The following is a 72,089-nucleotide window of genomic DNA, read 5'->3' as shown; positions in this document are numbered from 1 at the left end:
ATTTTTGGAAAAAAGGGAGACTCCGCTTGGAGTAACCCTTGCTTGCTGTGTTTTTTAAAAGGAGCCAAGATTAACAAGTCATGGTTCAGCAAAGACTTTGCTACCTACCCCGGTGTCATCCTGGGGACGGTTAAGAATGGCGTATTTTTGAATGTGCTCGATGCAAATCTAGCTGTGAAGTGTACAACTGGGGCACAACTGCTGCCACTGAAGGGGCCCAATTTTTGGAAAAAAGGGACACTCCGCTTGGAGTAACCCTTGCTTGCTGTGTTTTTAAAAGAAGCCAAGATGAACAGAGCTGGGATCAGGAAAGACTTTGCTACCTACCCTGGTGTCATCCTGGGGACGGTTAATTATGGCGTATTTTTGAATGTGCTTGATGCAAATCTAGCTGTGAAGAGTACAACTGGGGCACAACTGCTGCCACTGAATGGGTGGGTGTGTGGGGCCCAATTTTTGGAAAAAAAGGGAGACTCCGCTTGGAGTAACCCTTGCTTGCTGTGTTTTTAAAAGAAGCCAAGATGAACAGAGCTGGGATAAGGAAAGACTTTGCTACCTACCCTGGTGTCATCCTGGGGACGGTTAATTATGGCGTATTTTTGAATGTGCTTGATGCAAATCTAGCTGTGAAGTGTACAACTGGGGCACAACTGCTGCCACTGAATGGGTGGGTGTGTGGGGCCCAATTTTTGGAAAAAAAGGGAGACTCCGCTTGGAGTAACCCTTGCTTGCTGTGTTTTTAAAAGAAGCCAAGATGAACAGAGCTGGGATCAGGAAAGACTTTGCTACCTACCCTGGTGTCATCCTGGGGACGGTTAATTATGGCGTATTTTCATTACTTATCTCCCTGGAAAAAGACTATCGGTTGAAACGTACGTAGGAGGTCCATAGGTGGGGTGTCTCTCTGCCGAGGTAATACTATTTCCACAATTAATATTATGTGTGTTTAACAACTTTATTATATGGGTCCGTTTTTGCAACCTCAAGTGGTTTAATTTGTGCTTTATTCTGCCATGATGGGGTTAATGCTTATATCCTCCATGATTGTTGATTCTGCTCAGGAGGAGCCCCAGCCTTTACTCTTTATATCCACTTTGTATGTTGTGTGATTCTTATTTTTTGGTCCCTTTGCCCCACTCTATTTATCTTGGTGGAAATAAAACTATATATTCCTTGTGCAGTAGTCACCCTCTGTTTCCACTCTCTAGCTGTTGTTTTGCAACCAATTTGTATTAATGATTTTTGTCAATAAAATGTATATATTTGCTTCAATGTTAGTCTGCGCAATTTCTCCATATGATCTCTGAATTCTTGCGCTGACAGATAGGTCTGTAGCTTATTTGCACTTGGAGTAACCCTTGCTTGCTGTGTTTTTTAAAAGGAGCCAAGATGAACAAGTCATGGTTCAGCAAAGACTTTTAACTACCCCGGTGTCATCCAGGGGACGGTTAAGAATGGCGTATTTTTGAATGTGCTCAATGCAAATCTAGCTGTGAAGTGTACAATTGGGGCACAACTGCTGCCACTGAAGGGGTGGGTGTGTGTGGGGCCCAATTTTTGGAAAAAAGGGAGACTCCGCTTGGAGTAACCCTTGCTTGATGTGTTTTTTAAAAGGAGCCAAGATGAACAAGTCATGGTTCAGCAAAGACTTTTACCTACTCCGGTGTCATCCTGGGGACGGTTAATTATGGCGTATTTTTGAATGTGCTTGATGCAAATCTAGCTGTGAAATGTACAACTGGGGCACAACTGCTGCCACTGAAGGGGTGGGTGTGTGTGGGGACCAATTTTTGGAAAAAAAGGGAGACTCCGCTTGGAGTAACCCTTGCTTACATTGTTTTTAAAAGAAGCCAAGATCAACAAGTCATGGTTCAGCAAAGACTTTGCTACCTACCCCGGTGTCATCCTGGGGACGGTTAATTATGGCGTATTTTTGAATGTGCTTGATGCAAATCTAGCTGTGAAGTGTACAACTGGGGCACAACTGCTGCCACTGAAGGGGTGAGTGTGTGTGGGGCCCAATTTTTGGAAAAAAGGGAGACTCCGCTTGGAGTAACCCTTGCTTACATTGTTTTTAAAAGAAGCCAAGATGAACAGAGCTGAGATCAGGAAAGACTTTGCTACCTACCCCGGTGTCATCCTGGGGACGGTTAATTATGGCGTATTTTTGAATGTGCTTGATGCCAATCTAGCTGTGAAGTGTACAACTGGGGCACAACTGCTGCCACTGAAGGGGTGGGTGTGTGTGGGGCCCAATTTTTGGAAAAAAGGGAGACTCCGCTTGGAGTAACCCTTGCTTGATGTGTTTTTTAAAAGGAGCCAGAATGAACAAGTCATGGTTCAGCAAAGACTTTTACCTACCCCGGTGTCATCCTGGGGACGTTTAAGAAAGGCGTATTTTTTAATGTGCTCGATGCATATCTAGCTGTGAAGTGTACAACTGGGGCACAACTGCTGCCACTGAAGGGGTGGGTGTGTGTGGGGCCCAATTTTTGGAAAAAAGGGAGACTCCGCTTGGAGTAAGACTTGCTTGATGTGTTTTTTAAAAGGAGCCAAGATGAACAGAGCTGGGATCAGGAAAGACTTTGCTACCTACCCCGGTGTCATCCTGGGGACGGTTAATTATGGCGTATTTTTGAATGTGCTTGATGTAAATCTAGCTGTGAAGTGTACACCTGTTGCACAACTGCTGCCACTGAAGGGGTGGGTGTGTGTGGGGCCAAATTTTTGGAAAAAAGGGAGACTCCGCTTGGAGTAACCCTTGCTTGCTGTGTTTTTTAAAAGGAGCCAAGATGAACAAGTCATGGTTCAGCAAAGACTTTTACCTACCCTGGTGTCATCCTGGGGACGGTTAAGAATGGCGTATTTTTGAATGTGTTCGATGCAAATCTAGCTGTGAAGTGTACAACTGGGGCACAACTGCTGCCACTGAAGGGGTGGGTGTGTGTGGGGCCCAATTTTTGGAAAAAAGGGAGACTCCGCTTGGAGTAACCCTTGCTTGCTGTGTTTTTTAAAAGGAGCCAAGATGAACAAGTCATGGTTCAGCAAAGACTTTTACCTACCCCGGTGTCATCCTGGGGACGGTTAATTATGGCGTATTTTTGAATGTGCTCGATGCAAAATTAGCTGTGAAGTGTACAACTGGGGCACAACTGCTGCCACTGAAGGGGTGGGTGTGTGTGGGGCCCAATTTTTGGAAAAAAGGGAGGCTCCGCTTGGAGTAACCCTTGCTTGATGTGTTTTTTAAAAGGAGCCAAGATGAACAGAGCTGGGATCAGGAAAGACTTTGCTACTTAACCCGGGGTTATCCTGGAAACGGTTAAGTATGGCGTATTTTTGAATGTGCTTGATGCAAATCTAGCTGTGAAGTGTACAACTGGGGCAAAAGTGCTGCCACTGAAGGGGTGAGTGTCTGTGTGGCCCAATTTTTGGAAAAAAGGGAGACTCCGCTTGGAGACATCTTGCGGTGTTTTACATGATTTTAGAAGGGCATGCCATGCCTATATCTTTGTCTCCTCTTTTTCCTTGTCCTGCTCTTTTGTTTTCGCATGAGTATATGTCCTTGTCACTTTCCCATGTGTTTGTGTTGTGTTGTGAGTTGTTTGTCACCTTTTGGACACCTTTGAGGGTGTTTTCTAGGTGTTTTTTATGTGTTTGTGAATGCCTGCCATCTTTTCATATGCGGTTCGAGTTCGGTTCCTCGAACGTTCGACGAACCGAACTCGAACGGGGCCTCCGTTCGGCGAACCGACCTCGAGCCGAACCGGGACCGGTTCGCTCATCTCTAATCATGACATATTGCACCAGGGCTCGGTGGTGCTGCCACAGTCGCTGTAACATGTGGAGAGTCGAATTCCAGCGTGTCGGCACATCGTATTTCAGGCGATGAACCGGCAGGCCGAAAGACTTCTAAAGCGATGCAAGTCACTCAGCTGCAGCGGTTGAACGGCGGAAGTGAGCAGACAGTTTTCGTGCCCTGTTCAGAAGGCCATCTAGGCCGGGATAGTGTGTTAAAAATTGCTGGACAACAAGGTTCAACACGTGAGCCATACAAGGCACGTGTGTCACCTTGCCCAGGCGAAGGGCCGCACCCAGGTTTGCAGCATTGTCGCACACAGCCTTACCAGGCTGCAGGTTGAGTGGAGACAACCATTTATTAAACTCAGTCTCCAGAGCTGCCCACAACTCAGCCATTGTATGACTCTTAGTTCCAAGACAATTCAAGACAAAGACTGCCTGATGCCGTTGCACTCTGCTGCCAGCATAATAATGAGGTGTGCATGATTCCTTCTGCGCAGTGACAACACTCGTGGCCTGACCAGGCAGGCTTGGGGCGGAGGTGGAGGACCCAGACGAGGTTAAGGAGGCAGAAGAAGTGGAGGAACTTGGACAGACAGAGGATTGACACACAAGTCGTGGGGACGGCAAGACTTTTGCAGCAGACCCTTCACCATCTATCACCATAGTTACCCAGTGCCCAGTCAGCGACATGTAACGTCCCTGTCCATGCTTACTGGTCCAAGTATCTGTGGTGAAATGCACACGTTCACACACAGAGTTTCTCAAGGAAGCGGTGATGTTATGTGCGATATGCTGGTGTAGCGCAGGCACACCTTTCTTAGAGAAGTAGTGGCGACTGGGCATCTGGTACTGGGGCACAGCGACAGACATAAGGTCTCTAAAACCCTGTGTGTTCACCAGGCGGAAAGGCAGCATTTCGGTAGCCAAGAGCTTACGGAGGGATAAAGTCAACCTCTTAGCTTTGTCATGGGTCGCAGGAAATGGCCTTTTATTTGTCCACTTCTGAGGGACAGAGATCTGGCTGCTGTGTGGAGACGGTGGTGAGTAGGGTGTCCCTGGAAAAAAGCAGGTTTGTGAGGAAAGTGCAGGCGTAGACATGATGTTGCCTTCATCCAACATTGGTGCTATCGATGTCTGAGAGAGCTGTACACACGCACTTGTTTCCCCTTCCAAACCAACTGGCGACCTACCAAGCAAACCTCCTGTTGCTGTTACAGTGGTGGAAGTTGTGCGTGGAAACCAGGTGTGTTAGCTGTCCCCACAGTCCTAGAAGATGAAGAGCGCGCGGATGCACTGGAAGGGGCAGGCGGTGGATGGTCCGCTCCGCTAGGCCGCATTGCAACACGGTGAGCTTCCCAATGGGACTTATGATATTTATTCATGTGATGATTCATGGAAAAAGTTGTCAAACTGTGGAGGTTTTGCCCTCTACTAACAAAGTCACGACAAATTTTACATATCACATAATTTGGGCGATCTTTTGCAAGGTCAAAAAAGGACCAGGCTAGGCAAGGCTTATAGGGCATGCGACCTGCTGAGCCACCCCGACTAGTGCTCAGAGGCAGAGTGGTGGCTGAGGATGCAGTTGTAGACGTGCTACCAGTACTCCGACTCTGTCCAGGAAGGCGCAAGGTAACTTCGTTGTCAGTAGCATCCTCCTCCACCGCCTTTGTTGACCTCCTCGAGTGCCTGACTTTGGGTTGACAGTAGGTGGGATCTAGAAGTTCCTCATCAAGTGTTGTGTTTGCCCTCCCCTCCCACTCAGACCGAGCCTCTTCCTGCCCTGAACGAATATTTAAGTTGTCATCCCAATCTGGTATCTGCGTCTCATCATCATCAGTATGTTCCTCATCGTCTATTAGAACAGGTATTTCAGTTTGTGAATAAGGGTCAACATTATGCTCATGAACTTGGTCATCATGGCCTGAATCTGAGTCACAAAGGTTCTGGGCATCACTGCAGACCATTTCCTGGTCTGTACTCACTGTAGCTTGGGAGCAGACCTCTGATTCCCAGGCTATAGTGTGACTGAACAGCTCTGCAGACTCAGCCATCTCTGTTCCACCTTACTGTGCAGGGCGAATGGAGACTTGAGAGCTGGGAGAAAGCAAGTGTGATTGGGATGACAACTCAGAGGACTGTTTTTTTTTGGATGCGGTAGTTGAGGTGGAGGAGAGGGCACTTGTTGGACCACTTGAGATCCATTCAAGCATTTTATTTTTTTGGGCAACATCTACCTTTGTTCCAGTTGTTCGTGTTCGTAAAAAACGGAGCATATCCGATTGTCCACGGAAAGTAGTAGACATCTTACTTTTGCTTGAAGATGGCCTATCTTCAGCAGATGTTAATGGAGCTTTGCTACCTTCCCCACGGACACAAACTTTTTTCCTTTTCCAACACGTCTGTTCCCCTTTCCACCCGCATCTGTCATTTTGCCACTCATTTTGCTAGCGACAAGAATGTCCAATTAAAATGTGGTAGTAAAAATTGAGAGGTGGTGTAGATTGCAGCGGTGGTCTACCTTTATTGACAGCAGAATAAACAACAATAATTACCCCGGACAATGAAGCAATGGCCCATAAAATGGCAGCACAGTTTGCTAGTATAATAGCTTAGTTAAAATGAGTTTGAGTGTGCAATGCAGAGGTGCTGCAAATAGATTTGCACCAGTGGGACACTAATGAAGTCCAACAACCACTTTTAGGATGCTACTAAGTTTTCTCAGTGTTTGCTAGTATAATGGCTTAGTAACAATGAGCTGGAGTGTGCAATGCAGAGGTGCTGCAAATAGATTTGCACCAGTGGGACACTAATGAAGTCCAACAACCACTTTTAGGATGCTACTAAGTTTTCTCAGTGTTTGCTAGTATAATGGCTTAGTAACAATGAGCTTGAGTGTGCAATGCAGAGATGGTGCAAATAGATTTGCCCTAGTGGGACTCTAATGGAAGTCCAACAGCCACTTTTAGGATGCAACTAAGTTTCCTCAGTTTTGCTAGTATAATGGTTTAGTAACAATGAGCTTGAGTGTGCAATGCAGAGGTGCTGCAAATAGATTTGCACTAGTGGGACACTAATGGAAGTCCAACAGCCACTTTTAGGATGCCACTAAGTTTCCTCAGTGTTTGCTAGTATAATGGCTTTGTAACAATGTGCTTGAGTGTGCAAAGGGCAGGAGGGTGCAGTGGCCGGGTTGTGGGTCAGTGTAGAGGAAAGGAAGCCTCACTTTCTATCCCTCTTAATGGTGAAATGCAGCAAGGAACTCCCTGACCTTAGCTACACAGACGCGCTTATCTGTAGCTGTAAAAACCTCTTTCTACGGACCTGACTGTCACCTATGGCTCTGATCCTGCTGTTATTAGCCCTTACAAGGGCTAATAGAAACTTCTATCCCTATTCTGTATAGCGCTGTGTGTAGAGCATACACAGCAGTATCGGAGACAGGAGCTGCATCTGCGGTGACTGACACCCAGACGCAGAAGGCAGATAATGGCGTCCAGACGGGCAGATGCTCGTATTTATAATGCAGGGACATGTGACATGGACATCCTATCACACATGCCGTTGCTTCTCTGGCTAGAAGCCCACTTAGCTGTGTGTGTGTCTGGGATTGGCTGACATGCTGGCTCGCCCCACTACACGTGCGCTTAGGGAGGGAAGGAAGAACAGAAAAAAAAAATGGAGATTCCAGCAGCAGTGATCTGAACGCGCTGTTCCCGCAGACTATACGCTGAAATTTCATAAAAGTGTGAGTCACAGAGTGACTTACAGTATTACAGCGGAAAGCCAGCTAGTAATTAGCTTGGCTTTTTGCTGCTAGAACCGTTCTCGAACATAACTAGAACTATCGAGCTTTAGCAAAAAGCTCGATTTCTAGTTCGATCTAGAACAGCCCGCAAAATCACTCGAACCGCGAACTGGAGAACCATGAACCGCGCTCTCACACGAACTCTAGTTATTACGTGGTGCTTTTTTGCCTTTTATCAAAAATTATGGATTTTTTTGGGTGTTTCTGTTCATTTTCTTTCACTTACAGATTAGTAAAAGTGGGTCTTGTAGATGCCTCTCATTACTAATCTAGGGATTAATGGAAGCTGTGAGTTGACCTTAACCCCTTATTACCTCAATTGCCACTGAACCAGGGCAATAGGGTAGAGCCAGGTAAACCTATTGGATACGACATTTCTGGGTGGCTGCAGGGTGCTATTTTTAGGTTGAGGGGCTCCCAATAACCATGGGTCTCCCCAGCCTTGGAATATCAGCCACCAGCAGTCAGGCTTTATCATGCTGGGTATGAAAATTGGCCAGGGACTGCAAGCTGTTTTTGTTTTTAACTTATTTTTTCAAATATTTAAAAATAAATTGCATGTGGTTCCTCTCACTTTGATACACAGTCATGATAAGCGCACGGTTGAGGGCTGCAGCCTGTAGCCATAGGCTTTATCTGTGCTGGGTATCATAATACAGTGGGACACTATGCCAATTTTTTTATTTAGTTATTTTTATACCACGATAGATGCGCATATCATCTGTGATTGGAAGCTGTCAGCAAGGGGGCGCTTTTGAATGAAAACAATCACAGATGTCAGTGGGCAGGGAAAGCAGTGACTATGCAATGAAGGTAATGAGTAGAGATGAGCGAAGCGGTCGCGGTTCGGCTCGAGGTCGGCTCGCCGAACGGGGGTCCCGTTTGAGTTCGTCTCGTCGAACGTTCGACGAACCGAACTCGAGCCAATAGGCTATAATGGGAGGCAATCACAAACACATAAAAATGCATGATAAATGTACACAAACAGTTAATAAACATTGCCATAACACTTACCGGTCCTTGCGATCCCTTCTGCACTCTGTCTCCTGCCGCTATTCCATCCGATGATCGCTGAATCCACCCGGTGACCGGCACTGCCAGCAGAGATGCAGGACCTATCGTGACGTCAAAATAGCCATGTGACCAGTCACGTGGCTATTATCTCATTGGCTACAGACTGGTCACATGACTATGACACGTCATGTAGGACCTGCGAGTGCATCTCTCCGGTACACGGTGCACATATGTGTATCGCCGTGTACCGGCGACATGCTCTAGCACACGGTCGACTCCCCGTTCCGTTAGGGACCGGCTGACACAGCCGGTCATTAACGGAGATCACCGTTGCCATAGCAACGCAGTTAGCGGTGACGTCACCGCTAACCGCGGCTCCGAGAGCACCGTTGCTATGGTAACGCATCTGTCAGCGTTACCTCTGTTACCGCTGACAGCCAGCACTGATCACTCACGGAGTGAAGGCTGCACGCTGCTTCCCGATTGTAGTGAGGATTGTACTGAGGATGAGGTTCCCCAGCCCCAAGTGATGGGCTGGTGCACCTCATCCTCACTACAATCGTCACTACTACTACACTAGTGAGGATTGTAGTGAGGATTGTACTGAGGATGAGGTTCCCCAGCCCCAAGTGATGGGCTGGTGCACCTCATCCTCACTACAATCGTCACTACTACTACACTAGAAAGAAAGAAGACAGAAGAGCAGGATCGTGGAGCGCTGACAGGGGGTAATAAAGATGGAGTCTCTAATGTGTCTGTGTATTTATTTCTATTAAAGTATTTTTTCTCTGTGTGGTGTTTTTTTTTAACCCTTTATTGGAGATTCTTAATGGCCGGGTCAAACGTGCCTGACATTAAGAATCTCTGGCTTAATACTGGCTAGTAAAACAAAGCCAGTATTAACTCATGATTACCCAACAAGCCACCCGGCTCCAGGGCTGTTGGAAGAGTTGGATACAGCGCCAGATGATGGCGCTTCTATGAGAGCGCCATTTTCTGGGATGGCTGCGGACTGAAATCCGCAGCAGAGGCGCCCAGAAACCTCGGGCTAACCTGTGCTGCGGATTCCAATCCCCAGCTGCCTAGTTGTACCCGGCTGGACACAAAAATGGGGCGAAGCCCACGTCATTTGTTTTTTAATTATTTCATGAAATAAGTGAAATAATTAAAAAAAAACAGGCTTCCCTATATTTTTGGTTCCCAGCCGGGTACAAATAGGCAACTGGGGGTTGGAGGCAGCCCGTGGCTGCCTGCTGTAACTGGCTAGCATACAAAAATATGGCGAAGCCCACGTCATTTTTTTGGTGGGCAAAAAAATTCTGCATACAGTCCTGGATGGAGTATGCTGAGCCTTGTAGTTCTGCAGCTGCTGTCTGCTCTTCTCCATACAGACAGACAGCAGCTGCAGAACTACAAGGCTCAGCATACTCCATCCAGGACTGTATGCAGAAGTTTTTTGCCCCCTGAAAAAATTATGTGGGCTTCGCCATATTTTTGTATGCTAGCCAGGTACAGCAGGCAGGTACGGCTGCCCCCAACCCCCAGTTGCCTATTTGTACCCGGCTGGGAACCAAAAATAAAGGGAAGCCCTTTTTTTATTATTTCATGAATTTCATGAAATAATTAGAAAACAAATGACGTAGGCTTCGCCCCATTTTTGTGTCCAGCCAGGTACAACTAGGCAGCTGGAGATTAGAACCCGCAGCACAGGTTGGCCTGAGCTTTCTGGGCCCCACTGCTGCGAATTGCAGTCTGCAGCCGCCTCAGAAAATGGCATTTTCATAGAAGCGCCATCTTCTGGCGCTGTATCCAACTCTTCCAGCACCTGCCTGCTATACCTGGCTAGCATACAAAAAAATGGCGAAGCTCACGTCCTTTTTTTGTAGTTTTTTGGCAAAAAAAATAAAAAATGCTTCCCTGGATTTTCCATTGCCAGTGAAGGTAACACCAAGCAGTGGGGGTTAGCAGCCAGTAGCTGCTTGGATTACCCTTAGCTAGCAATACAAAAAATGCAGCGGGAGCCCATATATATTTTTTTTTAATTATTTATTTAAATAACTAAAAATAAAATGGGCTTCCCTGTATTTTGATTGCTGGACATCACAGTGCTGTAAAAATAAATCTTTAAAAAAATGACGTAGCGCTCCGCGGTATTTTTGATTCTCAGCGCAGATAAAGCAGACAGCTATGGGTTGCCACCCCCATCTGCCTGCCGTTACCTTGGTTGGCAATCAAAATACAGGGAAGCCCATTAATTTTTTCTATTTAAAAAATAGTTAAAAAAAAAAATGACGTTGGGTCCCCCCATTTTTGATAGCCAGCTAGGGTAAAGCAGACGGCTGTAGCCTGAAAACCACAGCTGGCAGCTTTACCGTGGTTGGGGATCCAATGTGGAGGTCCCCTCAGGCTCTTTTTTATAATTATTTTATAAATATTAATAATTACACAATAAAAGTAGGGTCCCCCCCAAATTGGATCACCAGCCAAGGTAAAGCGGACAGCTGTGGTCTGGTATTCTCAGGGTGGGAAGGTCCATAGTTATTGGGCCTTCACAGCCTAAAAATAGCAGGCCGCAGGCACCCCAGACGTGGCGCATCCACTAGATGCGCCAATCCTGGCGCTTCACCCCAGCTCATCCCGTGCCCTGGTGCAGTGGCAAACGGGATAATAAATCGGGTTGATACTAGCTGTAAAGTAACCTGAGATCAAGCCCAGCAGTTTGTGATGTCATGGCGTCTATTAGATACCCAACATCATAAACTGTCAGTACTAACAAAAAAAAAAAATCGACAAAAGAAATTTATTTGAAAAAACAGTCCCCAAAACATTTCCTCTTTCACCAATTTATTGTAAGATAAAAAATAAAGGGGTCCCACGACGACTCTGGACCGTCTAGAATATGGGGGGGAGACACTCAGGGAATGTATCCCCCATTTTCTAGGAATGCGGACCCTTCATGTGAGGACTGTGGGTGCAATGAATCTGCACTCACTCTTCTCGGGTCCACAGCAGCAGAGTCCATGTCGTAATGGTTGCTACCAAAGCTGCAATGCCCTGCTCATGAGGTAAGGGCATGCCTAATCAGGAGAACTACTGTAGAGCAAGCTCTGCTCACTGGTATATAGGTGCTCAGAGGTAATAATAGATAAAATTAGTGAGTAACCTCGGCACTCTAAATCTCCCAGACTAAGTCAGTAAGTCACAACGGATAGTAATGCAAAATCACTCTTTATTCGTCCGTATTAAGAAAAAAAATTTTTTCATAAGCATATATGTTTTTGTCCAAAACAAGTTACAAATGACGTTTCGGCCTGAGCCTTCGTCAGATTGGACTTATCTGCATGTAATCATGAAAAATGACAATAATCAGTATCACATAAGAGTGAGAGAACAATAACATAAACTCGAACAATGTAGAGGTATAATTGGGATGCAGCAAAAAAATTGCAACACAGGAAGAAATGAAACACATGATACAAATGTCATAATACAGTACAAGGACAATATAGTAATGACAAATATGGGGTCAGAGTAGGCTTAGACAGCTCTGGTACGAAAGAGATGTCAATCATAAAGTAACATGTGCAGTAGGTGTAGAGCTACAGTATGCATGGCAGAGCTAATAGGTAGACCGACCATAGAAAAAGAACGGAGAAAAAATGGAAAAAAAGTGGAGAAAAAGTGGAGAAAAAGTGGAGAAAAAGTGGAGAAAAAAATGGAGAAAAAGTGGAGAAAAAGTGGAGAAAAAATGGAGAAAAAGTGGAGAAAAAGTGGAGAATAAGTGGAGTAAAAGTGGAGAAAAAGTGGAGAATAAGTGGAGAAAAAATGGAGAATAAGTGGAGAAAAAAAGGAGATAAAAATGGAGAAAAAGTGGAGAAAAAATGGAGAAAAAGTGGAGAATAAGTGGAGAAAAAATGGAGAATAAGTGGAGAAAAAATGGAGAAAAAAATATAGAAAAAGTGGAGAAAAAGTGGAGTAAAAGTGGAGAAAAAAATGGAGAAAAAGTGGAGAAAAAATGTAGAAAAAGTGGAGAAAAAGTGGAGAAAAAAATGGAGAAAAAGTGGAGAAAAAGTGGAGAAAAAGTGGAGAAAAAGTGGAGAAAAAAATGGAGAAAAAGTGGAGAAAAAATGGAGAAAAAGTGGAGAAAAAGTGGAGAATAAGTGGAGAAAAAAATGGAGAATAAGTGGAGAAAAAATGGAGAATAAGTGGAGAAAAAATGGAGAATAAGTGGAGAAAAAATGGAGAAAAAGTGGAGAAAAAGTGGAGAAAAAAATGGAGAAAAAAAGGAGAAAAAGTAAAGAAAAAGTGGAGAAAAAGTGGAGAAAAAGTGGAGAAAAAAATGGAGAAAAAGTGGAGAAAAAGTGGAGAAAAAGTGGAGAAAAAATGGAGAAAAAGTGGAGAAAGAGTGGAGAAACAGTGGAGAATAAGTGGAGAAAAAATGGAGAATAAGTGGCGAATAAGTGGAGAAAAAATGGAGAATAAGTGGAGAATAAGTGGAGAAAAAAAGGAGAAAAAAATGGAGAAAAAGTGGAGAAAAAGTGGAGAAAAAGTGGAGAAAAAATGGAGAAAAAGTGGAGAAAAAGTGGAGAAAAAGTGGAGAAAAAGTGGAGAATAAGTGGAGAAAAAATGGAGAATAAGTGGAGAAAAAAATGGAGAAAAAGTGGAGAAAAAGTGGAGTAAAAGTGGAGAAAAAAAGTGGAGTAAAAGTGGAGAAAAAATGTAGAAAAAGTGGAGAAAAAGTGGAGAAAAAATGGTGAAAAAGTGGAGAAAAAGTGGAAAAAAAGTGGAGAAAAAGTGGAGAAAAAAATGGAGAAAAAGTGGAGAAAAAGTGGAGAAAAAGTGGAGAAAAAGTGGAGAAAAAAATGGAGAAAAAGTGGAGAAAAAGTGGAGAAAAAGTGGAGAAAAAGTGGAGAAAAAATGGAGAAAAAGTGGAGAATAAGTGGAGAAAAAGTGGAGAATAAGTGGAGAAAAAATGGAGAATAAGTGGAGAAAAAATGGAGAAAAAGTGGAGAAAAAGTGGAGAAAAAGTGGAGAATAAGTGGAGTAAAAGTGGAGAAAAAGTGGAGAAAAAAATGGAGAAAAAGTGGAGAAAAAGTGGAGAAAAAGTGGAGAAAAAGTGGAGGAAAAAGTGGAGAAAAAATGGAGAAAAAGTGGAGAAAAAATGGAGAAAAAATGGAGAAAAAGTGGAGAAAAAGTGGAGAAAAAGTGGAGAAAAAATGGAGAAAAAGTGGAGAAAAAATGGAGAAAAAGTGGAGAAAAAGTGGAGAATAAGTGGAGAAAAAATGGAGAATAAGTGGAGAAAAAATGGAGAAAAAGTGGAGAAAAAATGGAGAAAAAGTGGAGAAAAAGTGGAGAAAAAGTGGAGAAAAAGTGGAGAATAAGTGGAGTAAAAGTGGAGAAAAAGTGGAGAAAAAATGGAGAATAAGTGGATAAAAAAAGGAGAAAAAAATGGAGAAAAAGTGGAGAAAAAGTGGAGAAAAAGTGGAGAAAAAATGGAGAAAAAAATGGAGAAAAAGTGGAGAAAAAATGTAGAAAAAGTGGAGAAAAAATGGAGAAAAAGTGGAGCACCCTTTGGTGCCTTTCATGTGGCACTAAGGGGTGCTTAGCTTTGTATTTAGCCAAAAAATGAAAAAAAAAATGACGTAGGGTTCCCCCTAGTTTTGTAGCCAGCTAGGGTAAAGCTGACAGCTGCAGCCTGCAGACCACAGCTGGCAACCTCACCTTGGCTGGTAATCCAAGACTGAGGGCACCCCACGCTGTTATTTTAAATTAAATAAATAATTAAAAAAAAAAAACACGTAGGGGTCCCCCAAAATTGGATCACCAGCCAAGGTAAAGCAGACAGCTGGGGCCTGATATTCTCAGACTAGGGAGGTCCATGGTTATTGGACTCTCCCCAGCCTAAAAATAGCAGGCTGCAGCCGCCCCAGAAGTGGCGCATCCATTAGATGCGCCAATCCTGGTGCTTCGCCCCAGCTCATCCCGCGCCCTGGTGCGGTGGCAAACGGGGTAATATATGGGGTTAATACCAGATGTGTAATGTTACCTGGCATCAAGCCCTGGGGTTGGTGAGGTCAGGCGTCTATCAGATACCCGACATCACCAACCCAGTCAGTAATAAAAAAAAAATAGACGACAAACACATTTTTATTTGAAAAAACACTCCCGAAAACATTCCCTCTTTAACCAATTTATTAGAATGAAAAACAAATCCAGGTCTGGTGTAATCCAAGGGGTTGCCATGACGATCCACACTGTCCCAGTCAATGAAGAGCAGGATGTTCCCCATTGGCTGGAAGAGCAGTGCAGTGACCTGAGCTAACATCAATGGGTCAGCCCAGGTCACTGCAGGGGGATGACAAGTGCTGCTGTCAGCGAGGTACTTTACCTGCGCTGATCTCCAGCACACTGACAGCCCCTGTCACTGAGTTCAATGACCGGCGCTTTCACACCAAGTATCGCGAGAGGCACGTGACGTCACCGCTAGTCAGTCTCGGGTCGGAAGTGAGAGGTGATGTGACAAGCGGCGGCCATGGAGGACAGTGACAGCGCTGAGGTCGGGATGGCGGGACTTCATCACCGCAGGTAAGCCGAGCGGGGTGTGTGTGTGTGTGTGTGTGTGTGTGTGTGTGTGTGAGTGTGTGTGTACATGCCGCGGGCAGGAGGGGGCGGAGTGAGCTGAGCGGGGAAGTGTGGGCTTCCTGCACAGTAACTAGGATAAACATCGGGTTACTAACCAAAGCGCTTTGGTTGGATACCCGATGTTTATCTTGGTTACCAGCTTCTGGCAGGCTGCCAGGATTGCTCCCTGCACACTGTAGCTGTAAAAAGCCCTGCTTTTTGCTGCTAGAACCGTTCTCGAACGTATCTAGAACTATCGAGCTTTTGCAAAAAAGCTCGAGTTCTAGTTCGATCTAGAACAGCCCCAAAATCACTCGAGCCTAGAACTGGAGTACCACGAACCGCGCTCAACTCTAGTAATGAGCAGCCCCAGAAGCAAATGATTGGCTGCGGGAGCAGTGTGCAGGACCGCTGAAGTCTTGGAAAGTATAGCACGCTTGCTTTCATCCGCTATCCATTTTACCACCATTTTTATACACTAGATTGTGGTCCCCATGGACTTATATGGGGACCAGAATCTGGCCAGATAACTGGGATCAATTTGAGGCCAGAACCAGATTTTTTTTTTAATGCAGTTAGGTCCGCCGGTCCCAGTTATCTTCAAGTGCACCCATCACTACTACACTACTATTTAGATGATAAAATGGCAATTTTTGCCTCAAACACATATTTTGCAATCTTTATTTAGATGATGAAATGGCAATTTTTGGCTTGATTAAAGGATTTGAAATCACTATTTACCACAAAGTAACAATCTCTATTTAGATGATAAAATTACTATTTGAGTCTGTCCCACATAATTTGCAATCACTAACAAAATGCTAATTTTTGGAAAAATCTTTCCAAACACTGCATACCACTGCACTTCCCAATTATACACTATCGCCCTCCTATCAATCTGAACCACCAAAAATGAAACCCCCTAGCTAAGCTATCTGTCTAGTAGCAGCCACCCTTAGCTCACAAGCGATCGTACTTGCCCCCGTCGGTTGTGCAACACGGGCATATCGCTGCCCGTGTCAGACAACCTCGCTTACCCCCGTCACACAGACTTACCTGCCCTGTGCCGTCGCTTTGGCCGGCAAACTGCCTCCTTCCTAAGGGGGTAGGTCGTGTGGCATCACAGCGACGTTACACGGCAGGCAGCCAATAGAAGTGGAGGGGCGCAGATGAGCGGGACGTAAACATCCCGCCCACCTCCTTCCTTCCGCATTGCCAATGGAGGCAGGTAAGGAGATGTTCGTCGCTCCTGCGGTGTTACACACAGCGATATGTGCTGCCGCAGGAACGAGGAACAGCATCGCTAACATCCTGAAAATGATTTTTTGTTTCAGGACGACCTCTCCATGGCAAATGATTTTGCCCTCTTTTGCGATCATTTAAGATCACTCTTAAGTGTTACACGCTGCGATCTCGTTAATGAAGCCGGATGTGCGTCACAAACACCGTGACCCCAACAATAATTCATTAACGATATCATAACGTGTAAAGCCCGCTTTAGGCAGCCAGTGACACCAACCCTTGTGTCTGAATATTGCGCTGTTTGCTGCACCCTGATTGGCTGCCAGAACATGCACATATAAAGTTAAAAAAAACAGTCCACCGCTCATCTGACCCTTCCCCACCACCTCCCCTCATCAAATACATCCCCCTTCTCATCATACAACACCACTATCCCAGCCAAAGTTCTAATTAGGTAGAAGAAAAGTATTGTAACCCAAATAGTTACCGAACAAAGCCGAGCTTTGCCAAATTTTGAGAAAAGTGCTCGGTCATCTGAACATGAATCTGAATGGACAAGGTTTGTGCTGAATTTGAAATTGAAAAACTTTTTTCAACAAGTTCAATCATCTCTAGCTATTATTGCTCTGGTCTCTTGGTTCCGGTTCTGGCCCCTCATCTCTGGTATCTCTATTCTGGTTCTATCTTCTCATCTCTGGTATCTTGGTTCTGGTTTTGACTTATCATTCATTTCCTGCTTGTTTTCCTGTATGAAGCAGCCTTGGATTATAAAATTGGATTCCCTAATGAAAAAGTTACTTTACCCGGTCACCACCAAGCCTGTTTTAACTTTCATGACCAGGCCAATTTTTTTCAATTCTGAGCACTGTCACTTTGACAGGTTATTACTTTGGAATTCTTAAACGGATTAAAAAAAATCTAAAGATGTCTTTTCTTGACATATTGCAATTCATTACAGTGGTAAATTTAGGATGATAATTTTGCATTTATTTGTGAAACTATCAGAAATTTAATAAAAATGTTGCACTTTTCAAACTTTTACATTTTACCCCCTTAAACTAAAGAGTTATGTCACACAAAATAGTTAATAAATTACATTTCACATATGCCTCTTTTACATTAGCATAGTTTTAAAACATCTTTTTTTTTTTTTTTTTTTAGTGAGTTACAACGGTTAAGATTGTATGAGCAATTTCTCATTTTTCCAACAAAATGTAGCAAACCATTTTTTAAGGACCACATCACATTTAAAGTGCCTTTGAGGGACCTTGGTGACAGGAAATACCCAAAAGTGACTCAATTCCAAAACGTCACTCTTAAAAATGCTGAAAAGTCCATTCAAGAAGTTTATTAACCCATTAGGTGCTTCACAGAAACTAAATTAAAATTTTACTTTTTTCCAACAAAAATGTTATTATGATCCCAAACTTTGCATTTTCACAAGGGTAAAAAGGGAAAATGCACCTTACATTTTATTGCAAAATTTCTCTTGAGTAGCCGATAACCAGTGTGCAGTGGGAATCTACTGTTTGCATTTACAGCAGTGCTCGGAAGGGAAGAAGCACTTCTTGATTTTTAGAGCGCAACAATTGCCTGGAATAGATAGTGGATGCCATGTTGCACTTTGAGAGCCCTTGATGTGCCTAACCAATAGAGCTCCCACACAAGTGACACTAGTTTGGAAACTAGACCCTTCAAGGAATTTATGTAACTCCCGGGTGCTTCACATAATTTATAACGTTGAGCCATGATAAAAAAAAAATTTTAACACAAAAATGTTGCTTTAATGTCAAATCTTTTATGTCCATAAGGGTAACAGGAAAAAGGGCACAATACAATTTGTTTGTGTTTCAATCATTTTTATTGCATGAAGAAATAATTCAGTATAAAACATTAATCAAGATTAAAAGATATAGCGGTAAATCAATGTAATTTCATAGTAGCATATACTCATTTTAAATTTTTGGGGGAAGGGATAGTGGGAAGGAGAAAATAAAGAAAGGCCTTTATTAGGGGGAATCAGATATGGAGCATGAAGTGAGAGGAGAAGGAAAGGGAGAACAGTCAAATCAAATTATTTACAAGGATTGTATGAGATCAATAGTTGCTATAAATTTATAAATGTCAACAGAATATAATATAACATCTTCAGTAACGCGTTTCAAAATTCAGACGTAGTTGGCTACCAAAGTAAGAAAAGGAGAGGAGAAGAATAAAGAGAAGGAAAAGAAGTCCTTTACAATATTGTAGTAGGGTTACTAAAGTCAGAAGCCCAAGAACCCCATCTTCTATAAAATGGGCCAAAGAGGTTGTTTTCTCTCATATATAAGGCATGTTTCCTCTCATAGTCATGATGTAAACACATGCGGCTGATAATTTTAGAGATCTTGGGAACTGTGTCCTTTCTCCAGTTAGCTGCTATCAAATGCTTCGTAATTAGAAAAATGTGGATAACAAGTGGAACAAAGGCAGGATCAATATCCTCCAATTCTAAAGTCAGGGGAGCCATCTGAGGAGAAAGTATAAGCTTTGAGCAAGTTATTTGGTTCATTATCTTATTGACCTCCAGCCAAAGCCCCTCAATTTTAGGACATTCCCAAAGTATGTGCATCAAACTACCCTCAACCACAACCCCTCCAACATATAGAGCAGTTTGTAGCATTAAATCTATTTAAATGTACAGGAGTATAGTACCATCTTAACAATGTTTTATAGTAAGCTTCTTGTAGTTCAGCAAACATTGGTAGAGGGATATTTAGCTTTGAGGCAATTATGTCACTGTTCATCAGAAAAATTATTTTTAAGTCTCTTTTCCATCCTATCATGTAGTTCTTTTACTTAAAATAATATCTTCATTTAGGAGCCTAAAATGTTAATAAAATCAGGTAGAGGGCTGTTATTGCAGAAAAGTTTCCAAAGGGAATTCCTCAAGGAGATTAAAGGCTGCTTTACACACAGCGACATCGCTAGTGATGTCGCTGGTGAAAGCACCCTCCCCCGTCGGTTGTGCGTCAAGGGCAAATCGCTGCCCGTGGCACACAACATCGCTAGGACCCGTCACACGTATTTTCCTGCCTAGCGACATATCTGTGGCCGGCGAACCGCCCCCTTTTTAAGGGGGCGGTTCGTGCGGCGTCACAGCGACATCACATGGCAGCCGAATAGAGCAATAGAAGTGGAGGGGTATAGCAGCCGAAAGAAAGTGACGCCCACCTCGTTGCCAGAGGACGCAGGTAAGGTGTTGTTCCTCATTCCTGGGGTGTCACTCGTAGCGATGTGTGCTGCCTCAGGAACGACAAACAACCTGCCTCCTGCAACTGCAACGATATATGGGATTAGAACGACGTGTCAACGATCAACGATTAAGTGAGTAATTTTGATCGTTAGCGGTCGTTCGTGTGTCTCACATGTGACAACGTTGCTAATGAGGCCGGATGTGAGTCACGAATTCCGTGACCCCCAACGACATCTCGTTAGCGATGTCGTTGCGTGTAAAGCCCCCTTAAGAGCTTAAAGTCAGAAACCAACAATTTATATTACATTTTGATATTCAAAAAGTTAATGAAATCTTTACCATTGTGGATGCCCTTAAACAATTTTGGACCCAAATTGTTCCATGAGGAAGGGACAGTCTCACTCGCCAGGAAAGCCAGGAATTGTAATCAGGAAATACTAATTTGTTTAAATTTGGTTACATTTTGTTTTGACTGTATTTTTCCAAACTGAGATTATGGAAGCAATTTAGACTCTGCTTGGTTATATTGGTTTTATAGTAACTAATAATGTTGGGTAAACTGAACCCATCCCTTTTTTATGCTTCATCAGTATATATTTGGAGATTCTAGCTTGTTTATTGTTCCAGACAAATTTATTCAGCAAGATTGTAGCTTATACAGGTAATTTAGGGGGATCAATACAGGAATAGCTCTGAAGTAATATAACATTTTTGGTAGGACAATAATCTTGAATGCCATTATTTTCCCTAGCCACCTTATGCTAGGGAAAATATAAATTTTTGATGACCTTGTACTCACAACAAGGTCCTCCATGTTTAGTTTGATTAATTAGTCCAAATTCTTAGTAATTTTGATACCCAGGTATTTAAACGAATTTTGTTCCCAAGTGAAAGAGGAGATACTCTTAATTAGACTGATAGTATTGTCCCCAAGGAAAAAGGAAAGAATTTTGAATTTATTATTATTCAATTTTTAATAAGATGTCCTGGAGTAACTATCCAAGATTGTTTGAACTTCTATCATGGAATTAAGGGAGTCTGAAAGGGAAAGAATGACATCATCTGCGAAAAGTCCAATTTTATGGTGGTGATAATTTGTTAGAATGCCTAAAATGTTGAGGTTTCCTCTAATTAATTCTACAAGGGGCTCTATAGCTAAAACAAAAAGAAGGGGAGATAGAGGGCATCCTTATCGGGTTCCGTTTTCAATTTGAAAAGAGTTGGATAAATGTTTAGCATAAATCTTAGTGGTGGGATTCGAATACAGGGCCAGGATGCTCTCAAAAATTTTCCAATCGAAACCAACTTTAATTAGGGTCAGTTATAAATACCTCCAATTAATTTGGTCAAAAGCTTTCTGAGTGTCTAACGCCAACAATAAGGAGGGAGTTTTTATTACTGTTCTACGAAGCCCATCTGATCATTGTTCACAATCCAAGGTAATATATATTTAAGCCTAACAGCAATCAATTTGGTGTAGATCTTAACATCCGTGTTAATAAGAGAAATGGACCTGTTATTGTTTACACAATCCTCATCTCCCTTAGACTTTGGAATCACCGAGATAATGGCCTCCAACATTTCACAAAGAAATTTTTTAGTGCGGCCTTGTTGAAAATCCTGACTAGATGAGGGCAATGACATCGGAGAATGTCTTATAGTAATCGTTGGTAAAACCATCCGGCCCAGGTGATTTTTTAGATTTTAGACCTGATATTATTTTAATAATTTTTACTTTTGGAAAGGAGTGCTAAGTTTGTCTAATTGCTGTTGGGAAACTAGAGGGAGACATACTTTATTGAGAAAATTATTTATTACAGTGTCATTCGGTTGGTGAACTAGCAGGTCATTCTTTAGATTGTATATTTTGGAATAGAAGGTGGTGAAAGTTTCCACTATTTCTTTAGGGTGAATTGAGTTAGATCCATCTGGCTTTATGATTTTAGGTATCTTTTCTTTAATTCTAGTTTGCTTGATCTTTTGCGCCATTAATTTAGTAGGTTTATTGATGAAGTGTAAAAATTTAGATTCATGTTATGGGTAGAGTTGAGCGCGGTTCGTGGTTCGTGGTTCTCCAGTTCGCGGCTCGAGTGATTTTGGGGCATGTTCTAGATCGAACTAGAACTCGAGCTTTTTGCAAAAGCTCGGTAGTTCTAGAAACGTTCGAGAACGGTTCTAGCAGCCAAAAAACAGCTAAATCATAGCTTGGTTTCTGCTGTAATAGTGTAAGTCACTCTGTGAATCAAACTATTATCACATTTCAGTGTATAGTGTGCGTGAACAGCGCCTTCAGATCACTGCTGTTTCTATAATGGCGATCGCCATTTTTTTTTTTTTTTTTTCTTGTCTTCCTTCCCTAAGTGCGCGCGTCTTGTGGGGCGGGCCAGCATGTCAGCCAATCCCAGACACACACACAGCTAAGTGGACTTTGAGCCAGAGAAGCAACGGCATGTGTGATAGGATCTGCATGTCACATGTCCCTGCATTATAAAACCGGACATTTTCTTCACGGACGCCATTATCTGCCTTCTGCGTCTTTGGTGTCAGACATCACTGTCGCAGCTCCGTCTTCCTGAGTCCTATAGCCGATACAGCTGTATGCGCTGCATACACAGCGTTAGACAGCTTAGGGAGAGCACTTTATAGCAGTCCTTTTAAGGGCTCCAACCGGCAGGGTCAGAGAGCCATAGGTGACAGGTCCTGCAAACAGCAACAGCGTCTGTGTAGCCCAGGTCAGGGATTTCCTACCTGCATTTCACCATTAGGAGGGAATAGAAAGGCAGTCTTCCATTCCTCTACCCAGAGCACCACAATCCTGCCACTGTACCCTCTTGTCCTCTGCACACTCCAACTGATAACTAAGCCATTATACTAGCAAACACTCAGTGTACCTAGTGGCATCCTATACGTGGCTATTGGACTTTGCTATAGTCCCACTAGTGCAAAGACATTTGCAGAGCGCGTCTGCCTGCGTTGCACACTACAACTCATTCTAACCAAGCCATTATACTAGCAAACACTCAGTGTACCTAGTGGCATCCTATACGTGGCTATTGGACTTTGCTATAGTCCCACTAGTGCAAAGACATTTGCAGAGCGCGTCTGCCTGCGTTGCACACTACAACTCATTCTAACCAAGCCATTATACTAGCAAACACTCAGTGTACCTAGTGGCATCCTATACGTGGCTATTGGACTTTGCTATAGTCCCACTAGTGCAAAGACATTTGCAGAGCGCGTCTGCCTGCGTTGCACACTACAACTCATTCTAACCAAGCCATTATACTAGCAAACACTCAGTGTACCTAGTGGCATCCTATACGTGGCTATTGGACTTTGCTATAGTCCCACTAGTGCAAAGACATTTGCAGAGCGCGTCTGCCTGCGTTGCACACTACAACTCATTCTAACCAAGCCATTATACTAGCAAACACTCAGTGTACCTAGTGGCATCCTATACGTGGCTATTGGACTTTGCTATAGTCCCACTAGTGCAAAGACATTTGCAGAGCGCGTCTGCCTGCGTTGCACACTACAACTCATTCTAACCAAGCCATTATACTAGCAAACACTCAGTGTACCTAGTGGCATCCTATACGTGGCTATTGGACTTTGCTATAGTCCCACTAGTGCAAAGACATTTGCAGAGCGCGTCTGCCTGCGTTGCACACTACAACTCATTCTAACCAAGCCATTATACTAGCAAACACTCAGTGTACCTAGTGGCATCCTATACGTGGCTATTGGACTTTGCTATAGTCCCACTAGTGCAAAGACATTTGCAGAGCGCGTCTGCCTGCGTTGCACACTACAACTCATTCTAACCAAGCCATTATACTAGCAAACACTCAGTGTACCTAGTGGCATCCTATACGTGGCTATTGGACTTTGCTATAGTCCCACTAGTGCAAAGACATTTGCAGAGCGCGTCTGCCTGCGTTGCACACTACAACTCATTCTAACCAAGCCATTATACTAGCAAACACTCAGTGTACCTAGTGGCATCCTATACGTGGCTATTGGACTTTGCTATAGTCCCACTAGTGCAAAGACATTTGCAGAGCGCGTCTGCCTGCGTTGCACACTACAACTCATTCTAACCAAGCCATTATACTAGCAAACACTCAGTGTACCTAGTGGCATCCTATACGTGGCTATTGGACTTTGCTATAGTCCCACTAGTGCAAAGACATTTGCAGAGCGCGTCTGCCTGCGTTGCACACTACAACTCATTCTAACCAAGCCATTATACTAGCAAACACTCAGTGTACCTAGTGGCATCCTATACGTGGCTATTGGACTTTGCTATAGTCCCACTAGTGCAAAGACATTTGCAGAGCGCGTCTGCCTGCGTTGCACACTACAACTCATTCTAACCAAGCCATTATACTAGCAAACACTCAGTGTACCTAGTGGCATCCTATACGTGGCTATTGGACTTTGCTATAGTCCCACTAGTGCAAAGACATTTGCAGAGCGCGTCTGCCTGCGTTGCACACTACAACTCATTCTAACCAAGCCATTATACTAGCAAACACTCAGTGTACCTAGTGGCATCCTATACGTGGCTATTGGACTTTGCTATAGTCCCACTAGTGCAAAGACATTTGCAGAGCGCGTCTGCCTGCGTTGCACACTACAACTCATTCTAACCAAGCCATTATACTAGCAAACACTCAGTGTACCTAGTGGCATCCTATACGTGGCTATTGGACTTTGCTATAGTCCCACTAGTGCAAAGACATTTGCAGAGCGCGTCTGCCTGCGTTGCACACTACAACTCATTCTAACCAAGCCATTATACTAGCAAACACTCAGTGTACCTAGTGGCATCCTATACGTGGCTATTGGACTTTGCTATAGTCCCACTAGTGCAAAGACATTTGCAGAGCGCGTCTGCCTGCGTTGCACACTACAACTCATTCTAACCAAGCCATTATACTAGCAAACACTCAGTGTACCTAGTGGCATCCTATACGTGGCTATTGGACTTTGCTATAGTCCCACTAGTGCAAAGACATTTGCAGAGCGCGTCTGCCTGCGTTGCACACTACAACTCATTCTAACCAAGCCATTATACTAGCAAACACTCAGTGTACCTAGTGGCATCCTATACGTGGCTATTGGACTTTGCTATAGTCCCACTAGTGCAAAGACATTTGCAGAGCGCGTCTGCCTGCGTTGCACACTACAACTCATTCTAACCAAGCCATTATACTAGCAAACACTCAGTGTACCTAGTGGCATCCTATACGTGGCTATTGGACTTTGCTATAGTCCCACTAGTGCAAAGACATTTGCAGAGCGCGTCTGCCTGCGTTGCACACTACAACTCATTCTAACCAAGCCATTATACTAGCAAACACTCAGTGTACCTAGTGGCATCCTATACGTGGCTATTGGACTTTGCTATAGTCCCACTAGTGCAAAGACATTTGCAGAGCGCGTCTGCCTGCGTTGCACACTACAACTCATTCTAACCAAGCCATTATACTAGCAAACACTCAGTGTACCTAGTGGCATCCTATACGTGGCTATTGGACTTTGCTATAGTCCCACTAGTGCAAAGACATTTGCAGCACGTCTGCCTGCGTTGCACACTCCAACTAATTATAACTAAGTTGCATTGTCAGGGATATTTATTCTTTATTATTCTGCTGTTAATAAAGCTAGACCACCACTGCAATCTTCACCACCTCTCAATTTTTACTACCACATTTTCAGTCCACAATCTTGTCGCAATCAACATGAGTGGCAAAATGACAGATGCTGGTGGAAAGGGGAAGAGGCGTGGTGTAAAAGGCAAAAAAGGTTTTGTCCGTGGGGAAGGTGGCAAAGCTCCATTATCATCTGCTGAAGATAGACCATCTACCAGCAAAAGTAAGATGTCTACTACTTACCGTGGACAATCCGATGTGCTCCCTTTGTTACGGACACGAACAACAGGAACAAAGGTAGATGATGGGCAAAAAAGGAAAATGCTTGAATGGATCTCAAGTGGTCCAACAAGTGCCCTCTCTGCCACTTCAAGTACCGCATCCAAAAAACACCAGTCCTCTGAGTTGTCATCCCAATCAAACTTGCTTTCTCCCAGCTCTGAAGTCTCCATCAGCCCTGCACAGTATGGTGGAACTGAGATGGCTGAGTCTGCAGAGCTGTTCAGTCACACTATAGCCTGGGAATCAGAGGTCTGCTCCCAAGCTACAGTGAGTACAGAACAGGAAATGGTCTGCAGTGATGCCCAGAACCTTTGTGACTCAGATTCAGGCCGTGAGGACCAAGTTTCTGAGCATAATGTTGACCCTTTGTCACAAACTGTAACACCTGTGGTTATAGACAATGAGGAACATACTGATGAAGATGAGACGCAGATACCCGATTGGGATGACAACTTAAATATTCGTTCAGGGCAAGAAGAGGCTCGGTCTGAGGGGGAGGGGAGTGCAAACACAACAATTGATGATGACGTTCTAGATCCCACCTACTGTCAACCCCCAGTCAGGCACTCGAGGAGGTCAACAGAGGCGGTGGAGGAGGATGCAACCGACGACGAAGTTACCTTGCGCCTTCCTGGACAGAGTCGGAGCACTGGTAGCACGTCTACAACTGCATCCTCAGCCACCACTCTGCCTATGAGCATTATTCGGGGTGGATCAACAGGTCGCATGGCCTCTAAGCCTTGCCTAGCCTGGTCCTTTTTTCACATCGAAAAAGATCGCCCAACTCATGTGATATGTAACATTTGTCATGATTCTGTTAGTAGAGGTCAAAACCTCAGCAGTTTGACAACTTCTTCCATGAATCGTCACATGACTAAATATCATAAGTCCCGGTGGGAAGCTCACCGTGCTGCAATGCGGCCTAGTGGAGCGAACCATCCACCGCCCGCCCCTTCCACTGCATCCGCGCGCTCTTCATCTTCTAGGACTGTGGGGACAGCTGCCACACCTGTTTTTCCACGCAAAACTTCCACCACTGTAACCGCAACAGGCAGTTTGCTTGTAAGGTCGTCAGTTGGTTTGGAAGGGGAAACAAGTGAGTGTGTACAGCTCTCTCAGACATCGATAGCACCAACGTTGGATGAAGGCAACATCATGTCTCCGCCTGCACTTTCCTCACAAACCTGCATTTTTCAAGGGACACCCTACTCAACACCGTCTACACACAGCAGCCAGATCTCTGTCCCTCAGATGTGGTCAAATAAAAGGCCACTTCCTCCGACCCATGACAAAGCTAAGAGGTTGACTCTATCCCTCTGTAAGCTGTTGGCTACCGAAATGCTGCCTTTCCGCCTAGTGGACACACAGGATTTTAGAGACCTTATGTCTGTCGCTGTGCCCCAGTACCAGATGCCTAGTCGCCACTACTTCTCTAAGAAAGGTGTGCCCGCGCTACACCAGCATGTCGCACACAACATCACCGCTTCCTTGAGAAACTCTGTGTGTGAACGGGTGCATTTCACCACCGATACTTGGACCAGTAAGCATGGACAGGGACGTTACATGTCGCTGACTGGGCACTGGGTAACTATGGTGATAGATGGTGAAGGGTCTGCTGCACAAGTCTTGCCGTCCCCACGACTTGTGTGTCAATCCTCTGTCTGTCCAAGTTCCGCCACTGCTTCTGCATCCTCCACCTCATCTGGGTCCTCCACCTCCGCCCCAAGCCTGCCTGGTCAGGCCACCAGCGTTCTCACTGCGCAGAAGGAATCACGCACCCCTCATTACTATGCTGGCAGCAGAGCGCAACGGCATCAGGCGGTCTTTAGCTTGACATGTCTTGGTAATAAGAGTCACACAGCTGAGGAGTTGTGGTCAGCTTTGCGGTCCGAGTTTAATAAATGGTTGTCTCCACTCAAACTGCAGCCTGGTAAGGCCGTGTGCGACAATGCTGCAAACCTGGGTGCGGCACTTCGCCTGGGCAAGGTGACACACGTACCTTGTATGGCTCACGTGTTGAACCTTGTCGTGCAGCAATTTTTAACACACTATCCCGGCCTAGATGGCCTTCTGAACAGGGCACGAAAACTGTCAGCTCACTTCCGCCGTTCAAGCGCCGCAGCAGAGCGACTTGCATCGCTCCAGAAGTCTTTCGGCCTGCCGGTTCATCGCCTGAAATGCGATGTGGCGACACGCTGGAATTCAACTCTCCACATGTTACAGCGACTGTGGCAGCACCGCAGAGCCCTGGTGCAATACGTCATGACGTATAGCCTGGGCCAACGAGATGCAGAGGTGGGGCAGATCACCCTGATGGAGTGGTCTCAGATCAAGGACCTATGCACCCTTCTGCACAGTTTCGACATGGCGACGAATATGTTTAGCTCTGACAATGCCATTATCAGCATGACGATTCCAGTCATTTACATGCTGGAGCACACGCTAAACACTATTCGGAGTCAGGGGGTGGGACAACATGAAGGGGAGGAACTACAGGAGGATTCATATGCGCAAGGGACAACAACATCACGAAGGTCCAGACGTTCATCATCACCAACGCAGCAGGCATGGGACCATGGGGGACAGGGATCGACAAGGGCGCATAGTAGCAGGCGAAATGTTGAGCAAGGTGCAGGAGAACATGAAGAAATGGAGGACGAACTGTCCATGGACATGGAAGACTCAGCGGATGAGGGAGACCTTGGTCAAATTTCAGTTGAAAGAGGTTGGGGTCAGATGTCAGAGGAAGAAAGAACGGGTAGCACCTCTATGCCACAAACACAGCATGGACTTGGTCCGCATGGCTGCGCAAGACACATGAGTGCCTTTTTGTTGCACTACCTCCAACATGACAGTCGTATTGTCAAAATTAGAAGTGATGATGACTACTGGATTGCCACACTATTAGATCCCCGGTACAAGTCCAAATTTTGTGACATAATTCCAGCCATAGAAAGGGACGCACGTATGCAGGAGTATCAGCAGAAGCTGTTACTAGATCTTAGCTCGGCTTTTCCACCAAACAACCGTGCAGGTGCAGGGAGTGAATCTCCCAGTTGTAACTTGACAAACATGGGACGGTCTCGTCATCTTCAACAGTCTACCCGTACCAGTAGGACCTTTTCTGGTGCCGGTAACAGCAATTTTATGGAATCTTTTCATAATTTTTTTAGACCCTCTTTTGCAAGGCCACCAGAGACAACAAGTCTGACACATACTCAACGGCTGGAGAGGATGATACAGGAGTATCTCCAAATGAACATCGATGCCATGACTGTGCAACTGGAGCCTTGCTCCTTTTGGGCTTCAAACATAGAAAAATGGCCAGAGCTCTCCAGTTACGCCTTGGAGATTTTGTCGTGTCCAGCTGCCAGCGTTGTCTCTGAACGTGTATTCAGTGCTGCTGGGTGTGTGCTGACAGATAAGCGCACGCGTCTGTCCAGTGACAATGTGGACAGACTGACGTTCATCAAAATGAACAAGTCATGGATCCAGAAGGAATTTACTACCCCTGTGTCATCCTGGGGAGAGTAAATGCTTGTGGATTTGGAATGTGCTTGATGCAAATCAAAACATCCTGTTTGCAACTAGGGCCCAAGTGCTGCCACTGATGTGGTGGGTGTCTGTGTGGCCCAATTTTTGGAAAAAAGGGAGACTCCGCTTGGAGTAACCCTTGCTTGCTGTGTTTTTAAAAGAAGCCAAGATGAACAGAGCTGGGATCAGGAAAGACTTTGCTACCTACCCCGGTGTCATCCTGGGGACGGATAAGAATAGCGTATTTTTGAATGTGCTTGATGCAAATCAAAACATCCTGTTTGCAACTAGGGCCCAAGTGCTGCCACTGATGGGGTGGGTGTCTGTGTGGCCCAATTTTTGGAAAAAAGGGAGACTCCGCTTGGAGTAACCCTTGCTTGCTGTGTTTTTAAAAGAAGCCAAGATGAACAGAGCTGGGATCAGGAAAGACTTTGCTACCTACCCCGGTGTCATCCTGGGGACGGCTAAGAATAGCGTATTTTTGAATGTGCTTGATGCAAATCAAAACATCCTGTTTGCAACTAGGGCCCAAGTGCTGCCACTGATGGGGTGGGTGTCTGTGTGGCCCAATTTTTGGAAAAAAGGGAGACTCCGCTTGGAGTAACCCTTGCTTGCTGTGTTTTTAAAAGAAGCCAAGATGAACAGAGCTGGGATCAGGAAAGACTTTGCTACCTACCCCGGTGTCATCCTGGGGACGGATAAGAATGGCGTATTTTTGAATGTGCTTGATGCAAATCAAAACATCCTGTTTGCAACTAGGGCCCAAGTGCTGCCACTGATGTGGTGGGTGTCTGTGTGGCCCAATTTTTGGAAAAAAGGGAGACTCCGCTTGGAGTAACCCTTGCTTGCTGTGTTTTTAAAAGAAGCCAAGATGAACAGAGCTGGGATCAGGAAAGACTTTGCTACCTACCCCGGTGTCATCCTGGGGACGGATAAGAATAGCGTATTTTTGAATGTGCTTGATGCAAATCAAAACATCCTGTTTGCAACTAGGGCCCAAGTGCTGCCACTGATGGGGTGGGTGTCTGTGTGGCCCAATTTTTGGAAAAAAGGGAGACTCCGCTTGGAGTAACCCTTGCTTGCTGTGTTTTTAAAAGAAGCCAAGATGAACAGAGCTGGGATCAGGAAAGACTTTGCTACCTACCCCGGTGTCATCCTGGGGACGGCTAAGAATAGCGTATTTTTGAATGTGCTTGATGCAAATCAAAACATCCTGTTTGCAACTAGGGCCCAAGTGCTGCCACTGATGGGGTGGGTGTCTGTGTGGCCCAATTTTTGGAAAAAAGGGAGACTCCGCTTGGAGTAACCCTTGCTTGCTGTGTTTTTAAAAGAAGCCAAGATGAACAGAGCTGGGATCAGGAAAGACTTTGCTACCTACCCCGGTGTCATCCTGGGGACGGATAAGAATGGCGTATTTTTGAATGTGCTTGATGCAAATCTAGCTGTGAAGTGTACAACTGGGGCACAACTGCTGCCACTGAATGGGTGGGTGTGTGTGGGGCCCAATTTTTGGAAAAAAGGGGAGACTCCGCTTGGAGTAACCCTTGCTTACATTGTTTTTAAAAGAAGCCAAGATGAACAAGTCATGGGTCAGCAAAGACTTTGCTACCTACCCCAGTGTCATCCTGGGGACGGCTAAGAATAGCGTATTTTTGAATGTGCTTGATGCAAATCAAAACATCCTGTTTGCAACTAGGGCCCAAGTGCTGCCACTGATGGGGTGGGTGTCTGTGTGGCCCAATTTTTGGAAAAAAGGGAGACTCCGCTTGGAGTAACCCTTGCTTGCTGTGTTTTTAAAAGAAGCCAAGATGAACAGAGCTGGGATCAGGAAAGACTTTGCTACCTACCCCGGTGTCATCCTGGGGACGGATAAGAATAGCGTATTTTTGAATGTGCTTGATGCAAATCAAAACATCCTGTTTGCAACTAGGGCCCAAGTGCTGCCACTGATGGGGTGGGTGTCTGTGTGGCCCAATTTTTGGAAAAAAGGGAGACTCCGCTTGGAGTAACCCTTGCTTGCTGTGTTTTTAAAAGAAGCCAAGATGAACAGAGCTGGGATCAGGAAAGACTTTGCTACCTACCCCGGTGTCATCCTGGGGACGGCTAAGAATAGCGTATTTTTGAATGTGCTTGATGCAAATCAAAACATCCTGTTTGCAACTAGGGCCCAAGTGCTGCCACTGATGTGGTGGGTGTCTGTGTGGCCCAATTTTTGGAAAAAAGGGAGACTCCGCTTGGAGTAACCCTTGCTTGCTGTGTTTTTAAAAGAAGCCAAGATGAACAGAGCTGGGATCAGGAAAGACTTTGCTACCTACCCCGGTGTCATCCTGGGGACGGATAAGAATGGCGTATTTTTGAATGTGCTTGATGCAAATCTAGCTGTGAAGTGTACAACTGGGGCACAACTGCTGCCACTGAATGGGTGGGTGTGTGTGGGGCCCAATTTTTGGAAAAAAGGGGAGACTCCGCTTGGAGTAACCCTTGCTTACATTGTTTTTAAAAGAAGCCAAGATGAACAAGTCATGGGTCAGCAAAGACTTTGCTACCTACCCCAGTGTCATCCTGGGGACGGCTAAGAATAGCGTATTTTTGAATGTGCTTGATGCAAATCAAAACATCCTGTTTGCAACTAGGGCCCAAGTGCTGCCACTGATGGGGTGGGTGTCTGTGTGGCCCAATTTTTGGAAAAAAGGGAGACTCCGCTTGGAGTAACCCTTGCTTGCTGTGTTTTTAAAAGAAGCCAAGATGAACAGAGCTGGGATCAGGAAAGACTTTGCTACCTACCCCGGTGTCATCCTGGGGACGGATAAGAATGGCGTATTTTTGAATGTGCTTGATGCAAATCTAGCTGTGAAGTGTACAACTGGGGCACAACTGCTGCCACTGAATGGGTGGGTGTGTGTGGGGCCCAATTTTTGGAAAAAAGGGGAGACTCCGCTTGGAGTAACCCTTGCTTACATTGTTTTTAAAAGAAGCCAAGATGAACAAGTCATGGGTCAGCAAAGACTTTGCTACCTACCCCAGTGTCATCCTGGGGACGGCTAAGAATAGCGTATTTTTGAATGTGCTTGATGCAAATCAAAACATCCTGTTTGCAACTAGGGCCCAAGTGCTGCCACTGATGGGGTGGGTGTCTGTGTGGCCCAATTTTTGGAAAAAAGGGAGACTCCGCTTGGAGTAACCCTTGCTTGCTGTGTTTTTAAAAGAAGCCAAGATGAACAGAGCTGGGATCAGGAAAGACTTTGCTACCTACCCCGGTGTCATCCTGGGGACGGATAAGAATAGCGTATTTTTGAATGTGCTTGATGCAAATCAAAACATCCTGTTTGCAACTAGGGCCCAAGTGCTGCCACTGATGGGGTGGGTGTCTGTGTGGCCCAATTTTTGGAAAAAAGGGAGACTCCGCTTGGAGTAACCCTTGCTTGCTGTGTTTTTAAAAGAAGCCAAGATGAACAGAGCTGGGATCAGGAAAGACTTTGCTACCTACCCCGGTGTCATCCTGGGGACGGCTAAGAATAGCGTATTTTTGAATGTGCTTGATGCAAATCAAAACATCCTGTTTGCAACTAGGGCCCAAGTGCTGCCACTGATGTGGTGGGTGTCTGTGTGGCCCAATTTTTGGAAAAAAGGGAGACTCCGCTTGGAGTAACCCTTGCTTGCTGTGTTTTTAAAAGAAGCCAAGATGAACAGAGCTGGGATCAGGAAAGACTTTGCTACCTACCCCGGTGTCATCCTGGGGACGGATAAGAATGGCGTATTTTTGAATGTGCTTGATGCAAATCTAGCTGTGAAGTGTACAACTGGGGCACAACTGCTGCCACTGAATGGGTGGGTGTGTGTGGGGCCCAATTTTTGGAAAAAAGGGGAGACTCCGCTTGGAGTAACCCTTGCTTACATTGTTTTTAAAAGAAGCCAAGATGAACAAGTCATGGGTCAGCAAAGACTTTGCTACCTACCCCAGTGTCATCCTGGGGACGGCTAAGAATAGCGTATTTTTGAATGTGCTTGATGCAAATCAAAACATCCTGTTTGCAACTAGGGCCCAAGTGCTGCCACTGATGGGGTGGGTGTCTGTGTGGCCCAATTTTTGGAAAAAAGGGAGACTCCGCTTGGAGTAACCCTTGCTTGCTGTGTTTTTAAAAGAAGCCAAGATGAACAGAGCTGGGATCAGGAAAGACTTTGCTACCTACCCCGGTGTCATCCTGGGGACGGATAAGAATGGCGTATTTTTGAATGTGCTTGATGCAAATCTAGCTGTGAAGTGTACAACTGGGGCACAACTGCTGCCACTGAATGGGTGGGTGTGTGTGGGGCCCAATTTTTGGAAAAAAGGGGAGACTCCGCTTGGAGTAACCCTTGCTTACATTGTTTTTAAAAGAAGCCAAGATGAACAAGTCATGGGTCAGCAAAGACTTTGCTACCTACCCCAGTGTCATCCTGGGGACGGCTAAGAATAGCGTATTTTTGAATGTGCTTGATGCAAATCAAAACATCCTGTTTGCAACTAGGGCCCAAGTGCTGCCACTGATGGGGTGGGTGTCTGTGTGGCCCAATTTTTGGAAAAAAGGGAGACTCCGCTTGGAGTAACCCTTGCTTGCTGTGTTTTTAAAAGAAGCCAAGATGAACAGAGCTGGGATCAGGAAAGACTTTGCTACCTACCCCGGTGTCATCCTGGGGACGGATAAGAATGGCGTATTTTTGAATGTGCTTGATGCAAATCTAGCTGTGAAGTGTACAACTGGGGCACAACTGCTGCCACTGAATGGGTGGGTGTGTGTGGGGCCCAATTTTTGGAAAAAAGGGGAGACTCCGCTTGGAGTAACCCTTGCTTACATTGTTTTTAAAAGAAGCCAAGATGAACAAGTCATGGGTCAGCAAAGACTTTGCTACCTACCCCAGTGTCATCCTGGGGACGGCTAAGAATAGCGTATTTTTGAATGTGCTTGATGCAAATCAAAACATCCTGTTTGCAACTAGGGCCCAAGTGCTGCCACTGATGGGGTGGGTGTCTGTGTGGCCCAATTTTTGGAAAAAAGGGAGACTCCGCTTGGAGTAACCCTTGCTTGCTGTGTTTTTAAAAGAAGCCAAGATGAACAGAGCTGGGATCAGGAAAGACTTTGCTACCTACCCCGGTGTCATCCTGGGGACGGATAAGAATGGCGTATTTTTGAATGTGCTTGATGCAAATCTAGCTGTGAAGTGTACAACTGGGGCACAACTGCTGCCACTGAAGGGGTGGGTGTGTGGGGCCCAATTTTTGGAAAAAAGGGAGACTCCGCTTGGAGTCACCTTGCGGTGTTTTACATGACTTTAGAAGGGCGTGCCATGCCTATATCTGTGTGTCCTCCTCTTTTTCCTTGTCCAGCTGTTTTGTTTTCGCATGAGTACATGTCCTTGTCACTTTCCCATGTGTTTGTGTTGTGTTGTGAGTTGTTTGTCACCTTTTGGACACCTTTGAGGGTGTTTTCTAGGTGTTTTACTGTGTTTGTGATTGCCTGCCATTGTTTCCTATGGGCTCGAGTTCGGTTCGTCGAACGTTCGACGAGCCGAACTCGAGCCAGACCCCCCGTTCGGCGAACCGCCTCGAGCCGAACCGGGACCGGTTCGCTCATCTCTAGTTATGGGTAAATTGATCAAATTCTTTGAACACTTCCGAGTTCAGGTCAGCCCTAAGGTCCAACATTTATTTATGGATTTCTTTAGAGGGGGCCTTGAGTGGTTGCTGTGCCTGTTCTTTTCATTAATCCTCATCTGAATTGCGTAAATTTTTTTCTCTTTGTTTTTTTATGCAAAGAAGAAATTTAAATGAGATTCCCTCGCATTACTGCCTTATGGATGTTCAAAATCATTAATGGAAACGTAGCATTTGTTACCTTTTCCTTATAGTACAATTTCATTGAGTTTTCAATATTTTTCCTATAAGTGGGACAATGTATGAGAAAGGAGTTACACTTACAGAGGAAATTATTTTTCGAAAATGGACCATCACAATAAATTGGGGAATGATCAGAAAACGGTTTAGGTAGGATTTCAAGTTTTCTAATTTTGGAAATTGATAGGGAGTAGTGATGAGCGAGTACTAAAAAGCTCGGGTGCTCGAGGCTCGGGCTGAGCATCCCAAGATACTCATGTACTCGGCCTGAGCACCGAGCCCAATGTTATCCTATGGGAGACCCGAGTATTTTTATGAAATGACCCCCGGCAGCATGTAGAAACCCTAAAAATGTCACAAAAGTCTCAGAAGAGTGCTCAAATGACATGGCAACAGCATGGGGAAGACCCCTTGAAGCATTTATCACTCAAAAGTCACAGCTGTGAACAATTTTGTCCACGTTTTACGCCATTTTTACGGACTCACCAGGAAACCTTCAAAAATGACACCAAAATGAATTTTCATGGCGGAAATATTAAGGGCACATACCCAATAGTGAGATAGAGCTGGTGTATGTTACTTTTTGAGATTAAATGAAAGATTTTACGTGAAAACATTGTGTGGCACTCCGATGTCCCTGAGAAGAGACGTACATGAAGGCCTCTTGAGTCTAATGTGCCCATTTTGAGGAAGTGAGTCTTTGTAGTATTTTCCTTTGCCAAGGAAGTCCAAAATTGTGAGGTTCACTAATGCCCCTGCATACAGACGTGCATGATGGCCTGTAAACCTGAAGTGCCCATTGTAAGGAAGTGGGTCTATTGTAGTATAGCCCTTTGGCAGGGCAGCCAAAAATTGGGAGGCTCCACATTGTCCCTGGATAGAGATGAGCATGAGGGCCTGTAAACCTGAAGTGGCCATTGTAAGGAAGTGGGTCTATTGTAGTATAGCCCTTTGGCAGGGCAGCCAAAAATTGGGAGGCTCCACATTGTTCCTGGATAGAGACGTGCATGATGGCTTGTAAACCTGAAGTGCCCATTGTAAGGAAGTGGGTCTATTGTAGTATAGCCCTTTGGCAGGGCAGCCAAAAATTGGGAGGCTCCACATTGTCCCTGGATAGAGACGTGCATGAGGGCCTGTAAACCTGAAGTGCCCATTGTAAGGAAGTGGGTCTATTGTAGTATAGCCCTTTGGCAGGGCAGCCAAAAATTGGGAGGCTCCACATTGTCCCTGGATAGAGACGTGCATGAGGGTCTGTAAACCTGAAATGCCCATTGTAAGGAAGTGGGTCTATTGTAGTATAGCCCTTTGGCAGGGCAGCCACAAATTGGGAGGCTCCACATTGTCCCTGGATAGAGACGGGCATGATGGCCTGTAAACCTGAAGTGCCCATTGTAAGGAAGTGGGTCTATTGTAGTAAAGTCCTTTGGCAGGGCAGCCAAAAATTGGGAGGCTCCACATTGTCCCTGGATAGAGACGTGCATGATGGCCTGTAAACCTGAAGTGCCCATTGTAAGGAAGTGGGTCTATTGTAGTAAAGCCCTTTGGCAGGGCAGCCAAAAATTGGGAGGCTCCACATTGTCCCTGGATAGAGACGTGCATGAGGGCCTGTAAACCTGAAGTGCCCATTGTAAGGAAGTGGGTCTATTGTAGTATAGCCCTTTGGCAGGGCAGCCAAAAATTGGGAGGCTCCACGTTGTCCCTGGATAGAGACGTGCATGATGGCCTGTAAACCAGAAGTGCCCATTGTAAGGAAGTGGGTCTATTGTAGTATAGCCCTTTGGCAGGGCAGCCAAAAATTGGGAGGCTCCACATTGTCCCTGGATAGAGACGTGCATGAGGGCCTGTAAACCTGAAGTGCCCATTGTAAGGAAGTGGGTCTATTGTAGTATAGCCCTTTGGCAGGGCAGCCAAAAATTGGGAGGCTCCATTTTGTCCCTGGATAGAGATGTGCATGAGGGCCTGTAAACCTGAAGTGCCCATTGTAAGGAAGTGGGTCTATTGTAGTATAGCCCTTTGGCAGGGCAGCCAAAAATTGGGAGGCTCCACATTGTCTCTGGATAGAGACGTGCATGAGGGCCTGTAAACCTGAAGTGCCCATTGTAAGGAAGTGGGTCTATTGTATTATAGCCCTTTGGCAGGGCAGCCAAAAATTGGGAGGCTCCACATTGTCCCTGGATAGAGACGTGCATGAGGGCCTGTAAACCTGAAGTGCCCATTGTAAGGAAGTGGGTCTATTGTAGTATAGCTCTTTGGCAGGGCAGCCAAAAATTGGGAGGCTCCACATTGTCCCTGGATAGAGACGTGCATGATGGCTTGTAAACCTGAAGTGCCCATTGTAAGGAAGTGGGTCTATTGTAGTATAGCCCTTTGGCAGGGCAGCCAAAAATTGGGAGACTCCACATTGTGCCTGGATAGAGATGTGCATGAGGGCCTCAAAACATTGTTCCCATTGCAAAGGAGCGGGTCTCCTGTCGTTGTAATGTCCATTCTGAAAGAATGGGCGAAAAAATTTACCACTGGGGGTATACCTGAAACAACGGCCTAACTATTGTAACGGTCATCATGGTGGCGCATGAGGAGAAGGAGGAGCAGTCCAGCGATTATCCAAAGTCCAGAAGTGTGTACCCATGGGTGAGTGGAGGTACATGCCAAATTCCCATTACAAACTTTAAATTCCGCTCTCATTTGCTGGTGGTGTGGTGAAGTCTGGCCCAATCCAAACCTTGTTCATCTTCATCAGAGTCAGCCTGTCAGCATTTTCAGTTGACAGGCGGGTGCGTTTATCTGTAATGATTCCACCTGCGGCACTAAAAACACGCTCTGACAAAACGCTAGCGGCAGGGCAGGCCAGGACTTCCAAGGCGTAGAGAGCCAATTCATGCCACGTGTCCAGCTTGGATAAACAATAATTGTAAGGCACAGAGGAATGTTGGAGTACAGTTGTTCGATCTGCAAGGTACTCCTTGAGCATCTGGGCAAACTTAGGATTTCTTGTGGCACTACCCCGCACCTCAGGGGCTGTGGTACGTGAGGGGCTGAGAAAACTGTCCCACATCTTAAAGACTGTTCCCCTACCTTTGGCGGATTGGACTTGTGCCCCTCTCGGCTGTACGCCTTGGTTGTCCACTGATTACTGACCTATGCCGCTAGCGTTTTGTGATGGGAATGCTTTGCCTACTTCCGTGACTATGGCCTTCCGGAACTGCTGCATTTTGGCTGACCTCTCTGCCTCGGGAATAAGAGACATAAAGTTCTCCTTGTAGCGTGGGTCTAACAGTGTTACCAACCAGTAATGATTGTCGGCCAAGATGTTCTTAACGCGAGGGTCACGAGACAGGCAGCTTACCATAAAGTCAGCCATGTGCGCCAGACTCTTAACAGCCAGTACTTCAGTATCCTGACCAACACGATGACTGAACATGCTGTCCTGCTCCTCCTCCTCCTCCTCCTCATCTACCCTGTCCTCTGGCCAGCCACGCTGAACCGAGGATATGACTGGTGTGCATGTCATATCCTCAATTTGGCCGGAGAGTTGCTCCATGTCTTCATCCTCCTCCTCGTCATAGTCCTCCACTGCACGTTGTGATGACACGAGGCTGGGCTGTGTGTTATCACCCACACCCACTACTGTTTCTTGCTCCAACTCATCCCGCTCCGCCTGCAATGCATCATGTTTGTTTTTGAGCAGAGACCATTTTAGAAGGCAGAGAAGCGGTATGGTGACGCTAATAATGGCGTCATCACCACTCACCATCTTGGTGGAGTCCTCAAAGTTTTGGAGGATGGTACATAGGTCGAACATCCATCTCCACTCCTCAGGTGTTATGTGTGGAGTTTGACCCATTTCCTGACGGCTTAGGTGATGCAGGTACTCAACAACTACCCTCTTCTGCTCACATATCCTGACCAACATGTGCAGAGTTGAATTCCAATGCGTGGGGACATCACACACCAGTCTGTGAGCCGGAAGATGCAAACGGCGCTGAAAGCCGGCAAGGCCGGCTGAAGCAGTAGGTGACTTTCGAAAATGTAGAAAAAAAACAAGGAGAAAAATTGTAGGAAAAATACCCTGACTATAAATAAATAAATTGCAAGTGCTTAATAACAGGGTACTTAGTATATACATTTTTGCAAAAAGGTAAGAAGCTGTCTCACCTCGTCACGGTGTACCCATCTGAGACAGTCCCTAACCTACTAAAGTTAAAAACATATTCTGTACCTGACTTGTGTCATGTCCAAACTTCAATATGAATGGTAAAGTGGTCAGCTGGGTCCCAGATTAAATACACAGCAAAAAGTGAGAAGCAGGTAATTGTTCAGCCTCAGTATCAGGAGGGCTGCACCCCCAACTTGCATTAAAGCAAGATAACAGACATAAAAACACCAAAAACTGAGCTGTAACAAATGTTCAGTAAACATGCAACATTACAAGCATGTGAATTGCAGCCTCAAGACTAGAAAAAAAACAAGGAGAAAAATTGTAGGAAAAATACCCTGACTATAAATAAATAAATTGCAAGTGCTTAATAACAGGGTACTTAGTATATACATTTTTGCAAAAAGGTAAGAAGCTGTCTCACCTCGTCACGGTGTACCCATCTGAGACAGTCCCTAACCTACTAAAGTTATAAACATATTCTGTACCTGACTTGTGTCATGTCCAAACTTCAATATGAATGGTAAAGTGGTCAGCTGGGTCCCAGATTAAATACACAGCAAAAAGTGAGAAGCAGGTAATTGTTCAGCCTCAGTATCAGGAGGGCTGCACCCCCAACTTGCATTAAAGCAAGATAACAGACAAAAAAACACCAAAAAGCTGAGCTGTAACAAATGTTCAATAAACATGCAACATTACAAGCATGTGAATTGCAGCCTCAAGACTAGAAAAAAACTTTCGAAAATGTGCAGACAGGCGGCAAACTTTTACCAGCAGATCAGACAGCTCTGGGTATGACTTTAGAAACCACTGAACCACGAGGTTGAGCACATGGGCCACGCATGGAACATGTGTCAGCTGGCCTCGCCTCAAAGCCGCCACCAGGTTCCGGCCATTGTCACACACGACCTTTCCTGGCTTTAGGTTCAGAGGTGTGAGCCAGTGATCTGCCTGCTGTTTCAGAGCTGTCCACACCTCTTCTGCATTGTGGGGTTTGTCACCTATGCAGATTAGCTTCAGCACAGCCTGTTGCCGCTTCGCTGAGGCAGTGCTGCAGTGCTTCCAGCTTGGGACTGGTGTGGAGGGTAAAGTGGATGAGGATGCGCAGGAGGAGGAGGAGGCTGAAGAGCATGATATTCCTGAGCTGTAGAGTGTGGGTGAAACCCTGACTGAGGTAGGGCCTGCAAACCTTGGTGTGGGAAGGACGTGTTCCGTCCCTCGCTCAGACTGAGTCCCAGCTTACACAATATTAACCCAGTGTGCCGTCAACGAGATGTAGCGGCCTTGCCCACAAGCACTTGTCCACGTGTCTGTGGATAGGTGGACTTTGGCTGAAACAGCGTTGTTCAGGGCACGTGTGATGTTTTGTGACACGTGGTTATGCAATGTGGGGACGGCACACCGGGAGAAATAGAGGCGGCTGGGAACCGAGTAACGTGGGACAGCTGCCGCCATCAGATCGCGGAATGCTTCTGTCTCCACCAGCCTAAAAGGCAACATTTCCAGCGCAAGCAGTCGCGAAATGTTAGCATTTAGAACTGTGGCATGTGGGGCGTTGGCAGTGTATTTGCGCCTGCGTTCAAAGGTTTGCTGAATGGATAACTGAACGCTGCGCTGGGACAAGGACGTGCTTGATGATGGTGTTATTTCTGCGTAGGCAACTGCAGGTGCAGGGCCGGAAGAGGCTTGTTCGCAGGCAGCATGGACAGGGGATTGGCTAGCATGCACAACAAGCGAAGACGTAGCAGTGACATCTGCAAGCACTGCTCCTCGACTCTGTTGTACATCCCACAGAGTCGGGTGCTTGGCTGACATGTGCCTGATCATGCTGGTGGTGGTCAGGCTGCTAGTTTTGGTACCCCTGCTGATGCTGGCATGGCAGGTGTTGCAAATGGCCTTTTTAGAATCATCTGGAGCCAACTTAAAAAACTGCCAGACTCGGGAAGACCTAACATTTGTACAGGCACCTTGTGTCGTGTTGTTGTTCCGGGGAATGGTTGCCTGACTTCTGCCTGGGGCCATCACCCTGCTTCTTACTGCCTGTTGGGATGCTACGCCTCCCTCCCCCTGTGCACTGCTGTCCTCGCTCTGCATATCCTCCTGCCAGGTTGGGTCAGTTACTGGATCATCCACCACGTCGTCTTCCTCTTCTGCACCCTGCTCCTCCTCTTGACTTCCTGACAATTGTGTCTCATCATCGTCCACCCCTTGTTGAGACACGTTGCCAACTTCGTGAGAACGTGGCTGCTCAAATATTTGGGCATCTGTACATACGATCTCCTCATGACCCACTTCAACAGGAGCTGGCGAGAGGCCAGAATGTGCGAATGGAAACGTGAACAGCTCTTCCGAGTGTCCAAGTGTGGGATCAGTAATGTCTGTGGACGTGTACTCAGCCTGGTGGTAGGAAGGAGGATCAGGTTCTGAAATGTGCGGTGCAGTATCACGACTACTGACACTTGACCGTGTGGAAGACAGAGTGTTTGTGGTGGTGCCAATCTGACTGGAAGCATTATCCGCTATCCAACTAACAACCTGTTGACACTGGTTTTGGTTCAAGAGCGGTGTAGTTCGGCGGTCCCCAAGAATTTGGGACAGGACGTGCGAGCGAGTAGATGCGGCCCTTTGTTGTGGCGAAATTAGAGCTTGCCCATGACCTCGGCCTCTGCCTGCACCACCATCACGTCCACTTCCTTGTTCGTTGCCAACGCCCTTGCGCATTTTGCAATGCTGTGCTGACGTGTATTCACTAGACTTGTGCGTTATATCCAAGTTTGTGCAAAACGCACACAAGTGCACCTGTACGCTGCCACCGACAGGCACACACGTGCGGTTTTTAAATGCAAGCACGGACGCACTAAGAACCTAACAGGTTTTTAGGAGCGACAATTACTGAGAAGTTTGACACTATCAGACTCTGCTGACTGACGTGTATTATTCACTAGACTTGTGCGTTATATACTAGTTTGTGCAAAACGTGCACCTGTACGCTGCCACCGACAGGCACACACGTGCGGTTTTTAAATGCAAGCACGGACGCACTAAGAACCTAACAGGTTTTTAGGAGCGACAATTACTGAGAAGTTTGACACTATCAGACACTGCTGACTGACGTATATTATTCACTAGACTTGTGCGTTATATACTAGTTTGTGCAAAACGTGCACCTGTACGCTGCCACCGACAGGCACACACGTGCGGTTTTTAAATGCAAGCACGGACGCACTAAGAACCTAACAGGTTTTTAGGAGCGACAATTACTGAGAAGTTTGACACTATCAGACACTGCTGACTGACGTGTATTATTCACTAGACTTGTGCGTTATATACTAGTTTGTGCAAAACGTGCACCTGTACGCTGCCACCGACAGGCACACACGTGCGGTTTTTAAATGCAAGCACGGACGCACTTAGAACCTAACAGGTTTTTAGGAGCGACAATTACTGAGAAGTTTGACACTATCAGACACTGCTGACTGACGTGTATTATTCACTAGACTTGTGTGTTATATACTAGTTTGTGCAAAACGTGCACCTGTACACTGCCACACACAGGCACACACGTGCGGTTTTTAAATGCAAGCACGGACGCACTAAGAACCTAACAGGTTTTTAGGAGCGACAATTACTGAGAAGTTTGACACTATCAGACACTGCTGACTGACGTGTATTATTCACTAGACTTGTGCGTTATATACTAGTTTGTGCAAAACGTGCACCTGTACGCTGCCACCGACAGGCACACACGTGCGGTTTTTAAATGCAAGCACGGACGCACTTAGAACCTAACAGGTTTTTAGGAGCGACAATTACTGAGAAGTTTGACACTATCAGACTCTGCTGACTGACGTGTATTATTCACTAGACTTGTGCGTTATATACTAGTTTGTGCAAAACGTGCACCTGTACGCTGCCACCGACAGGCACACACGTGCGGTTTTTAAATGCAAGCACGGACGCACTAAGAACCTAACAGGTTTTTAGGAGCGACAATTACTGAGAAGTTTGACACTATCAGACACTGCTGACTGACGTGTATTATTCACTAGACTTGTGCGTTATATACTAGTTTTTGCAAAACGTGCACCTGTACGCTGCCACTGACAGGCACACACGTGCGGTTTTTAAATGCAAGCACGGACGCACTAAGAACCTAACAGGTTTTTATGAGCGACAATTACTGAGAAGTTTGACACTATCAGACACTGCTGTCTGACGTGTATTATTCACTAGACTTGTGCGTTATATATTAGTTTGTGCAAAACGTGCACCTGTACGCTGACCCTGACAGGCACACATGTGCGGTTTTTAAATGCAAGCACGGACGCACTAAGAACCTAACAGGTTTTTAGGAGCGACAATTACTGAGAAGTTTGACACTATCAGACACTGCTGACTGACGTGAATTATTCACTAGACTTGTGCGTTATATACTAGTTTGTGCAAAACATGCACCTGTACGCTGCCACCGACAGGCACACACGTGCGGTTTTTAAATGCACGCACGGACGCACTAAGAACCTAACAGGTTTTTAGGAGCGACAATTAATGATTGCCATTTTTTTTTTTTTTCCTTGTCTTCCTTCCCTAAACGCGCGCGTGTTGTGGGGCGGGCCAGCATATCAGCCAATCCCAGACACACAAACAGCTAAGTGGACTTTTAGCCAGAGAAGCAACGGCATGTGTGATAGGATGTCCATGTCACATGTTCCTGCATTATAAAACCGGACATTTTCCTCCTGCACGCCATTATCTGCCTTCTGCGTCCTTGGTGTCAGACATCACTGGCGCAGCTCCTATCGCCGATACTGCTGTATACGCTCCATACACAGCGCTGGACAGCTTAGGGATAGCACTTTCTATCAGTCCTTTTAAGGGCTCATACCGGCAGGGTCAGAGCCATAGGTGACAGGTCCGTGAAAACAAAGTTTAACAGCTACACAAGATGACAGCAACTGTGTAGCTAAGGTCAGAGATTTCCTCGCTGCATTTCCCCATTAGGAGGGATAGAAAGGCAGGCTTCCTTTCCTCTACCCAGAGACCCACAACCCTGCCACTGTACCCTCCTGCCCTTTGCACACTCCAACTCATTGTTACTAAGCCATTATACTAGCAAACACTGAGTGAACTTAGTGGCATCCTAAACGTGGCTGTTGGACTGCTGTATTGCCCCAGTAGTGCAAAGATATTTGCAGCACGTCTGCCTGCATTGCACACTCAAACTCATTATAACTAAGCCATTATACTAGAAAACACTGAGTGAACTTAGTGGCATCCTAAACGTGGCTGTTGGATTTCTGTATCGTCCCACAAGTGCAAAGATATTTGCAGCACGTCTGCCTGCATTGCACACTCCAACTCATTGTTACTAAGCCATTATACTAGCAAACACTGATTGAACTTAGTGGCATCCTAAACGTGGCTGTTGGACTGCTGTATTGCCCCAGTAGTGCAAAGATATTTGCAGAACGTCTGCCTGCATTGCACATTCAAACTCATTGTTACTAAGCCATTATACTAGCAAACACTGAGTGAACTTAGTGGCATCCTAAACGTGGCTGTTGGACTGCTGTATTGCCCCAGTAGTGCAAAGATATTTGCAGCACGTCTGCCTGCATTGCACACTCAAACTCATTATAACTAAGCCATTATACTAGCAAACACTGAGTAAACTTAGTGGCATTCTTAACGTGGCTGTTGGACTTCTGTATCGTCCCACAAGTGCAAAGATATTTGCAGCACGTCTGCCTGCATTGCACACTCCAACTCATTGTTACTAAGCCATTATACTAGCAAACACTGAGTGAACTTAGTGGCATCCTAAACGTGGCTGTTGGACTGCTGTATCGTCCCACAAGTGCAAAGATATTTGCAGCACGTCTGCCTGCATTGCACACTCAAACTCATTGTTACTAAGCCATTATTCTAGCAATTTATGCTGCCAGTTTAAGGGCCGTAGTTGCATTGTCAGGGATAATTATTCTTTATTATTCTGCTGTTAATATAGCTAGACCACCGCTGCAATCTACACCACCTCTCAATTTTTACTACCACATTTTAAGTGCACAATCTTGTCGCAATCAACATGAGTGGCAAAATGACAGATGCTGGTGGAAAGAGGAAGAGGCGTGTTGGAAAAGGAAAAAAAGGGTTTGTCCATGGGGAAGGTGGCAAAGGTCAATTAACCTCTGCTGAAGATAGACCATCTACCAGCAAAAGTAAGATGTCTACTACTTACCGTGGACAATCCGATGTGCTCCTTTTTTTACGGACACGAACAACAGGAACAAAGGTAGATGCTCAGCCACCTCAACTACCGCATCCAAAAAACACCAGTCCTCTGAGTTGTCATCCCAATCAAACTTGCTTTCTCCCAGCTCTGAAGTCTCCATCAGCCCTGCACAGTATGGTGGAAGTGAGATGGCTGAGTCTGCAGAGCTGTTCAGTCACACTATAGCCTGGGAATCAGAGGTCTGCTCCCAAGCTACAGTGAGTACAGACCAGGAAATGGTCTGCAGTGATGCCCAGAACCTTTGTGACTCTGATTCATTCCGTGAGGACCAAGTTTCAGAGCATAATGTTGACCCTTTGTCACAAACTGTAACACCTGTGGTTATAGACAATGAGGAACATACTGATGACGATGAGACGCAGATACCAGATTGGGAGGACAACTTAAATATTCGGTAAGGGCAAGAAGAGGCTCGGTCTGAGTGTGAGGGGAGTGCAAACACAACAATTGATGAGGAAGTTCTAGATCCCACCTACTGTCAACTCACAGTCAGGCACTCGAGGAGGTCAACAGAGGCGGTGGAGGAGGATGCAACCGATGACGAAGTTACCTTGCGCCTTCCTGGACAGAGTCGGAGCACTGGTAGCACGTCTACAACTGCATCCTCAGCCACCACTCTGCCTCTGAGCACTAGTCTGGGGGGCTCAGCAGGTCGCATGCCCTCTAAGCCTTGCCTAGCCTGGTCCTTTTTTGACATAGCAAAAGATCGCCCAAATTATGTGATCTGTAAATTTTGTCGTGATTCTGTTAGTAGAGGGCAAATCCTCAGCAGTTTGACAACTTCTTCCATGAATCGTCACATGAATAAATATCATATGTCCCAGTGGGAAGCTCACCGTGCTGCAATGCGGCCTAGCGGAGCGAACCATCCACCGCCTGCCCCTTCCAGTGCATCCGCGCACTCTTCATCTTCTAGGACTGGGGGGACAGCTGTCACACCTGGTTTTCCATGCACAACTTCCACCACTGTAACCGCAACAGGCAGTTTGCTTGGTAAGTCGTCAGTTGGTTTGGAAGGGGAAACAAGTGTGTGTGTACAGCTCTCTCAGACATCGATAGCACCAACGTTGGATGAAGGCAACATCATGTCTCCGACTGCACTTTCCACACAAACCTGCATTTTTCCAGGGACACCCTACTCAACACCGTCTACACACAGCAGCCAGATCTCTGTCCCTCAGATGTGGACAAATAAAAGGCCATTTCCTGCGACCCATGACAAAGCTAAGAGGTTGACTTTATCCCTCTGTAAGCTCTTGGCTACCGAAATGCTGCCTTCCCGCCTGGTTGACACACAGGATTTTAGAGACCTTATGTCTGTTGCTGTGCCCCAGTACCAGATGCCCAGTCTCCACTACTTCTCTAAGAAAGGTGTGCCCGCGCTACACCAGCATGTCGCACACAACATCACCGCTTCCTTGAGAAACTCTGTGTGTGAACGGGTGTATTTTACCACCGATACTTGGACCAGTAAGCATGGACAGAGATGTTACATGTCGCTGACTGGGCACTGGGTAACTATGGTGATAGACGGTGAAGGGTCTGCTGCACAAGTCTTGCCGTCCCCACGACTTGTGTATCAATCCTCTGTCTGTCCAAGTTCCGCCACTGCTTCTGCCTCCTCCACCTCATCTGTGTCCTCCACCTCCGCCCCAAGCCTGCCTGGTCAGGCCACCAGCGTTCTCACTGCGCAGAAGGAATCACGCACCCCTCATTACTATGCTGGCAGCAGAGCGCAACGTCATCAGGCGGTCTTTAGCTTGACATGTCTTGGGAATAAGAGTCACACAGCTGAGGAGTTGTGGTCAGCTCTGCGGTCCGAGTTTAATAAATGGTTGTCTCCACTCAACCTGCAGCCTGGTAAGGCCGTGTGCGACAATGCTGCAAACCTGGGTGCGGTCCTTCGCCTGGGCAAGGTGACACACGTACCTTGTATGGCTCACGTGTTGAACCTTGTTGTCCAGCAATTTTTAACACTCTATCCCGGCCTAGATGGCCTTCTGAACAGGGCACGAAAACTGTCTGCTCACTTCCGCCGTTCAAGCGCCGCAGCTGAGCGACTTGCATCACTCCAGAAGTCTTTTGGCCTGCTGGTTCATCGCCTGAAATGCGATGTGCCGACACGCTGGAATTCGACTCTCCACATGTTGCTGCGACTGTGGCAGCACCGCCGAGCCCTGGTGCAATACGTCATGACGTATAGCCTGGGTCAACGAGATGCAGAGGTGGGGCAGATCACCCTGATGGAGTGGTCTCAGATCAAGGACCTATGCACCCTTCTGCACAGTTTCGACATGGCGACGAATATGTTTAGCGCTGACAATGCCATTATCAGCATGACAATTCCAGTTATTTACATGCTGGAGCACATGCTAAACACTATTCGGAGTCAGGGGGTGGGACCACAGGAAGGGGAGGAACTACAGGAGGATTCATATGCGCAAGACACAACAACATCACCAAGGTCCAGACGTTCATCATCACCAACGCGGCAGTCATGGGACCATGGGGGACAGGGATCAACAGGGGCGCATTGTAGCAGGCGAAATGTTGAGGAAGGTGCAGGAGAACATGAAGAAATGGAGGACGAACTGTCCATGGACATGGAAGACTCAGCGGATGAGGGAGACCTTGGTCAAATTTCAGTTGAAAGAGGTTGGGGGGAGATGTCAGAGGAAGAAAGAACGGTTAGCACCTCTATGCCACAAACACAGCATGGACTTGGTCCGCATGGCTGCGCAAGACACATGAGTGCTTTCTTGCTGCACTACCTCCAACATGACCCTCGTATTGTCAAAATTAGAAGTGATGATGACTATTGGCTTGCCACACTATTAGATCCCCGGTACAAGTCCAAATTTTGTGACATAATTCCAGCAATAGAAAGGGACGCACGTATGCAGGAGTATCAGCAGAAGCTGTTACTCGATCTTAGCTCGGCTTTTCCACCAAACAACCGTGCAGGTGCAGGGATTGAATCTCCCAGTTGTAACCTGACAAACATGGGACGGTCTACTTCAACAGTCTACACGTACCAGTAAACTGTATCTGGTGCTGGTAACAGCATTTTTATGGAATCTTTTCATAATTTTTTTAGACCCTCCTTTGCAAGACCAACAGAGACAACAAGTCTAATACATAGTCAACGGCTAGAGAGGATGATACAGGAGTATCTCCAAATGAACATCGATGCCATGACTTTGCAAATGGAGCCTTGCTCATTTTGGGCTTTAAATCTTGAAAAATGGCCAGAGCTCTCCACTTACGCCTTGGAGATTTTGTCGTGTCCAGCTGCCAGCGTTGTCTCTGAACGTGTCTTCAGTGCTGCTGGGTGTGTGCTGACAGAGAAGCGCACACGTCTGTCCAGTGACAATGTGGACAGACTAACGTTCATAAAAATGAACAAGTCATGGATCCACAAGGAATTTACTACCCCTGTGTCATCCTGGGGAGAGTAAATGCTTGTGGATTTGGAATGTGCTTGATGCAAATCAAAACATCCTGTTTGCAACTAGGGCACAAGTGCTGCCACTGATGGGGTGTCTGTGTGGCCCAATTTTTTAAAAAAAGGGAGACTCCGCTTGGAGTAACCCTTGCTTACATTGTTTTTTAAAAGGAGCCAAGATGAACAAGTCATGGTTCAGCAAAGACTTTGCTACCTACCCCGGTGTCATCCTGGGGACGGTTAAGAATGGCGTATTTTTGAATGTGCTTGATGCCAATCTAGCTGTGAAGTGTACAACTAGGGCACAAGTGCTGCCACTGAATGGGTGGGTGGGTGTGGGGCACAATTTTTGGAAAAAAAGGGAGACTCTGCTTGGTGTAACCCTTGCTTGCTGAATTTTTTAAAAAGGAGCCAAGATAAACAGAGCTGGGATCAGGAAAGACTTTGCTACCTACCCCGGTGTCATCCTGGGGACAGTTAATTATGGCATATTTTTGAATGTGCTTGATGCAAATCAAAACATCCTGTTTGCAACGCAACTAGGGCACAAGTGCTGCCACTGATGTGGTGTCTGTGTGGCCCAATTTTTTGAAAAAAGGGAGACTCCGCTTGGAGCAACCTTTGCTTACATTTTTTTTAAAAGGAGCCAAGATGAACAAGTCATGGTTCAGCATAGACTTTGCTACCTACCCCATTGTCATCCTGGGGACAGTTAAGAATGGCGTATTTTTGAATGTGCTTAATGCAAATCTAGCTGTAAAGTGTACAACTAGGGCACAAGTGCTGCCACTGAATGGGTGGGTGTGTGTGGGGCCCAATTTTTGGAAAAAAGGGAGACTCCGCTTGGAGTCACCTTGCGGTGTTTTACATGATTTTAGAAGGGCGTGCCATGCCTATATCTGTGTCTCGTCCTGTTTTTCCTCGTTACGCTCTTTTGTTTTCGCATGAGAATTTGTTCTTGTCACTTTCCCATGTGTTTGTGTTGTGTTGTGAGTTGTTTGTCACCTTTTGGACACCTTTGAGGGTGTTTTCTAGGTGTTTTTATGTGTTTGTGAATGCCTGCCATTGTTTCCTATGCGGTTCGAGTTCGGTTCGTCGAACGTTCGACGAACCGAACTCGAACGGGACCTCCGTTCGGCGAACCGACCTCGAGCCGAACCGCGACCGGTTCGCTCATCTCTAGTCCTGAGAAGGACTTCTGGTCACACTGTTTGCAGCCCTGCTACGCAAATAACTATAATGGGCTGCAAACCTTTCCCTGAAGCAGCAACACTCTCCCTGCTCTGACTGTCTGGATGGCTGTGTGCAGAGCACAGCGCGCCCGCCGGTATAAAGGCTCGGTCACGCTGTGCAGGCCAGCCAATCACTGCAATTCCACAACTAACAGGGCTGTGGCATTGCAGTGGTCTGCCTGCTAATCCCTGCATGTGAGCTGGCTCTCAAAAGAGCGACAACATGCAGGGATGAAGACCATGAGTACAGCACGAGTATCGCGAGATTACTCGGTCCCCGCCGAGTAGCCCGAGTACAGTGATACTCGTGCGAGTACCGAGTAGTGACAAGCATACTCGCTCAACACTAATAGGGAGTCCATTAAGATTAAATAGATATGAGAAAATGAATTATAAATATTATAGGTATTAGAATAGTATGTATATTCTTTTGAAGCAGAATTTATACAATGAAATGGATCCGTAAGCTTCAGCTCACCCAATTCTTTAAACAGTGCTTTGTTTGTCTGGTCGGGGGGGTAGTATCTACCATGTTATCCAGAACAAGGTTAAAGCCTCCTAAAACATAAGATCACCTTTTTTGGTTTCCTGTATAATCTTGCACAACCTATCCAGTTTGACCTTTGTTCAAAGCATAGACATTGACAACTGTGCATGAGTGGTTATTAATTAAACAGGTAATGACAATGTATCTAAATTCCTCACCTTTGTTTTCAGTTAGGAGCTTAACCCCATTACGACAGCCTTACAGAGGTAAACGGCGGCAGAATAGGGTACTTATTCTGATCTGCTATTTATAAACGTCAGGAAGACATAAATGTATAGTGCCCCCCAGCGTCTTAAAATCTCCAGGATTTCAGGTACTGGGGGGTAGCTGAGACCCTGAAGATCATGATTCAGGCCGCTTTTTCTGGTCCCCGCTCATGTGATCACCGGCATACACCGTTAAAAAATGATTTATCTCCCATCTGGCATGATCAAACATGTCAGATGGGAGATAAATCTCCTCCCCAGTCCCCTTTGGTCCCCCAATGTCGCCAAAGCACCCCCCCTGACCCCCAACCCCCTCCCAAAAATCCAAGATGGTGGCACGCACAGCAGTGCGCCGCCCGCATAAACCCTACTCCTTCTACCCGGGCCCTACCAGGTCACCGCCTATACCCCCTCGGTGTTCCCTGGTGTCCCACGGTACCTGTGCAGCTCTGATCACCTGCAGTCCCTCCTCCTTCACAATAAACGCTGCCACATGCGCAGAGCGGCTGTAAGCTCAGCTTCCTGCTTTGAAAGCTGTGCCAGCTGCTCGCACATTGGTGATGTGGACCTGAAGAGAGAGGGTGCAGATTCATTGCACCCACACTCCTCACATGGAGGGTCTGTACTTCTAGAAAATGGAAGATATGTTCTCTGAGTTTGCCCCCCATATTCTAGAAGGTCCAGAGCCACCATGGGACCCCCTTATTGGATTACTGCGGACCGTATTTTTTTTTCCTTACAATAAATTGGTGAAAGAGGGAATGTTTTGGGGAGTGTCTTTCAAATTTTTTTTTTTTGCTGTCTTTTTTTTTCGTTACCATTGACAGTTCGTGATGTCGGGTATCTGTAAGATGCCATGACATCACAAACTGCTGGGCTTGATGCCAAGTGACATTACAGCATGTATCAACCCTATTTATTACCCCATTTGCCACTGCAAAAGGGCATCGGGATTAGCTGGGGTGAAGCGCCAAGATTGGCGCATCTAATGGATGTGCCACTTCTGGGGCAGCTGCGGCCTGCTATTTCTAGGCTGGGAAGGGCCAATAATTATGGACCTTCCCACCCTGACAATACCAGACCACAGCTGTCCGCTTTACCTTGGCTGATGATCCAATTTAGGGGGGGGGACCCTACTTTTTTTGTAATTATTATTATTTATAAATAATTATAAAAAAGAGCCTGGGGTGATCTCCAAATTGGATCCCCAATCAAGGTAAAGCTGCCAGCTGTGGTTTGCAGGCTGCAGCCGTCTGCTTTACCTTAGCTGGCTATTAAAAAATATTTATTTTTTGGCTAAATACAAGGCTAAGCACCATTTAGTTCCACATGAAAGTCACTAAAGGGTGTCAGTTTAGAATATGTAGGGGGGTGGGACATTATATACAGTTAGGTCCAGAAATATTTGGACAGTGACACAATTTTCGCGAGTTGGGCTCTGCATGCCACCACATTGGATTTGAAATGAAATCTCTACAACAGAATTCAAGTGCAGATTGTAACGTTTAATTTGAAGGTTTGAACAAAAATATCTGATAGAAATTGTAGGAATTGTACACATTTCTTTACAAACACTCCACATTTTAGGAGGTCAAAAGTAATTGGACAAATAAACCAAACCCAAACAAAATATTTTTATTTTCAATATTTTGTTGCGAATCCTTTGAAGGCAATCACTGCCTTAAGTCTGGAACCCATGGACATCACCAAACGCTGGGTTTCCTCCTTCTTAATGCTTTGCCAGGCCTTTACAGCCGCAGCCTTCAGGTCTTGCTTGTTTGTGGGTCTTTCCGTCTTAAGTCTGGATTTGAGCAAGTGAAATGCATGCTCAATTGGGTTAAGATCTGGTGATTGACTTGGCCATTGCAGAATGTTCCACTTTTTTGCACTCATGAACTCCTGGGTAGCTTTGGCTGTATGCTTGGGGTCATTGTCCATCTGTACTATGAAGCATCGTCCGATCAACTTTGTGGCATTTGGCTGAATCTGGGCTGAAAGTATATCCCGGTACACTTCAGAATTCATCCGGCTACTCTTGTCTGCTGTTATGTCATCAATAAACACAAGTGACCCAGTGCCATTGAAAGCCATGCATGCCCATGCCATCACGTTGCCTCCACCATGTTTTACAGAGGATGTGGTGTGCCTTGGATCATGTGCCGTTCCCTTTCTTCTCCAAACTTTTTTCTTCCCATCATTCTGGTACAGGTTGATCTTTGTCTCATCTGTCCATAGAATACTTTTCCAGAACTGAGCTGGCTTCATGAGGTGTTTTTCAGCAAATTTAACTCTGGCCTGTCTATTTTTGGAATTGATGAATGGTTTGCATCTAGATGTGAACCCTTTGTATTTACTTTCATGGAGTCTTCTCTTTACTGTTGACTTAGAGACAGATACACCTGCTTCACTGAGAGTGTTCTGGACTTCAGTTGATGTTGTGAACGGGTTCTTCTTCACCAAAGAAAGTATGCGGCGATCATCCACCACTGTTGTCATCCGTGGACGCCCAGGCCTTTTTGAGTTCCCAAGCTCACCAGTCAATTCCTTTTTTCTCAGAATGTACCCGACTGTTGATTTTGCTACTCCAAGCATGTCTGCTATCTCTCTGATGAATTTTTTCTTTTTTTTCAGCCTCAGGATGTTCTGCTTCACCTCAATTGAGAGTTCCTTCGACCGCATGTTGTCTGGTAACAGCAACAACTTCCAAATGCAAAACCACACACCTGTAATCAACCCCAGACCTTTTAACTACTTCATTGATTACAGGTTAATGAGGGAGACGCCTTCAGAGTTAATTGCAGCCCTTAGAGTCCCTTGTCCAATTACTTTTGGTCCCTTGAAAAAGAGGAGGCTATGCATTACAGAGCTATGATTCCTAAACCCTTTCTCCGATTTGGATGTGAAAACTCTCATATTGCAGCTGGGAGTGTGCACTTTCAGCCCATATTATATATATAATTGTATTTCTGAACATGTTTTTGTAAACAGCTAAAATAACAAAACTTGTGTCACTGTCCAAATATTTCTGGACCTAACTGTATGTGTTTGACATCTGTTTGTCTATCTATCCATCCATCCTTCCTAGCTTTTTTGGCTGCATGCCTGCGATAGGTGTTTCAAGCGTTTTGGATGCTGTGTTTTCGCTGCATTGTACAGTACAATCACAGTGGAAGAATTTTTAGAAATTGCGAGCCCACTGTGCTTATTTTCTCCACAGCATAAACTGACATCTGGCGCTGCAGAATGTCAATTTATGCTGCAGAGAGGCGAGTTCTCCATGGAGAGAATAGAGCTAAAGTTAGCAGCAGTCTACACCTGGATCGTGGTCATGGGCAGCTGCTTCTTCCGTGCACAACACTCACATCTTCGCAGACTCAGTGTCGCCGGATCGTGGAAACATAGCATAAAAGTGAGAAATTTGCTGCTAGAGTAACATTTTTGGGATACCCCTGGTGGTTCAAAATGCTCACTATACCCCTGAATAAAATCCTTGAGGGGTCTAGTTCCAAATTGAGGTCACTTTCTGCTGTATCGGTTCCCTTAGGGGCCCTGCAAATATGACATGGTGTCCGCAATCTATTTCAGCTTTTCCAAAATTCAAATATTGCTCCTTCCATCCCAAGCCCTCCCATTTGTACAGAGGTTTCTGACTACATGTGGGGCATCACCTCGCTCATAACAAAAGTGGGTATCAAACTGTAAGGTCCACGTTTTGGTGTTATCTCTTGAAAAATGAGAAATTTGGTGCTAAAACAATATTTTTCTGAAAAAAAATGAACATTTTCAATATGACAGCCTAATGTTATCAAATTCTGTAAAGTATCACTTTGAGGGGTGTAGTTTTTAGAATGGTGTCATTTTTGGGTATTTTCTGTCACCTAGACCTCTCAAAGTCACTTCAAATGTGATGTGGTCCCTAAAAAAATGGTTTTGTAAATTTTGTTGAAAAAATGAAAAATTGCTGATGAACTTTGACCTCTTCTAACTTACAAACCCCCAAAAAATGAATTTCAAAAATTGTGCTGATGTACAGTAGACAAGTGAGAATTGTTATTTATTAACTATTTTGTGTGACATAAATCTCTGGTTTAAGGGCATAAAAATTAAAAGTTTAAAAATTGCAAAATTTTCGTAAAATTTCCAATTTTTTCACAAATAAACGTAAAATATATCGTCTTAAATTTATAATTATCCTGAACTACAATATGTCACAAAAAAAAATCTCAGAATCAGTGGGATCCACTGAAGCGTTCTAGAGTTATTACCTGTGAAAGTGACAGTGGTCAGAATTGCAAAAATGGCCTGGCCATTAGGGACAAAACTGGCTTCATCCTTAAGGGGTTAACCCTGACCTGAAATGAAATTTGAGACCCTGCAGATTATTTATTATGCGTATCTAAAACTTGTGATTAATTCACTTTTCCTCATCTGAGGGGGTTCTTACTATGAGTGTTGTTTTTTTGGTTACTTTTTGCTAAACACTGATTGTTACACTTGTACTGTTCGGGTCAATATGACCCAATAACATTTAATACATAAATTAAATAAAAATGTATTTGTTTTACTGTGTACTTCATCTTATTATCCTTAGTAAAAGAGATGTGTATAGTTCTACTTTTTATTTTACTGGAGATACAACAGTTGTGTCTTACGTTCCCAAAAACAAACAGGTTGTTTCTGCACACAATGCATTTGTTTTATGGAGAGAAATCAACCCCAATTGGAACAGAAATAAGCTGCAGAAAAGAAGATTTTTTCTCAAAGAACTAGGAAAATCCCTGGTTAGGCCGTATATCAAAGCCAGAAAAGTAAACCCCAGAAGTGAAGGAGCAGCAGCCATTGTGAATAGTGTCCAGCAGCATACTCAAGAAACAGACTCCACAGCCTCCAGCAGCACAGCTACGATACCCACAGCCTCCACCAGCACAACTATGATACCCATGGCCTCCACCAGCACAGCTATGACACCCACGGCCTCCACCAGCACAACTACCATACCCATGGCCTCCACCAGTACAGCTACGATACCCACGGCCTCCACCAGCATAGCTATGATACCCACGGCCTCCACCAGCACAGCTACGATACCCACGGCCTCCACCAGCATAGCTACGATACCCACGGCCTCCACCAGTACAACTACCAGCCAAAAAAGGCAAAGATCGAGCTTTTGTCCATTTTCTTGTGACAATAAAACAAATTTCACATGGGCTGGGTGTGCAAAATATCTATGTAAAGGGCAATGGTTTTTGTTACGAGGGGGACCCGGGGAAGCGTGCCAAGATGGGAAATGGACAGCTTCCGCCGGTCAAGGTCCACTGTGCGGTGTAAGGGACCGCTGCTATGGTCAGGAAAGAGTGAGCGGGTTGCTGCTAGTGATCGTCTGGAACGTCACAGACGATCTATGTACACCGGTCCGCCCTAACCCGTGAGGGTTGTATGGCTCGGGGCTTCTCGTACGGTGTACCTGTTGCACGGGGACGCACAGAGGTGCCTACACACGTGTGCCAGTGGGAGTCACAGGAATATAGCATGGGACAGGAACACAGCCTGCTAAACGGGATACTGCCGGAGCAGCAAGGCAGGGGCAAGACCTGCAAACAAGGTGTTGCCTGAGCAGCAAGGGCAAAGCCCACAAAAGACAATAGTGCCTGAGCAGTGGTGTGGCAGCACGCTGCCAGACATCCAAACATAGAAGGACGGTCGCGCACCGCCATGATGGCAGGGGGAGCTTTTAAGGAGGTGTAGCTCCACCCAAGGGCGGGCGCGAGACGGGCGTGACCCACTCAGGGTTCGTGATGTCCTGGCCCAGCCAGTCAGGATTCAGCACATCACCAGCCTCGTCATGGGGCCGTGTGATATCAGTGAGCGAATCAGAAGACGTCACGTGGAGCACATGCTCATCCTCCTGCCTCTGGGTCATAAAGGCGGGATCCTCGGTTTCACAATGTGCAGAGACATGGGAAGTCTTGCTGCTTCCCTGAGCATCTATTCTTTGCACACTGCGCAACCTCCCAGAGCCTTTGTGATGCTGAGCAGGAGAGCTTGTGGCAGGCAAGGGATGGGAGACCGCTCCATTCCTTGCAAGGGGAGAACCACTAGGTGTCACCCCTCTGCTGTGTCTCTGAGGAGGCAACTCCTGCAGACTTCGCAGTCTCCCAGACCTTTGGCGCTGCTGAGCAGGAGGGCTCGTGGCAGACAAGGAATGGGGGACCACCTCATTCCTTGCAACAAGAGAGCCACGACGTGTAACATTACCCCCCCGTCTAGGCCCCCCCCGCCTGCGCTCGAAGGCTGCCACCAAACCCGGGGCGTGGACATGCTCCTCCTATTCCCAGGACCTATGCTCCGGGCCACGACCGACCCACTCCACGAGGAAGTACCTCTTGCCCTGTACAATTTTTGTTCTTACTAGCTTCGCTACTTCAGGGTCGTCGGACGAGAAGCCAACCTGGGACAGTAGAGACCCCGAGGTTTTAGGTCGTACGGGTTTCAGAAGAGATACATGAAAAGTATTAGAAATAGCCCAGCATGGAGGGAGCTGGAGTCGATATACCGCCGTGGTTACCCGCTCTATTACTGTAAACGGGCCCAGGTACCTAGGAGCGAACTCTGCTGTCTGTACCGGAAGGTAGATATGTTTAGAAGACAGCCACACTAGGTCCCCAGGTGCGAAAGATGGCACAGAGTGAAGAAGACCCGCAGGTCTCTGCCTGAATGGTTTATTATACGCATACGACGTACAGACTTGCCTATTCTCCTGTACATCCTGGGCTACCTCTGGCCCCCAATAATGCCTGACCGCAGGGTCTCTGGTCCTGTCGACCCTGAAGTGACCCCTGCCTTTGGAGGCACGATCCCATGACAGCACATCATTCCGTGGGTCAGGGGGAATGAGGGTCTTACCAGGTGGCACCTGGTCTAGGGAAACGGAAGTGACCCTCCTCACGCTGACCGGAGGTGGAACAAGACACTGTCTTTCTTCCGATGGTTTCGAACATCGGGTGTCTACATGTCCCCTCTGCCCACAGGTAAAGCAATCGACCGACGGCCGAGAACCTGTGGTAGAGGAGACCACTGTGGAGATTTCCATTGGCTCCACAGAATCGTCAATAGAGCTGGCTGGGAGGCCTGTCTGGTGGGGAAGGGAAGTCATAGACTCTGTAGACCAGGTAGACGTGGGTGCTGAAGAGACCTCGAGCCTCCGCTCCGCGTGGCGGATGTCGATGCGAGAGGCAAGCCGAATCAAGGACTCTAAGGTGGTCGGCACGTCACGCGTGGCCAGCGCGTCTTTGACGAACCCTGCCAGACCCTCCCAGAACACAGGGACCAGGACTTTATCTGGCCAGTCCAGCTCTGCGGCGAGTGTCCTGAATTGCACCGCAAAGTCCCCGACTGAAGTGGACCTCTGCCGAAGGCGTAGGAGTCGCAGCGCGGAGTCGTGGGTGACTTGAGGCCTGAGGAACACCTTTCTCATGGCTCCAAGATAAACTGGAAGGTGATTCACCACCCGATCTCCGCGCTCCCACAACGGCGTGGACCATTTTAGCGCTTTCCCTGTGAGCAGGGACTGGATGAAGGCTACCTTCGCCTTCTCAGTAGCGTAATCAGTCGCGGACAGCTCCAAATAGGTGGTAACCTGGTTTATGAAACCACGGCACTCGGAGCCTCCCCGCTGAAACGCTCTGGGAGCGCAAGGCGAGGCGACCTTCCGCACAATTCCACAGCCTGAGTAGCCGCCTGGGTGGCGACTGTCGCTAGAGCAGCCTTATCGGGGGAAGACCGCTCCACTGCTGCCAATCGTGACTCCAACTGCTGCACATAACGCAGCAACTGCTGCTGCTCTTCCACCATAGCCAGACCTTTGGCGCGACCGTAATGTTACGAGGGGGACCCGGGGAAGCGTGCCAAGATGGAAAATGGACAGCTTCCGCCGGTCAAGGTCCACTGTGCGGTGTAAGGGACCGCTGCTATGGTCAGGAAAGAGTGAGCGGGTTGCTGCTAGTAATCATCTGGAACGTCACAGACGATCTATGTACACCGGTCCGCCCTAACCCGTGAGGGTTGTATGGCTCGGGGCTTCTCGTACGGTGTACCTGTTGCACGGGGACGCACAAAGGTGCCTACACACGTGTGCCAGCGGGAGTCACAGGAATATGGCACGGGGGTAGCACAGAGGTGCCCACGCACGTGTGCTTCAGAAACCAAGTGAGTCCGACAGAGACTCGAGGAGCTCACCTGGGACAGGAACACAGCCTGCTAAACGGGATACTGCCGGAGCAGCAAGGCAGGGGCAAGACCTGCAAACTAGGTGTTGCCTGAGCAGCAAGGGCAAAGCCCACAAAAGACAATAGTGCCTGAGCAGTGGCGTGGCAGCACGCTGCCAGACATCCAAACATAGAAGGACGGTCGCGCACCGCCATGATGGCAGGGGGAGCTTTTAAGGAGGTGTAGCTCCACCCAAGGGCGGGCGCGAGACGGGCGTGACCCAATCAGGGTTCGTGACGTCCTGGCCCAGCCAGTCAGGATTCAGCACATCACCAGCCTCGTCATGGGGCCGTGTGATATCAGTGAGCGAATCAGAAGACGTCACGTGGAGCACATGCTCATCCTCCTGCCTCTGGGTCATAAAGGCGGGATCCTCGGTTTCACAATGTGCAGAGACATGGGAAGTCTTGCTGCTTCCCTGAGCATCTATTCTTTGCACACTGTGCAACCTCCCAGAGCCTCTGTGATGCTGAGTAGGAGAGCTTGTGGCAGGCAAGGGATGGGAGACCGCTCCATTCCTTGCAAGGGGAGAACCACTAGGTGTCACCCCTCTGCTGTGTCTCTGAGGAGGCAACTCCTACAGACTGCGCAGTCTCCCAGACCTTTGGCGCTGCTGAGCAGGAGGGCTCGTGGCAGACAAGGAATGGTGGACCACCTCATTCCTTGCAACAAGAGAGCCACGACGTGTAACAGGTTCTATTCTGTGTTCAATGTAAAAATGCATTAACCTGTTGAACCATTATAGAAAGAAAAAAGAAAAACTGAAGTGTTTATTATTTATCATTTGTTGTTTTGTAAAATGTTATCACACAGTTAGATTTAGTTAGATTTCATGTTATAGTAAAAGAAATGTAAAGCATGTTTTTTATTTGTGTGCAGAATGCTATAAAGAGAACATAATTGCGAACAAGCCATGTAACCTTTTTCTGAAAAAATAACTAAAAATTAAGTTTTAATTTAATATTTAATTTGTTTATGATCAACTATGTTCACATACAGTAAATGCAAACAGAACAACAGAGTTAAATGAGACAGTGTTCCTAAATAAGATCATTACCCCTGCCTTTTTTCCATAATTCAGTGAGGAGAAAGTGTTAGGAAAAGTTTTATTCATAAATTTTAGATGGTCATTTCTAGCCAGTTTTACCTCTTGCAGGTATACGATATCAGCTTTTGAGATCCTAACTTCATTCCAGGTCAGATAGCTTTTTCTTGGAGAATTCAAACCTCTAACATTATTTATCATTTTTTGAACGCTGCTATCCCGCTGCACCATGCTGATAAGCTGATAATCCTTTTGTTTGACACCGCAGCAGGGACGCTACGCTACGTCTGAAACCACACAACGACCGTCGACGTCGCTATGATCGCTACTCCGTCGCTGCTTTTTATAACATGTTTGACAGCTTACTAACGATCATCTATGGTCGCTGCTACGTCACAGAATATGGTGACGTTGCAGCGACGTCGTTGTCGTCGTCGTTATGTGTGACCCCAGCTTAAGTGTTAGTTAATAGCACTTGGTTATAAAGGTAGGCTATAGAACTGTCAAAACTGGCGTAACTTGGACAGAGAATTAGCTTAGGAGGGTTAGCATTAGAGTTGAGCGCGGTTCGTGGTTCGTGGTTCTCCAGTTCTAGGCTCGAGTGATTTTGGGGCATGTTCTAGATCGAACTAGAACTCGAGCTTTTTGCAAAAGCTCGATAGTTCTAGAAACGTTCGAGAACGGTTCTAGCAGCCAAAAAACAGCTAAATCTTAGCTTGGTTTCTGCTGTAATAGTGTAAGTCACTCTGTGAATCAAACTATTATCACATTTCAGTGTATAGTGTGCGTGAACAGCGCCTTCAGATCACTGCTGTTTCTATAATGGCGATCGCCATTTTTTTTTTTTTTTTCTTGTCTTCCTTCCCTAAGCGCGCGCGTCTTGTGGGGCTGGCCAGCATGTCAGCCAATCACAGACACACACACACCTAAGTGGACTTTGAGGCAGAGAAGCAACGGCATGTGTGATAGGATCTGCATGTCACATGTCCCTGCATTATAAAACCGGACATTTTCTTCACGATCGCCATTATCTGCCTTCTGCGTCTTTGGTGTCAGACATCACTGTCGCAGTTCCGTCCTTTGTCCTATCGCCGATACAGCTGTATGCGCTGCATACACAGCGTTAGACAGCTTAGGGAGAGCACATTCTAGCAGTCCTTTTAAGGGCTCGTACCGGCAGGGTCAGAGAGCCATAGGTGACAGGTCCTGCAAACAGCAACAGCGTCTGTGTAGCCCAGGTCAGGGATTTCCTCCCTGCATTTCACCATTAGGAGGGAATAGAAAGGCAGGCTTCCATTCCTCTACCCAGAGCACCACAATCCTGCCACTGTACCCTCTTGTCCTCTGCACACTCCAACTCATTCTAAGTAAGCCATTATACTAGCAAACACTCAGTGTACCTAGTGGCATCCTATCTGTGGCTATTGGACTTTGCTATAGTCCCACTAGTGCAAAGACATTTGCAGAGCACATCTGCCTGCATTGCACACTCCAAGTTTTTTAAACTAAGCAATTTTACTAGCAAACACTCAGTGTACCTAGTGGCATCCTATACGTGGCTATTGGACTTTGCTATAGTCCCACTAGTGCAAAGACATTAGCAGAGCACATCTGCCTGCATTGCACACTCCAAGTTTTTTAAACTCAGCCATTATACTAGCAAACACTCAGTGTACCTAGTGGCATCCTATACGTGGCTATTGGACTTTGCTATAGTCCCACTAGGGCCAAGACATTTGCAGAGCGCATCTGCCTGCGTTGCACACTCCAACAAATTATAACGAAGCCATTATACTAGCAAACACTCAGTGTACCTAGTGGCATCCTATACGTGGCTATTGGACTTTGCTATAGTCCCACTAGTGCCAAGACATTTGCAGCACGTCTGCCTGCGTTGCACACTCCAACGAATTATAACTAAGCCATTATACTAGCACACACTCAGTGTACCTAGTGGCATCCTATACGTGGCTATTGGACTTTGCTATAGTCCCACTAGTGCAAAGACATTAGCAGAGCACATCTGCCTGCATTGCACACTCCAAGTTTTTTAAACTCAGCCATTATACTAGCAAACACTCAGTGTACCTAGTGGCATCCTATACGTGGCTATTGGACTTTGCTATAGTCCCACTAGTGCCAAGACATTTGCAGAGCGCATCTGCCTGCGTTGCACACTCCAACTAATTATAACGAAGCCATTATACTAGCAAACACTCAGTGTACCTAGTGGCATCCTATACGTGGCTATTGGACTTTGCTATAGTCCCACTAGTGCCAAGACATTTGCAGAGCGCATCTGCCTGCGTTGCACACTCCAACAAATTATAACGAAGCCATTATACTAGCAAACACTCAGTGTACCTAGTGGCATCCTATACGTGGCTATTGGACTTTGCTATAGTCCCACTAGTGCCAAGACATTTGCAGAGCGCATCTGCCTGCGTTGCACACTCCAACTAATTATAACGAAGCCATTATACTAGCAAACACTCAGTGTACCTAGTGGCATCCTATACGTGGCTATTGGACTTTGCTATAGTCCCACTAGTGCCAAGACATTTGCAGAGCGCATCTGCCTGCGTTGCACACTCCAACAAATTATAACGAAGCCATTATACTAGCAAACACTCAGTGTACCTAGTGGCATCCTATACGTGGCTATTGGACTTTGCTATAGTCCCACTAGTGCCAAGACATTTTCAGAGTGCATCTGCCTGCGTTGCACACTCCAACTCATTATAACTAAGCCATTATACTAGCAAACACTCAGTGTACCTAGTGGCATCCTATACGTGGCTATTGGACTTTGCTATAGTCCCACTAGTGCCAAGACATTTGCAGAGCGCATCTGCCTGCGTTGCACACTCCAACTCATTATAACTAAGCCATTATACTAGCAAACACTCAGTGTACCTAGTGGCATCCTATACGTGGCTATTGGACTTTGCTATAGTCCCACTAGGGCCAAGACATTTGCAGAGCGCATCTGCCTGCGTTGCACACTCCAACTAATTATAACGAAGCCATTATACTAGCAAACACTCAGTGTACCTAGTGGCATCCTATACGTGGCTATTGGACTTTGCTATAGTCCCACTAGTGCCAAGACATTTGCAGAGCGCATCTGCCTGCGTTGCACACTCCAACTAATTATAACGAAGCCATTATACTAGCACACACTCAGTGTACCTAGTGGCATCCTATACGTGGCTATTGGACTTTGCTATAGTCCCACTAGTGCCAAGACATTTGCAGAGCACATCTGCCTGCATTGCACACTCCAAGTTTTTTAAACTCAGCCATTATACTAGCAAACAGTCAGTGTACCTAGTGGCATCCTAAACGTGGCTATTGTACTTTTGTCAATTCACAGTATTGGAACGTTATTTGCAGCACGTCTGCCTGCATTGCACACTCTAACTTTTTTAAACTCAGCCATTATACTAGCAAACAGTCAGTGTACCTAGTGGCATCCTAAACGTGGTTATTGTACTTTTGTCAATTCACAGTATTGGAACGTTATTTGCAGCACGTCTGCCTGCATTGCACACTCTAACTTTTTTAAACTCAGCCATTATACTAGCAAACACTCACTGTACCTAGTGGCATCCTAAACGTGGCTATTGTACTTTTGTCAATTCACAGTATTGGAACGTTATTTGCAGCACGTCTGCCTGCATTGCACACTCTAAATTTTTTAAACTCAGCCATTATACTAGCAAACACTCACTGTACCTAGTTGTATCCTAAACGTGGCTATTGTACTTTTGTCAATTCACAGTATTGGAACGTTATTTGCAGCACGTCTGCCTGCATTGCACACTCTAACTTTTTTAAACTCAGCCATTATACTAGCAAACACTCACTGTACCTAGTTGTATCCTAAACGTGGCTATTGTACTTTTGTCAATTCACAGTATTGGAACGTTATTTGCAGCACGTCTGCCTGCATTGCACACTCTAACTTTTTTAAACTCAGCCATTATACTACCAAACAGTCAGTGTACCTAGTGGCATCCTAAACGTGGCTATTGTACTTTTGTCAATTCACAGTATTGGAACGTTATTTGCAGCACGTCTGCCTGCATTGCACACTCTAACTTTTTTAAACTCAGCCATTATACTAGCAAACAGTCAGTGTACCTAGTGGCATCCTAAACGTGGCTATTGTACTTTTGTCAATTCACAGTATTGGAACGTTATTTGCAGCACGTCTGCCTGCATTGCACACTCTAACTTTTTTAAACTCAGCCATTATACTAGCAAACAGTCAGTGTACCTAGTGGCATCCTATACGTGGCTATTGTACTTTTGTCAATTCACAGTATTGGAACGTTATTTGCAGCACGTCTGCCTGCATTGCACACTCTAACTTTTTTAAACTCAGCCATTATACTAGCAAACAGTCAGTGTACCTAGTGGCATCCTAAACGTGGCTATTGTACTTTTGTCAATTCACAGTATTGGAACGTTATTTGCAGCACGTCTGCCTGCATTGCACACTCTAACTTTTTTAAACTCAGCCATTATACTAGCAAACAGTCAGTGTACCTAGTGGCATCCTAAACGTGGCTATTGTACTTTTGTCAATTCACAGTATTGGAACGTTATTTGCAGCACGTCTGCCTGCATTGCACACTCTAACTTTTTTAAACTCAGCCATTATACTACCAAACAGTCAGTGTACCTAGTGGCATCCTATACGTGGCTATTGGACTTTGCTATAGTCCCACTAGTGCCAAGACATTTGCAGAGCGCATCTGCCTGCGTTGCACACTCCAACTAATTATAACGAAGCCATTATACTAGCAAACACTCACTGTACCTAGTTGTATCCTAAACGTGGCTATTGTACTTTTGTCAATTCACAGTATTGGAACGTTATTTGCAGCACGTCTGCCTGCATTGCACACTCTATCTTTTTTAAACTCATCCATTATACTAGCAAACACACAGTGTACCTAGTGGCATCCTATACGTGGCTATTGGACTTTGCTATAGTCCCACTAGTGCCAAGACATTTGCAGAGCGCATCTGCCTGCGTTGCACACTCCAACAAATTATAACGAAGCCATTATACTAGCACACACTCAGTGTACCTAGTGGCATCCTATACGTGGCTATTGGACTTTGCTATAGTCCCACTAGTGCAAAGACATTTGCATAGCACGTCTGCCTGCATTGCACACTACAACTTTTTTAAACTAAGCAATTTTACTAGCAAACACTCACTGTACCTAGTTGTATCCTAAACGTGGCTATTGTACTTTTGTCAATTCACACTACTGCAAATCTATGTGCAGCACCTCTGCATGACAACCTCGTGCTCTGTTTTTAATAAGCTATAATGATAGCACAAAATACTGCCATTTTGTGGCATCATAGAACTGGCTGTTGTATTCCATTAGTGCCCCACTGGTGACAAGCTATTTCTAGCACCTCTACATCACACCCTCATGCACATTTTGCTACGCTAATGTTATAGCAAACTCATGGAATTCATTGCTGCATTTCATAATTCGGAGGGATAGAAAGTCAGGCTTCCTTTAGCTTTTCCTTCTGTTCATAGACAGCATCTCCAAGACAAATTTCCCCTCCACGTCTAAGTGTGGAGAGGCAGCTAGTGCGCATGCGTGTGCCGATGTACCCCAGCTGCAGCATAATTACAGTGTTTCGCCTAGTGAGTATGCTCAGCCTTACTGTGCCATTCCTGACGCTAAGTTTTCATTTCGGGATACAGCGCATGCTCCCACACTAAGTGTGAAAAGCCTCTTTGCACAGGTGCTTGCATTCCGTGCTGGGTCTAAGTCCTGTTTTGGGCATAGACACCATGCTAAAGCTGATAGTCTTTTTTCAGAGACTGTATTTCATGCTACTGAGCATGCTCAGGCACTTCCTGCATCAGAGACTAGGTCCGGTAATGAACTCTTTGGCCCTGGCCCTGATGTGGGGGTCCCATATAGACCACAGGGCATCAGGTGTCCTCCCAAATGGCTTGCAGAGGCCCACACCTATGACTTGTCACCGCATTATTGATGCTCAGACGATGACTGGTGAGGTGTTTGGGTCATGGCAGCCATGAGGTCATCATTGAAGTTGCGTTTCCAAATAGGACGCTAGTTATGCCACTCATGACGTGTCACTCTACTTTTGTCTCCAGGAGGTGCATTGTGGTTCACCCTGGTTTGGGGCGGACCCAGGTTATAAAAGGGGCTGGAGCCAACAAGGAGGTGCGCAGTCTTCTATTATGCTCCGAAAGAGCACACCTCCATGTGTTGAACCCATTGCGGCTTTAGGCCAGAGGTAGGCAGGGATCGGGTGGTGGATGCAGGCCACCACCACAGTTGGTAACGCAGAACGGTTAAGACCAGCTCCTGTCCTAACAGTCCTGCTTGTGCAGCCCAGTGGCATTAACAGGCCTGCTGCTGCTGATGCGCCTGCTGTCCACAGGTGTGGCCCCTACGCACACGGTCAGCGTACTCAATGGCCCCTGTGTTGTTAACAGGGAGTTCCTGGGCTGGGTGGGCATGTGGACCCTGTGACGCTAACAGGGCTCACAGTCTCCAGATCCGAATGGCGTCTAACTCGGTTCAGGCTACTATTAGTTTCATAGCCACACAGCTCTGTATCCTCCACCAAACCTTCAAGTTGCCAACCTCTCCTTTTCCAACTGGGAGCACGGTGGACACTGACTGCTGATGGGGATATATACCTTTCTCTTTCTTTTCTTATTAATTTTCGTTATATAGCGGTCACAGATTATATACCACTTTATCCAAATCTGCCAGTCCCACTGTAACAGATGTTGTTTCTTCAGCAAATGTTACAGTTGCTTAACCACCAAATCCACGGACCAAAACTTTTTTCCCCTTTCCAACACACCTGTTCCCCTTTCCAACAGCATCTGTCCTTTTTCAACTCATTTTGGGATATGACCAAAAGTGCAACTGTGCAGGGACACCGTACTCAACGCCATCTCAGCACAGCAGCCATCCCTCGGTCCCTCCGATGTGGACAAGTAAAAGACCATTTCCTCCTATCCATGACAAAGCGTTGAGATTCACTCTGTGCAGCACTGGTGTTTAGTGGACAAGTAGATCTAAGATTGCGTACCACATTCTGCAGATACTCCTGTATACGTGCGTCTATTTCTATGGCAGGAATTAGTTCGCCAAATTTTGTCTTGTACCGGGGATCTAACAGTGTGGCAACCCAGTATTCAGGATTAGTTCAAATTCATACAATCCGAGGGTCATGTAGGTAGTGCAGCAAGAAGGCGCTCATGTGTCTTGTGCATCCAGGAGGACCAAGTCCTTGGTGTGTTGGTGGCAGAGAGGTGAGAATCGTGCATCCTTCCTCTGCCCTCTACCCACAACCTCGCACAACCGAAATGTGAGCAAGCTCTCACTCATCTGCTGAGTCTTCCATGCCCATCGCCAGTTCGTCCTCCATTTCTTCATGGGCTCCTGCACTTTCATCAACACTTTTTGCTGATACTATGCGCCCTTGTTAATCCCTCTCCCTCACCATGACTGCCGCATAGGTGCCGCTGACCATCTGGACCTCGTAGATCTTGTTATCCCTTCCGCATATGACTCCTCCTGTACTTCCTCCCCTTCCTCTTGTCCCAACACCTGACTCAGAATAATAATTACAGTGTGCTCCATCATGTAGATGACCAGAATTGTCACGCTGAGAATGACATTGCCAGTGCTAAACATCTTCGTCGACATTTCAAAACTGTGTAGCAGGGTGCATAGGTCCTTGATCTGACACCACTCCAGCAGCGTGATCTGCACCACCTCTGGATCAAGTTATCCCAGGCTATATGTCTTACCGTATTTCAGCAGGGCTCTGCGGTGCTGCCACACACGCTGCAACATGTGCAGATTCCAATTCCTGCGTGTCGAAACATCGCATTTACGGCGTTTAACTGCCAGACGCTAAGACTTCCGGAGTGATGAAAGTTGTTGAGCTGCTGTGTGCGCACGATGGAAGTGAGCACATAGCGAGCGTGCCCACTGCACAAGGCCATGTAGGCCGTGATGGTGTTTTAAAAATTGCTGGCGAATTCGGTTCAACACGTGAGCCCTAAAAGGCACGTGTGTCACATTGCCCTGAGGATGGCCCGCAGCCAGGTTTGCATCATTGCCGCACACGGCTGTTAAGTCACCAACGTAGTCCGCTCCGTCAATTTGTACTCCGGTTGCCAGGTGACAACGTGTTCCTTTCATGAATAGTGCTGATGATGTGAGAGTAGTCGATGCCAGCGGCGCAGGTGGACGCAGGTTATGCTCACCCACTGGGCTGCATTACCTTGACAGATGCAGAATCTCTGGCTGAATGTAGCTGGTGGGTATCTCACAGATGAAATACCATCATTCAGCTACAACCAATGGGAAGACACCACACCCTTTTTTATGCCCATCCTGTCTGCAGACCACTGCCAGACATAGCTATGAACCTCTGGTTAATTTTACCCCCAGTTCAGTTTTATGATTTTGTGTGCTTGTTACCTGACTACTTTTCCTGCTTGCTGTTTATGTACCTTGTTGGCCGATACGCATTTCAACTCTGCTTGTTTTCTGATTCTTTCCTGGCCGTCCCATTCTGTTCCTGTTCCTCAATTAATGTTTTGACCCTGCCTGACTACTATTCTCTGTAATAGCGGTGTGACTCACATTTCCCATACATTTCAAAGTAAAGCTTTGACCGCCTGATGGCATTGAGCTCTGCTGCCAGCATAGTAAGGAGGTGTGTGGTAGTCCTTGTGCGCAGTTGCAAGGAAGGGTGGCCTGACCACACAGGGTTTGCGCCAAGGTAGAGGACCCACACGAGGTTGAAGAGGCAGAAGCAGTGTATTAACTTCTACATACAGAACAAGGATTGAAACAACTCGTGGGGACGGCAAGACTTGTACAGCAGACCCTTCTCCATCTCTCACCATAGTTTGCCAGTGCCCAGTCAGTGACATGTAATGACCCTGTCTATGCTTACTGGTCCAAGTATCTGTGTTGAAATGCACCCTGTCGCACACAGATTTTCTCAAGGAAGTGGTGATGTTGTGTGCGACATGCTGGTGTAGCGCGGGCATGCTTTTCTTGGAGAAGCAGTGGTGATTGGGCATGTGGTACTGGGGCACAGCGACAGACATAAGGTCTGTAAAATCCTGTGTGTCCACTACGCGTAAAGGCAGCATTTCGGTAGCCAACAGCTTACAGAGGGATAGAGTCAACCACTTAGCTTTGTCATGGGTCGCAGTAAGTGGCCTTTTATTTGACCACATCTGAGGGAAAGAGATCTGGCTGCTGTCTGTAGACGGTGTTGAGTAGGGTGTCCCTGGAAAAATGCAGGTTTGTGAGAAAAGTGCAGGCGGAGACATGATGTTGCCTTCATCTTGCCTTCAGATCTGTTCATCTTGTATCATTTTTAAAAAACACATCAAGCAAGGGTTACTCCAAGCGGAGTCTACCTTTTTTCCCAACATTGGGCACACAGACACCCCATCAGTGGCAGCACTTGTGCCCTAGTTGCAAACAGGATGTTTTGATTTGCATCAAGCACATTCCAAATCCACAAGCATTTACTCTCCCCAGGATGACACAGGGGTAGTAAATTCCTTCTGGATCCATGACTTGTTCATTTTGATGAACGTCAGTGTGTCCACATTGTCACTGGACAGACGCGTGCGCTTATCTGTCAGCACACACCCAGCAGCACTGAAGAAGACACGTTCAGAGACAACGCTGGCAGCTGCACACGACAAAATCTCCAAGGCGTAACTGGAGAGCTCTGTCAATTTTTCTAGATTTGAAGCCCAAAAGGAGCAAGGCTCCATTTGCAAAGTCATTGCATCGATGTTCATTTGGAGATACTCCTGTATCATCCTCTCCATCCGTTGACTATGTGTCAGACTTGTTGTCTCTGGTGGCCTTGCAAAGGAGGGTCTAAAAAAATTATGAAAATATTCCATAAAATTGCTGTTACCAGCACCAGATACGGTCCTACTGGTACGGGTAGACTGTTGAAGATGACGATGCCGTCCCATGTTTGTCAAGTTACAACTGGGAGAATCACTCCCTTCACCTGCACGGTTGTTTGGTGTAAAAGCCGAGCTAAGATCGAGTAACAGCTTATGCATATACTCCAGCATACGTGCGTCCCTTTCTATGGGTGGAATTATGTCACAAAATTTGGACTTGTCCCGGGGATCTAATAGTGTGGCAAGCCAGTAGTCATCATCACTTCTAATTTTGACAATCCGAGGGTCATGTTGGAGGTAGTGCAACAAGAAGGCACTCATGTGTCTTGCGCAGCCATGCGGACCAAGTCCACGCTGTGTTTGTGGCATAGAGGTGCTAACCGTTCTTTCTTCCTCTGACATCTCCCCCCAACCTCTTTCAACTGAATTTTGACCAAGGTCTCCCTCATCCGCTGAGTCTTCCATGTCCATGGACAGTTCGTCCTCCATATCTTCATGTCCTCCTGCACCTTCCTCAACATCTCGCCTGCTACCATGCTCCCTTGTTGATCCCTGTCCCCCATGGTCCCATGCCTGCCGCGTTGGTGATGATGAACGTCTGGACCTTGGTGATGTTGTTGTGTCTTGCGCATATGAATCCTCCTGTAGTTCCTCCCCTTCCTGTTGTCCCACCCCCTGACTCCGAATAGTGTTTAGCGTGTGCTCCAGCATGTAAATGACTGTAATCGTCATGCTGATAATGGCATTGTCAGCGCTAAACATATTCGTCGCCATGTCGAAACTGTGCAGAATGGTGCATAGGTCCTTGATCTGAGATCACTCCATCAGGGTGATCTGCCCCACTTCTGCATCTCGTTGGCCCAGGCTATACATCATGACGTATTGCACCAGGGCTCGCCGGTGCTGCCACAGTCGCTGTAACATGTGGAGAGTTGAATTCCAGCGTGTCGCCACATCGCATTTCAGGCGATGAACCGGCAGGCCGAAAGACTTCTGGAGCGATGCAAGTCGCTCAGCTGCGGCGGTTGAACGGCGGAAGTGAGCACTGCAGACAGTTTACGTGCCCTGGTCAGAAGGCCATCTAGGCCGGGATAGTGTGTTAAAAATTGCTGGACAACAAGGTTCAACACGTGAGCCATACAAGGCACGTGTGTCACCTTGCCCAGGCGAAGGGCCGCACCCAGGTTTGCAGCATTGTCGCACACGGCCTTACCAGGCTGCAGGTTGAGTGGAGACAACCATTTATTAAACTCGGACCGCAGAGCTGACCACAACTCCTCAGCTGTGTGACTCTTATTCCCAAGACATGTCAAGCTAAAGACCGCCTGATGCCGTTGCGCTCTGCTGCCAGCATAGTAATGAGGGGTGCGTGATTCCTTCTGCGCAGTGAGAACGCTGGTGGCCTGACCAGGCAGGCTTGGGGCGGAGGTGGAGGACCCAGATGAGGTGGAGGATGCAGAAGCAGTGGCGGAACTTGGACAGACAGAGGATTGACACACAAGTCGTGGGGACGGCAAGACTTGTGCAGCAGACCCTTCACCAGCTATCAACATAGTTACTTAGTGCCCAGTCAGCGACATGTAACGTCCCTGTCCATGCTTACTGGTCCAAGTATCGGTGGTGAAATGCACCCGTTCACACACAGAGTTTCTCAAGGAAGCGGTGATGTTGTGTGCGACATGCTGGTGTAGCGCGGGCACACCTTTCTTAGAGAAGTAGTGGCGACTAGGCATCTGGTACTGGGGCACAGCGACAGACATAAGGTCTCTAAAATCCTGTGTGTCCACTAGGCGGAAAGGCAGCATTTCGGTAGCCAACAGCTTACAGAGGGATAGAGTCAACCTCTT

This window comes from Anomaloglossus baeobatrachus, chromosome 3 (genome assembly GCF_048569485.1).
Source record: "Anomaloglossus baeobatrachus isolate aAnoBae1 chromosome 3, aAnoBae1.hap1, whole genome shotgun sequence".
In the NCBI taxonomy this organism is placed as follows: Eukaryota; Metazoa; Chordata; class Amphibia; order Anura; family Aromobatidae; genus Anomaloglossus; species Anomaloglossus baeobatrachus.
This window is presented reverse-complemented; position numbering follows the sequence as displayed.